General features: G+C 34.8%; 2 protein-coding genes and 1 non-coding gene across 4 annotated transcripts; 1 reads left to right on the plus strand and 2 right to left on the minus strand.

The window, feature by feature from the left end:
* The first annotated feature begins 3,294 nt into the window (after positions 1 to 3,294).
* LOC112741942 (O-fucosyltransferase 23-like) lies at positions 3,295 to 5,508 on the plus strand. Its single transcript, XM_025791134.2, has one exon. It carries the CDS (start codon positions 3,978 to 3,980, stop codon positions 5,235 to 5,237), a length of 1,260 nt encoding a protein of 419 aa, XP_025646919.1. The 5' UTR covers positions 3,295 to 3,977; the 3' UTR covers positions 5,238 to 5,508.
* Positions 5,509 to 30,289: 24,781 nt separating this feature from the next.
* On the minus strand, positions 30,290 to 30,396 carry LOC112745056 (small nucleolar RNA R71). Its single transcript, XR_003173004.1, has one exon. It is a non-coding gene; the product is annotated as a small nucleolar RNA R71 (small nucleolar RNA).
* A 22,433-nt stretch (positions 30,397 to 52,829) lies between these two features.
* LOC112741943 (uncharacterized) lies at positions 52,830 to 56,651 on the minus strand. Of its 2 annotated transcripts, none has more exons than XM_025791135.3 (4): positions 56,154 to 56,651; positions 54,148 to 54,584; positions 53,861 to 54,049; positions 52,830 to 53,188 (listed from the first exon to the last, which is right to left on the minus strand). In XM_025791135.3, the coding sequence occupies exons 2-4, from the start codon at positions 54,373 to 54,375 to the stop codon at positions 53,105 to 53,107; spliced, it is 501 nt and encodes a 166-aa protein (XP_025646920.1). In that variant the 5' UTR covers positions 54,376 to 54,584; positions 56,154 to 56,651; the 3' UTR covers positions 52,830 to 53,104. The 2 variants fall into 2 exon arrangements, with proteins under 2 accessions (XP_025646920.1, XP_025646921.1); XM_025791136.3 differs by having other exon boundaries at positions 54,148 to 54,495; positions 56,154 to 56,633.
* Positions 56,652 to 72,089: the final 15,438 nt, after the last annotated feature.

A 72,089-nucleotide genomic window follows, 5' to 3' on the forward strand; every position in this document is an offset into this window, starting at 1 on the left:
TAAGGTTAGGGTTTTGTATAGTTGGATTTGGGATAATTTGTTAATTTCAATAAAAATAGGGGGGTAAAGTAATAATTTTGAACCAAATTTAATCCAATAATAATATCTACAAAAATACTATTTAATTATCAACTCACAATTTATTTTTCAAATAAATACTCTAATTCAATAATTAGAAATAATTAAATTAATTTTTTTAAAATTATAAAATAAAGTTCAAAATCTAATTATTCAAATTTAAAGAACATATAATCCTCATTATTATTTTTTCAATCAATAAAGCTTTAAATAAATAATAAAAAAATACTCAATTAATATAAAAATCTCTAAAAATATATTCTCGAATAAAAAGAATAAATCTTAAATAATTCATTATTTAATTTTTAAAAATTTAGAGTCTTACAAAATGTATTTTAAAAAAGCATATTTGAATCTACACCTGTGTCTACTAAAATCCTTCTCACAATACCATTTTCCAACTTTGCAGATTTGAACAGTTGGAATGCTAGTTACTTTTAAAACCTTTGAACTCGCTGTCTTGACATCATTTTGCATAGCATTTCTAGACTTAGACAATCCATTTTTTCCAACAACTACATTCATAATTATTTGGGCAGTGTTCTCATGGACTTCTGTAGACTTAGTATTCCGAGAATTCCTGACTTCCCGATCTTCATTATCATTATGCCATTTAGGAGGCTTTACATATTGAACAAACTTAAGGAGCTTGCCGTCTTGAATTGTCTGTTCCAAGGCATCTTTTAGATCAATGCAATCTTCAGTTTTATGATCATAGGACTTGTGATAGTCGCAATATTGCGATTTATTCAACGAAACCCTTAGTCGAATCTATCTTGCTTTGGGGAGTATATCCCTATGAGACACTTGCTGGGATACTTTTGCTAATGAGGCCACCAATGGAGTATACGTCGAGAACTTTTCGAGAGGTGTTGACAATTTTGGGGTGGAGGATTGTCCAGAGCTTCTGACCTTATTAGGCGATGGAGCTGGATTATTCTTCTTTGTCGCAACAACTTTTGAGACATCTTTATCTCGCATATACTCCAAGATAATCTGATGAATTTTTTCCATAGACTTTACGTTCTTAGAGGTTAAGTGCCTCCTAAAATCACCTTTCGGTAGGCTAGCAATAATCAAGTACAAACACACGACCTCAGGAATTCGTGTGTTAACTTTCATTTGTGTCTTATTGAAGCGATCCAAATAATCTTGGATGCTCTCTCCAACTCTTTGCTCTACGCCAGGTAACGAGATCGGGTGCTTGGCCTGAGTCCTTCTTATGGTAAAGTGTGTCAAAAATTTGGTTTTAATGTCAGTAAATGAAGAGATAAAGCCAAAAGGCAGTATGTTGAACCAAGTCATTGCTGGATCTGGCAATGTCACCAAAAAAAGCCTTATACCAGATTGCATCTCTTACAGGTTCATTCTAACCTCAAAAGCATCAACGTACTCCTAAGAAACCGAATTTTTCTCATTCTTTAAATCTGTTAGCTTATCAAAGTGTTTAGGTAAGCGAACCTGAGAGACATGGAAAGCAAATGGGGTTTGGCCCATAATTACATGCTCCCAAGTATCCTTATGTCTTTTAGGACTCATACTCCTTTACAGAGTTCGTCTCCTTTTAAACTAGACTAATCGGGACTCGTCTCTTCCTCGCCTCCCAAATTTACAATGTCTGTTATCCCATCAAGGCGACCCTTTGTATCTTAGAGGCGAGGATGGTCTCCGCAGATCGTCACCTTGTTGGTGGTCAGGGACCCTTTCCTTTTATTTTGTTCTCCCAGTATAACGCCATTAGATATTTACTTCTTCAATATACGTTTTAAATGTCTTAATATGGAGGCTAAGTGAAGTTTTGGTATTAATCTCTTTTGCAATATACCTGTTAATTCGCAACATAGTATTATCGTTTAATACAAATAAAGATTTTAATTCTTGTCCAGAATAATTAATAAAAAAAATATTTCATCCTATCAAATTTCATGGGATTTAGAATTAAATGAAGGTCTGAAAGATTGGTCTAATCAAAATAAACCCAACCACGTACATTCCTCCTCAATAGCTTCAATACGTTGCAAACTAAGAGACAACTTTGTGAGAGGTTTGGCATGTAAAGCGTGGTAAGCGAGATCAAAACCAGTTTTATATTTTAATTTCGCAAGAGATTTGAAATTCAATTTAACTTGAACGTCTATTTTAAAGAGTAGAGTACAATGTTTTTTAATTAACAACTTGGCCACCAGGCCACGAGAGCCTCATATTATTGGAGAAAAACTGAAAAAGAATGACAAACAGTCAACCAGCAAGGTTAAAACTTAAAACAAAGAAAAGTTGTATTGTATATATTCTATTGTTATTTGCCAAGGGAAAAGAACACAAGCCAATTTGTCAACTGAAAATTTAAAAATAATAATTAAAGTACACGTTATCCCATTCATTTGAATAATTATCGATACTGGACCAACCTGGAACGACGCGCGTCTTAACTTTAACAAATATATAAATATAGGGCAATCATATTATTGTTATTGTTATTAGTGGTTAGACTTATCTAAAAATTGTGGGTTCATCTCTTATATTCTTTCTATTGCATTTTTGGCATAAGCAAATCCTTCATCATTTAATAGAATGAATAAAGCAATGTGCGATATTAGACATCTACGAAGTTCAAACACCGGTGAATGGTCGTGTTTATGCATTAGACATATTTTAAACATAATATTATACTTATTTAATACATATATTTTTTTTATATTTAATCGTATCTTAATAAAATTAAAAATTTATTCTCTAAATATATTTAAATATACTTAATTATTATCATATATCAATTTATTCAATTTTATTATTAACATATATTTTTAAAATAAATTTTAAAATAATATATATTATTATTTATTGAAACAAAAATATTTTAAATATTTTATATAATAAAAAATCATAAAAACAATAAAAAATTAATATATATTTTAATAATATATTGTATTTTCGTATTTTATGAAAATTTTAAATTTATACATCTACGTATTTTATATTGTGTCGTGATCTGTGTCCGTATTAATATCCTACATCATAGTTAGATATGAAATTTAAAATTTTGTTAAATATTTACGATATCATACATTAATATTTAATAAAGAAGCATTTTTTAATATTTAATTATCTTGTTAAAAAAATCTAAAGTAATATATATACATCCGCAATAATTAATTTAAAAAATACTTAAATAAAATGGCTGCAGCAAGCTCTAGCTGCAATAAGGTGTGGGAGTGGCTGCGCTCAGAGTTTTTTTGTTTTGTTGTCTTTTTTTCGTTTTTGTCCACAAAACACACTGAAACTGAAACCGCAGAAACTCTGCAACCAAATCTCACCTGTCCTTTTGCCTCTCTCCTTTTCGCCATCTCATTTCGTCGTTTCTCTCTCTTTCTCTGACATTTTTTTCTTCTTCTTCCTCTCTCCTTCTACCACCTACCTACTAACCTACCTCACCCTTCCATCCTTTCTTTCCACAATCTCATCATATCCACCATTTTTTCTTTCTTACTTTTCCTCTCTCTCTCAATTCAATTGCTAGTTTGTTAAATATCCAATTTGTTTTATTGGTGTGACTCAAACTAATACCTTATTCTGAGTTGTTATGTGTCTGCTGAGTTTTTCGTTATAGAGGTGGGGTTTTGTGATGGTGATACTGATGTTGATGATGATGATGATGTGATTGTTGTTTTTGCCGAGATTCACGTGGGTGTCACTGTCAACATCATCGCCTCTGTTCTCAAATCTGAATTCTTTTCCGCCTTTGGTTCAAGATACATAGCTCTTGTTACATAGCTCTTGTTTCCTTTCTTCCTTTCCTCTGTTTCTCTTCTTTTTCAATTCTAATACTAATAACATGCAAGGTTTAATTGATCTCTTGTAAGTGATGCTATTTTTGTTGTCTCAATTTCAAACAAAAATTGATGCTTTGGATGGAAAGGTTTAACTTTAAGATATCATCAAATTCCATAGGCTTGAAATGTGTGTTTGTGCTTGTTGCTGTTTTGATTCTTAGAGCATTGTTGCTTCCTTCAATCCCTGGCTTAGTTGGCAGGGCTGAATGGGGCAACATTGTTTATATTCGCAACGATTCGCAGTCTGGAATCGCAGTTAGGCAAGACAATAAGTTCTTGGAGGTTCCCCAGATTGTGTGGGGACTAAACAACCAGAAGATTGCATTTGCAAGGTCTTGTCTCACTGCTCGAATGCTCAACCGAACTCTCTTAATGCCTAGCCTTAGTGCCTCTCTGTTTTACAAAGAGATTGATCTCTTGCAACCCATTTCATTTGACAAGGTTTTCCAATTTGAAAAGTTTAATGAGCTTTGCAATGGCTTTGTCCGGTTGGGGAGATACTCGGATCTCTCGAATCCAACACAAATTCTTGAATTGCAGAAAGGGAGTGGTAGAAAGTGGACATTGGAGAGGGATTTGGAACAATTGAGAGAGCATAGCAAAAGGAAATTCGATAACTATCAAGTGATTCGAATAATTGGGAAGAATCCATTCCTATGGCACGATCACTGGCCGGTGAGGGACTATGCTAAGGTTTTTGAGTGCTTGGTTTTGGTGGATGAGTTTGCTAATGAAGCAGATAGAGTTGTGTCTAGGATTAGAGCAGTTTCATTGCAGCCTCTACCATATGCTGCTGTCCACATGAGAGTAGAAATTGATTGGATGATTCATTGTAAGAAATTGGAACAGAGGCTAAACACAAATCAAATTTGTAGCAGCAAGGATGAAATCATTCAAAGAGTTGCTAACATTGAAGGTTTGAAGACTCCGGCCGTTGTTTACCTCGCCGTAGCCGATAAACTCCTTCGAAATTCTTCGGTGTTGGAAGGTTGGGGAGAAGGATTTCTACCATTTGAGAAGAAGAAACTTGGTGTTGAAGGAATTTATAGCAAATATCCATATCTGATTCAATCTGCAATTGACTATGAAGTTTGTTTGAGGGCTGATATCTTTGTTGGGAACAGTTTCTCTACATTTTCAAGTCTCATAGTTCTTGAGAGAACTCAGAAGATGATCAAAAAGGGTGAAAGTGGAACCAACAACATAACATGGCCTTCATATGCATATAACATAAAAGGAGAATCAAATGGCCCCAAGAGATGGATCACAAACATGTCTGATTTAAACCTTCAGGCAATTAGCTATGGCACTACTCACATATCTTCTTGACAATTCCTTTATTTCTGTTCTTAATTTCTCTTTAGCATGTCTTCTGTTTGTTTATTAACTTGTTAACGTTTTGTTTATAATTTCTTGTAAAAAAGTTTCTAATGATTTTTTAGTGAAGTGAAGTGGGGTAGAGGGCCATGCTTCACTTTCAAGTAACTATAGACGTGTATCTCATGATCAAACGCTCTTTTAGTTAATGTCAACTTCTTGATGTTGCCAATTCTCACGGCATATATTATATTATTTATTAAATAGAAGAATGTTATATGTATCATTTTTTTATATTTTTTATATTAGAAATAATTGATAAAAAAAGGAGAAAAAATAAAATGTTTGTTTTTTATACCATAAAAAATAAAAAAAATTATACAAACATCATTTTTCTTATTCAATGTGTATTGTTTGGTTCACATTGTCCACTTCAATGGAACGAACCCCCAATATTTAATTTGATCTCACTTCTTTTTAGGATAAATATAGGAGTATTAGGTAAGTTAATTAATAAATATTTGTTTCTCATCATTATCTACATGTGAAGGAGAGTTTCGCTGTAAAGATGGCTTGCTACTTCAAATTGATTTGTCAAAGAAAAATGAATTAATTTGATATTTTTTTTTTCAATTATCTAGTGCCTTTTATTTTGATATCAAAATTGCTGAATATATTTTTTATATTTTTAAATTAAATATTAATTTTTAACTTTGTACATAATTTGATGAAAGTTTATGTTTCTTAGAAGCCTAAGGTCAGGAAAAGACGAACATTCCCTTTTACAGTCTGTTTATACTTTACTTTTGTTCCCTTCATTCTCTTTTGTCGTTTTCTTCTTCTTCTTTTCGATATTATTGAAGATGAGGATGAGCTATTCATGAGTGTCCTAAGTTTTCAGTCTCAATACTTGCCTTTAATATTTGTGGTCACCTTGACCCACAAACCCAGGTGTATGTACAATGATTTGTCTTCTAAAAACATGAATCAATCCTTTTAGAGAGACAAAAAAGGACAAAAAATCAGTTATTAACTTGGTATTATATAAAATTAAATATTGAATATAAAAAAAATTATTATATTCTTATAAAAAATTGATAAAATAATATGTGTAAATATATTTTTTATTTATAAATAAAAAGGTTTGAACCAAGAGTAATTTTTGAAAATATTATGTAACATGAGAAATCGTATTAACTCATATTTTATTTATCAGTAAAATAAATATGGATTTAATTTAAAGTGTGAGTTAGCAATGTATTCATATTCAATATGTACATTTACAACATGTTTCATAAACTTATCAGGGCAACTGCTAGTGTTGTGGATGTAATAATGAGATTATCAGAGGATGTACAAATATAGGAGTATATATATGTCTGTCTTTCATCTTCGTTTGTGGAGTTTGTTTCCTTTTCTAATGATAACTAAGGACGGTTCATCTGTAAATTTGTGCTCACTTATTATATGATTAATGAATGTTAGGCATATCAAAATATTTTGTTGACATATGAAGTTTAACTTCAATTATTAAATATTTATTACTCATATTTTTTTTTTAATATATTTATATATTTATAAGATTTAATGTTTAATTCATCTAGTTAAGTAGTTTTCCTTCATCATCTAATAGTAATGATACTATTTCTACATCTGATTCTATCCCCATTCGTCCTACTCATCTTACTGATTATTCTATTTCTACAATTCCAATTGGTGATATTAAGTATCCATAAAATCTAGCAGTTCCTACTTCCTACTTCTTTTCTTCTTAACACTCACTCGATGATAACTAGCTCCAAATCTGATATTTCTAAACCCAAATTAAATTTTTCGGTGGAAAAGAATTTCATCAAACTGACAGCGTGGATTATGATCAGATTTTTAGCCTGATAATTCGTTCCTCCATTATTTGATTAGTTCTCACATTTGCTTTATCAAAAGGGTGACAATTTAGACAATTCGATTTTAATTATTTTTGCGTAGTCAAATTATAAATTAGCAGGGATATATCTTGTCTTTCGATGGATGATTTTGAGCTTTTTCTTTCAGCAGAGTTATATTTCGGCTTGAGCAAAATAAAGGAATGTGGGTACCTGCAAAAAGCACTCCAACATTCAAGTTAGTGAATGGATTATCAAACTGTACTCATATGTCTAAAAGTGCCTTACTTCCTCTTTTATAGGATGGAGTATCTGATAATTGTATTTTGAATATTCTCCTTTAATGAAAAATAATGATGTATTGAGACGTTTTTATTTGGATGTTTAGTTATAGCACATGGCCGAATTATAATAGTCATATCATAGCCCCAAACTAAGCCTAGTGAGTATTTTAATAAAGTAGGTTGATATAGCACATGGCCGAATTATAATAGTCATATCATAGCCCCAAACTCAGCCTAGTGAGTATTTTAATAAAGTAGGTTGATCTTAACCACCGAGGAGACTTTGTAGAGGAATCAAGCAAGAGAACATAAGATAAGAAGACACTACATCCAACTCAAAACATTAAGGTAGTAAGTTAATGGGTCTCTCATCTTATGAACTCTTCACTTTTTCTTGTTTTCTTTGATGTGGGACTAACTTCATACACTCCTCACACTTGCAACATTAACAATCTCCTCTTCAAGTGTGAGCCTCCACATTAAGCATCAACTCCCCCTCTTTTTAGCTCCTCCACCATGAGTATTCGTCCATCACACCACCGCAAAACACTGCGGGACACGCCGCTAGGACCACCTTTGCCAGGAAGACTTTCGATGCTTCACCTTAAATACACCGTAAAATCACCAGACCGATTAACCATCGGCTCTGATACTACCTTTTGAGTCTGCAGCGGAATTTGGACTTCTAATAGATACAAAATAATATGAAATTGAACACTACCCACAATAATGCACTAACTATAACAAAGACAATATGAGAAAATATGATGTGAATTAATTTTCTATCTTGTTTTTTTATGATGTTTCAATTACAATGCTACAAAAATATATATAGTATCATCTATGCTATAATTTCAATGATCAAGAATAAAATCCTCCTATGAAAACTCCCTACAAATTCTCTCCTATTAAAAACTCCTTGCAAACCTTATTTTACTCCCTAAGTTTGCTCTTAGCCTTCTTGTATTCTCACAATTCTCCACCTCGGTCACAATTTGAAAAACTGACTCAAATTTTGAACGAACAAATTGTAGTACTCGTATCTGGTTGCATCATCTTGACAACGACTGCCTATGTACCCTTTACCAGGATCAAACGAAATGTAGTTCCTTTATTCGCCATGTAATACTTAACATGGAATAATGTTGAGCAAATCCAAGCAATGCTGGAATTTGTTTTCCGACACTACCTTAGTCAACATGTCTGCGGGAAGTATACTTTTACAAGAGAAATGTTGCCTTTCTCTATAACATCACGCACGAAGTGATATTTTACGTTAATATGCTTGGTACGAGCATGATGAACCTGATTTTTTGCCAAATGAATTGCACTTTGACTATCACAACTCAGATTCACGCAATCTTGCTAAAATCCCAAATCATCTAGAAGATCCCTTAGTCACAATGCTTCTTTCACCCCTTCTGCTACTGCCATGTACTCAGCCTCTGTAGTAGATAGTGCCACTGTAGCTTGTAACATCGATCGCCAACTAACTGGAGCACTTTTTATTTTATATACATAACCGGTCGTAGAACGTCTTCTGTCTAGATCACTAGCATAATCAGAATCAACAAAGCCGTTAATTTGACATGATTTTCCACTAAAGCATAAACCTATGTCAATGGTACCCTTCAAGTATTTTAATATCCACTTGACTGCTTCCCAGTGTGCCTTTGATGAGCCACTACTTTACAATTTATTTTGTACTGAATTGAGTAGATTTTATCAATTATTCATACACTTATTCATATAAATTTCATGGTTTTACAAATCCTTCCTAATTTTGTGCTATGATTGAAAACATGCTTCTTTGGCTTTAAAATTGCTAATTTTTAATCCTCTCTTATTACCATTCGATACCGTGATATGTTTGTTAAGTGTTTTCAGGGTTTATAGGGCAAGAATGGCTTAGAGGATGGAAAGGAAGCATGCAAAAGTGGAAGGAACACCAGAATTGAGAATTTCAGAAGCTGGTAGCGACGCGTACGCATGACGAGCGTCACGTGCTGCAATTAACAGAATTCACTGGGGGCGATTTTTGGGCTGCTTTTGACCCAGTTTCAGACCCGAAAATACAGATTAGAGGCTGCAGAGTGGAGCAGGAAGGGGGGGTCATTCATTCACACTTTAGATTTTAGATATAGAATTCTAAAGAGACAGGCTCTCTCCTCTCTCTAGGTTTTAGGGTTTCTACTCCAATTTCTTCTTAGATTTAGATTTAATTTCTATTTTTATTTACAATTCTTTGCAATTTATTGTTCTAGCACCTTTGTTCTTCAATTCTACTTGTTATTTCCTTCACTTTGTTATCCTTATGTTTATGCACTCTTTATACTTTGGATCTTTGTTAATGCAATTTATATGTTCATGTTATTATTGCTTTCTTCAGTTGTCATTGTTAATTTCTTTCAATTGGTAGTTGTTAGATTTTATTATTGTTGTAATTTTGCCATGCTTTTATTTTGTGCCCACCAAGTGTTTGATAAAATTCTTGGTTAGATTTTAAATTAGATTTTTGTATTATTAGCTTGGATTGAGTAATTTGGAGACTCTTGAATTGTCAAAGTCTCTTATTGGTTGGTGATTGAAAGTTGTTACTTGGCTTGAGCTTCATTAACTCTAGTCTTTGATTAGGACATGTGAACTCAAGTTGATTTGTTCACTTGACTTTCCTTCAATTGTTAGAGGTTAACTAAGTGAAAGCAATTTGCAATTACCATCACAATTGACAATGATAATAAGGACAGGAATTCCGATTCTCAACCCTTGCTAGGACTTTTCTTAGTTGTTAGTTATTTTCTTATTATTTACATTCTTTGCTTATTAAACTCAAAACCCAAAAAGATACAATCTCATAACCAATAATAAACATACTTCCCTGCAATTCTTTGAGAGACGACCCAAGGTTTAAATACTTCGGTTAATTTTATTGGGTTTGCTTAAGTGACAAACAATTTTAACATTGACCGAGGATAATTTATTGGTTTCGAACTATACTTGCAATGCGACATTTTTGTGAAATTCTTTACCGACAATTTCCCTCCGTCAGCCTTACCCGGATTTGCCATGAACCTACTAACAATACTGACTGTCTGTGAAATATCTGGGCGTGTACACACCATAGCATACATTAGACTACCGACTGTACTAGCATAATGTATATTTTTCATGTAAGCCTTATCTTCTGCTGTTATGGGAGATTGTTTACTAGAGAGCTTGAAATTTGGAGCCAACGGTGTTACTACTGGCTTAGCATTTTTCATTTCGAACATTTCAATAATGCGCTCAATGTACCCTCTCTGGCTCAAAAATAATTTTCGGCTTGATCTCTCTCTTTTAATTTCCATGCCTAATATTTTTCATGCAACACCCAAATATTTTGTTTCAAATTCTTTACCAAGTTGAACCTTTAACCTATCTATCTCCACCTTGCTCTTAGAAGCAATAAGCACATCATCCACATACAATAGAAGATAGATATAATCACTTCCAGAAAGCTTATTAATGTATACACAACAATCATAATTACTTCTGGAAAAACCTTGTTTTAACATAAAGGAGTCAAATCGCTTATACCACTGTCGAGGAGATTGTTTCAATCCATATAGCGATTTCTTTAAGTGACATACCTGATTTTCTTTACCCTCAACCTTGAAACCCTCATGTTGATACATGTAAATTTCTTCCTCTAAGTCACCATGCAAGAAAGCTGTCTTTACATCTAGCTATTCCAACTCAAGATCACCCTAAGCAACAAGACTCAAAAGCACCCTTATGGAAGTGTGCTTCACTGCAGAAGAAAATATCTTGTTGTAATCAACACCTTCTTTTTGTGCAAATTCCTTTGCTACTAACCTAGCTTTGAATGTTGTACCATCTGACTTAGTAGGATCTTCTTTTCTTTCATACATCCATTTACAACCAATTGCAGTCTTTCCCACAGGCAACGGGACCACCTCCCATGTCTTGTTCTTATGGAGAGATTGTATCTCTTTTTCCATGGCGACCAACCAACTTTCTCTATCTTTATCTTTGATAGCAAGTTTGAAGGTGACCAGCTCATCATCCTCCACCGAGAGTGCATAATCTACCAAGTTTACCTGCCCATAATGTCTCAAAGGCTTGTCTGACCCAAACTTTTGAACGAATTTGTAATTTCTCTTTGGCCTAGTGGATGCCAAAGAATCCTGCTGTTGTTATTGTAATGCATGTGCATTTTCTCATTGAATCTCCTCATGATCAAGTTCATCCTCTGCATCATCTCGAGTAGCATTAGAATACTCCACCTGAACATTATTAGAATCTGTTTGTTGGTAATTAGACTCTATCTCCACCACTTGAGTATTTGAAGTTTTTTCAACATCACCATCATCTAGCATCGTACCTTTAGACAGAGCTACCATAGATCATTCATCAAAGGTAACATCCGTGCTAATTACAAATTTAGAATCATTTACGCTCCAAAGACGATAGCCTTGAACTCCTCTTGGATACCCCAAAAAGATTGCCTTTTTAGCTCTATCATCAAGCTTATTATCTTTGACATGATAATAGGCTGTGCATCCAAAAACTCTGAATTTCTCATAATCTGCATGTTCCCCTAACCATACCTTATAAGGTGTGTCTCCATCTAGAGAAGAATGTGGGGATCGGTTCACTATGTAGCAAGCTGTAGCAACCGCCTCCGCCCACCACTCTCTGCCTAACTCAGAATTAGAGCGCATACACCGTGCCTTCTCAAGTAGCGTACAATTCAGTCGTTCAACGACTCCATTCTGTTGTGGTATTTCTCTAACTGTTCAGTGTCTCACAATGCCTTCTCGATCATAGAACTCCTTGAAAGCCCCATTCGTGTACTCTGTGCCATTATCTTATCGTAGAGTTTTCAGCTTCTTACCTGTTCGGTTTTCAACCATTGCTCTCCATCGCTTAAAAGTGTCGAATACCTCATTCTTATGCTTGAGGAAGTAAACCCAAACATACCTGGAATAATCATCAACAAAAGTAACAAAATACCTGGAACCACCCTTGGAAGTAACTTTAGACGGGCCCCAAACATCAGTATGCACGTAGTCTAACAACCCTCTGCTTTTGTGCTTGCTTGTAGAAAATTTCACCCTATGTGCCTTTCCATACACGCAATGCTCACAAAATTCTATTTGTGGTTTCTTCATATTCTTCAGCAAACCCTGTCCACAAAGCAATGATAGACCTTTCTCTGACATATGTCCAAGCCGCATGTGCCATATTCTTGTGCAATTTGTTTGATCTCTACTTCCACCGATTCCAACTGCTAACGCACCTACGACTGTTGTCCCCAAAAGAGAATAAAGATTACTGTGACGAACTCTCTTCATCACTACCAAAGAACCACGAACAACTTTTAGTACCCCATTTTCCGCAACTATTTTGCAACCATTTTTATCCAACAAACCTATGGAGATAAGATTTTTCCGCAAGTCTGGAATATGTCTCACATCCTTTAAGGTTCTTACTATTCCATCATGCATCTTGATTCTTATAGTACCTAATCCCACAGTTTTACAAGCATGATCATTGCCCATTAACATTGTGCCACTATTTATACTTTGATAGGTAGTAAACCACTTCCTATTTGGGCACATATGGTGAGATGCTCCAAAATCAAGAATCCACTTATTGAAGATTTCATAAGATTGTTTTGTCACAGAGTAACAGTCCTCCTCATCATTTGAGACGTAGCTTGCTTCTTGCTTTTTTTTTGGGTTGTCGTTGTTCTGTTTCTTGAAAATTATCTTCTTATTTGGACAATTTGCTTTAAAATGTCCAGGCTCCCTACATTTAAAGCATGTTCTCTTCGCGTGAGGTCTAGATTTTGGCATAGACTTTCCATGCTTATTACCTTTTTCTCTTTCATTAGTCCTTCCTCTAGCCGCGAACAATCCTTGTGCTTGATCATTATACTCTCTTCCATTTGGAGATGACATTACACTTGTAGCAACCTTATGTAGATCATCCGCTAAAAGTGATGCTCTCATCTCATCCATGGTCAGAGTGTCACCTAACAGCATCAATGTCTGCACCATCATCAAACTTATTGATATATTCTCGGATTGAGGTACCTTCGTCCATCTTGCATGTATACAATTTGGATTTTAAGTAGATCCTGTTAGTTAGAGTCTTTGTCATGAAGTTACTCTCTAAATTTGCCCAAACGCCTGTTGCAGTTGCTTCTTCATTTACCAAAAAAGCAACATCCCTCTCAAGGCATAAGATTATTTCAGCCTGCGCCTCAAGATCTAATTCTTTCCAATCCTTATCTTTCATTTCCTCCGGCTTTTTCTCTTTTCCTGTCAGTGCCTTGTGTAATTTTTGTGATATAAGTAGATTTTTCACCTGCATCCTCCAATAGGAAAAATCATTTTTCCCATTAAATTTCTCGATTTCATATTTTTCTACTTTGACATTACCACTAGTAGAAGCCATTATATTCAAAATTGAATTTTACCACGCAAATAATGAATAATATAACGTTGGCTCTGATACCACTTATTGGGCCAACCGTGGAGAGATCTCGACCACCAGGGAGACTTTGGAGAGGAATCAAGCGAGAGAACATAAGATGAGAAGACACCACATCCAACTCAAAACCTTAAGGTAGTAAGTTAATGGGTCTCTCATCTTATGAACTCCTCACTCTTCCTTACTTTCTTTGATGTGGGACTAACTTCATACACTCCTCACACTTGTAACATTAACAATAACTAAGGAACCCCCAGTTCGACATATTTTATTAAATAAAATAAATAAGTAATTAAATGAAATAAATGCTGGAAAAGAAAAGGTCTTCTCAGTCAGAAAGGAAAGCCGTTACAGTTACCAATGCATTAGTAGCCGTTGATTTGAGAGAGTGAAAAAGGGTGTGATTTATTGTAGAAACGAACTGAACCGGTTTCATTAAATATGCTTTTATGCTTTGTTATGATTCTGAGAGGTATCATAAAGTTAACTTCTTTTGATTAAAACATGTTAAAAAAAGAAGGTTTGAAGAGATGAGTAAAAGAGGTTAGCTTCAGACTCTGTCATTTGCATTTTTGTATTTACTTCTTTCTTCATATTTCTTTTTTTTTTTTCAGAAAATGATGGATAAGAAAAAAGGAAAAGAAATACAGAAGGTTGATGATGACGGTTTGTATGAGTGGGTTGATGATGATGTTAGAATACATGATTCTCTGTTTGTCGATGGAGATAGTGTAGGTCAGATAGGTGCAAAAAAGATAGTGAGAGAGGGTTCGGGTGTTTAGGTTGAGTTATTGTCATGCACTAGGGCAGAACGTGTGTTTCATAGAAAGAGTGATATTGAATTTTTCTACATGCATAGTTGTGTATTAGAGAAACTTCATGTGAAGCTTCCGTTCACGGATTTTGAATATAAAGTGCTAAAACAATTAAATTGCGCTCCCTCTCAGTTGCACCCAAATGGTTGGGCGTTCCTGAGGTGTTTTGAGGTTTTAATGGAATTTTTTGAAATAAAACCTTCACTGAAATTGTGCTTTTCACTATTTCAAGTCAAAGGGGTTTGGAAAGGAGTTTGGGTAAACATGATAGTTTCGCTGGATTTTCGATTTTCAAACTTTATCAATCTTCCTTCAAAGATTTTAAAGAGATGTTTTTAAAAGTGAAATCGGTTAATGAAAATTTTCCTTTTTACTTGGATGAAAATTTGGGTGAGAAGTTTCCTCTTTAATGGTGTTGCCAACCACAACATATTTTATGTCCGGAAGAAATAGATCTGAGGAGTGAATGTATAATTGATTTTCTGGTGGAGCCTATTGATCAATATAATTTAATATCTATTTTTGAGTTGTGATAAACCACTATTTTATGGTTTATCTTATGCTCAATTGAGTGGTTTATATCAATTCTTTACTCACTTATTCATACAAAATGCATGGTTTTACAATTTCCTTCCTGATTTTGTGCTATGATTGAATACATGTTTCTTTGATCTTATATTTGCTAATATTAATCCTCTCTTATTACCATTAGATGCTTTGATATGTGTGTTAAGTGATTTCAGAGTTTATAGGGCATGAATGGCTTGGAGAACGGAAAGGAAGCATGCAAAGTGGAAGGAATACAAGAAGTTGAAGAAACTGCTAAGCTGTCCAGCATGACCTCTTCGCACTCAAACGGTCATAACTTGAGCTACAAAGGTCCAAATGATGCGGTTCCAGTTGCGTTGGAAAGCAAACGTCCGAGGCTTCAAAATGATATATAATTTACTATAGTGGCCGTAGATCTAAGCGACGCGAACGAGTGCTCCACGCGGACGCGTCGCAGTGACGAAAATCAACGTGTTTGAATTCGCAACCAGCGAATTCTGGGCTATTTTTGACCCAGTTTTCGGCCCAAAAAACACAGATTATAGGCTATAAAGTGGGGGAATCCATTCATTCATAATCATTAATTCATAATTCATAATTTTAAGTTTTAGATGTAGTTTTAGAGAGAGAGATGCTCTTTCCTCTCTCTTAGGATTAGGATTAGGATTTAGGATTTCTATTATGTTTAGGCTACTTGTTTTCAATCACAGGTTCAATGTTTCTTTAATTTATTTTCTACTTTTATTTATTCTATTACTTTAATTGTTATTTATCTTTTCAATTTGGCTTATGAACTTCATGTTAGATTTTAATTTCTATTTAATGCAATTTAAGGAATTTCAGATTTAAGATTTCTTTCTTTTATTTATGTTACTGCTGCTTCCCATCTGAAGGCATTTTTATTCAAATAGATTTTCTCCCTTTTTGCTTTGGTTAAGTAACTGGAGACACTTGAGTTTTCAAACTCCTTGTGATTGATGATTGTTATCTTTGCTAGTTGATTTGTATTCCAATAACTCTAGTCTTTCCATAGGAATTGACTAGGATCAGAGGAATCAAATTGATTCATCCACTTGACTTACCTTCATAGTTAGAGGTTAACAAGGTGTGAGCAAAATCCAATTCTCATCACAATTGATAAGGATAACTAGGATAGGACGTCCAATTCTTATACCTTGCAAGAGATTTTTATTATTATTAATTTATTTTCCTTGTCATTTAAATTACTTGCTCCTTATTTCAAAAACCCAAAAATTCTACCTTTTCCATAACCAATAATAAATCATACCTCCCTGCAATTCCTTGAGAGACGACCCGAAGTTTGAATACTTCGGTTATTTATTTTTATTGGGTTTGCTTAAGTGACAAACAAAACTTTTGTACGAAAGGATTCTTGTAAGTTTAGAAACTATACTTACAACGTGATTATATTTGTGAATTTCTTTACCAGCAAGAATCCAATCGTCAAAATGGCGCCGTTGCCGGGGAATTGCAAACGTGTGCCTTATTATTGGTTATTGTAAATATTTACTTTTAAATTGATTTTTCGAAAAAAAATCAAATTTTTATTTTAAAATTTTTTATCTTATCTTATCTTAGTTTTAAATTTCAAAATTCAAATCTTTTTTAAAAATCATATCTTATCTTATTTCAAATTTCAATTAAATTCCAAAATTCAAAATTCAAAATTCAAAATTTAAATTTAAAATTTTAAAAATCAAACCTTTTCAAAATTTAAATCTTTTTCAAATCTTTATCTTATATTGTTGACTTTTTCAAAATTCAAATTTCAAAATTTAAAATTCAAATTTCAAACGTCAAACGTCAAACTTCAAAATTCAAATTTCAAAATTTAAAATTCAAAATTTAATTTTCAAATTCAAAAATTTAAATTTCAAAACCTTTTAAATTAAAAACTTATCTTCTCTTACCTAACTTATCTTATCTTTTCTAATCTTAAAATCAAATCTTTTTCAAACCTTTTCTCTTATTTATTTTATTTTATTTTCCTTTGCTTGTTTATTTATTTTTGTTTTTAATTTTATTAGTTACTATGAGTTCTCACCCCATCGCTTTGAGTTTGGTTCCAATGCTGTTGCAAGGAATGGAAATTATAACAGGAACATGCATCAAGGTCAAAACAATCAGAGATGGAAGGAGCCACGAGGATCTGATAAACCCTTTAGGCAACAACACCCTCCAAGATACCATAGACTACGACCATTCCACAATGCATGTCAAGACAATAGTTATGGTGGACCCTTCCGTGACAACCAACACCCACCAAATTACTATGGTCAAGAGCCATTCCGAAGTGTATACCAAGATGATAGATATGGTGGACCCCCATCATATGCCTATGAACCACCTCCTCAACACAGCTTTGAACCACCACACTCACAAGCCAACTACCACCATTCACCTCCGTATGACCCTAACTCGTATCCACACTAATTCCAATCCAATTACTCCCAAGAACCACCACTTTCCTATGCGTCATGTCCATATCCATCGCCCCAAGAATCAAGGGAGCAACTCAAGAAAACAGTGAAAAAATTTCATGCAACCCTTCACCAATTGAATCAAGCGATAAATCGATTACCTTCCCGACGTTCGAACACTCAAGAAACCCCCATGGCTTTATGTGGACAATCTAATGAAGAATGTAGCGTGAAGGAGATACTAGAAACTCCAGTGGACAGTACGGAGCATGACTTTGTACTGGAACAAGTGGAGGAAGCTGTAATTATTGAAGAGGAAGAAGTGGTTGAAGACTTAGGAGATGCTGAACCTCCATGGGAAAGTCAAGTTATAGAGCCTCCTTCAAAGACGTTTGAAATTGATGTTGAGGAGGGTGTACAACCTCCAATGCATATCATGGTTGAAGACTTTGAAGAGGTTGATCCAGAGATGGATTCAATCATTGATGAATTCTTATCTACATTCGAATCCTCTCCCATTAGACTTGACATGGAAATTAAAGAAGAAGAAGCACAACCTCCCATGCCCTTGGTGAACAATGAAGAAGAGATCAAATTGGAAGAAAGCTACCAAGAGGAAGAGGTTGATATTGAAAAAGCTTGCAAAGAGGTGGAAGTTGTCAAAGAAGAGCCTAAGAGAATGGAGTTGGAAATCACCTTACCAAAGTTGCTGGAGACCTCTCCCCCAAAACCATCACCATCCATTCCTTTATTCAAGTGGGTAAATCTTTCATCTCTAAGCTTAATTAGCTCACTTGAATATGCTTTGCTTGAGACAGATGGGCAGCTTAGAGCTCTTTGTGGCTTTAAGAGTAAGAAGGAGATGGTTAGTAATCAGAGTTGATATGCAAGATTCAATAAAGCTCCACGCTTCAATTTAAGGTGCAAGGATTGGTATCGAGTTCGATTGAATGGGTCTAGGAAAATGTTTGATCATCTTAGTGAGAGTTCAAATTCCGTACCGCCCAGCTAGAAAAATGTAGATCAAGACAAAGATGGGTACAAAAGCAAGGTTTGGGATCCTGGAATCTATTCTGACATTCAACACCACGGGAGCCTGAGAACCTATTTAAACTTACTCGAAGGCTTTACGTGCCTCGTTTGGGACCCCGGAGGCCATTGGAATTCTAAACATTGGTGGAGATTCCTGGATGAGTTCAAGCATAAGCCACCATGACAAGGAGCTCACCAAATGTCCAACTTAAGAACTTTAACTAAAAGTCCTAGGTGAGAGACAACCCACCATGGTATATTCTTTCCTTTTTATTCCGAGTTTATTTTATTTTAATTTTATTAGTGTCGTTCATAATGTTTGCATTAGCATTTACATACTGCATTCTGCATTTTGCATAATCAAAAAAAAAAAACACGCACGCGACGTGTAAGCATCGCTGACGCGTCTGCGTCATAGGTGCGTTCTAAAGAAAAGAGAATTGAACAGAAAGTCACGCGAAAGCATGGCTGGAGGCGTGTCTTAGGCACAAATATGACTATGCGACCCCGTTGCTGACGCGTTCGCGTCGTTTGCGAAATAGCCTCCCCACGCGTCCGCGTCACCCACACGAATGCGTGGCCCTGTGAAATCGACGTAAATGGGTGTATGGCAGTAAGTTATGATGGACTGGCGCTGGAACCATGCTGGAAGCACCAGCCCCATCACGCGACTGCGTGCCCCACGCGGCCGCATCGTCCTCCAAATATAGCCATTCACGCGATCGCGTCACCCCAAAATTTGGCAAAATGAGTATAAAACAGAGAGTTGTGCATACGCGAGGCTGCACTCGCGCCAATCGCACAAATTAGGCCACGCGATTGCGTGACCCACGCGTCCGCATCACCTGAACTTATCGCACACCACGCGACCGCGTGACCCACGCGTCCGCGTCACATGCGGCGCACAGCTTATCCAGATCAGCCAAATATCTTATCTTTTCTTCCCCAATCCTAATTTTTCTTATCCTTTCTTACTTTCTTCTTCTTCATCTTTTTAACTTCTCATCCCTCTTCACTTCCATTCTATTTTATTTAATTTATTTGCATACTTTCATTCATTACATTTTAATTTTGTGCATATTTTTATTTTCTTTTCTAAATTTATTATTTTTCCATTGGTGATTAATTTTCTTTTTCAACTGTTATATCTTTTCTGGTATTATTTGGTGCTTAGTGACTTGTTTTATTCTGATTGGGTATTATTATTCATAAGTCAATGCTAATTTTTTTTCTTTTGCATTGATATGCACTTATACTATCTTGCATTACCCACACTCTCTCCCATGTTGTTGCAAATTTTGCACCACTGGTATGCCATGTGCTTCTATTATTTTCTCACTTGCATGTTGTAGCTACCATGTAATTGAGACCCCCATTATTTGGCATTAACCCACCCATACTTTATTTATTTTCTTATCTTTATTTCTAGGTTATTTTTTCTTCTTTTTCCTCTTCTTTCAGGCTGGCCACCGAGAAAGGAAAAAAGGAGAAGCTTCTATATGGGGGCAATAAACAAGTCCATCTGCACATTCTTTAGAGAAAGAGCAGCAGCTATAGCTCGCAACCCGTCCACTTGTACATCTCTGCATGCACCGAGGACGGTGCAATCTTTAAGTGTGGGGAGGTCGATACCGATCTCCATGGGTTAGTTATTTCCTTCTCAGCACCAATGTTTTATTTTTTTTGTTTGTTCATTGTTGTATTTGCATGTTTGATTGTATATTTGTTTGATTTTGTGCATATCTTACCACCTCTTGGTTAAAGTAATATTTTCTTTTTCAAGAAACTTTTTATAGCATTTCACTAATTTGAATTAAACTTTTTGATAAACTTGTCTGAAGAAATATTATACTGGAACATGGTTTTGAGCTCGAACATACAAAACCAGCGAGATTTTGAGCCTACTTGATTGGTTGCATCTTATCAACCAATATATTATTTTTGGTGTGTGTTTTTCTCTCTAAAATTGTGATCTTTGTCTTGCTTAATTCTATATTTCCATTGTTTGATGTATGCATGCACTTATATGATTGAGGCCTTTGTTTCACTGAGCTTACATACCCATATGGCCTTACATACCCAAAGTAGGTTTGGAAATATTTGGTTTAAGAATTGGGTGTTATATATCTTTATGAAAATGTGAAAGAAATGTTTAGGACATGTTCATGCATTCAATAATTTAATCATATGCTTTGAGAAAAACAAAAGAAAAAAAATTATTATAGGCATATATATATATATAAAAGAGAAAAAGAAAAGAAAAAGATCAAATAAATAAAAAGGAGACAAAATTCCCCAAAGTAAGTGGTGAAAGTAATGCATATGTACAGTACTCGAATTAGAATGCATGAATATGTGGTAAACATAGTTAATGGGCAGTTAGATTTTGCATTGTAATTACATGGATTGTCTTAATAAGTTAGGTGGGAAGTTTAGGTTAATTAAGGATTCAGATTTTAGTCCACTTGACTAAATAGAATCCTACCTTGACCCTAACCCCATTACAACCCTTAAAAGACCTCTTGATATGTGTATTTGTGCATCAAATTTGTGTTGATTGGTAGAAGAAGAGTAAGCCTTAGAAAGCAAGATTAGTAGAGAATTGAGAGATCGAACCTTAAACACCTGAGCGACTAGAGTGCATACACTTCCAGTGAGGGTTCGATGCTCGATTCTTTGTTCCCAGCTTTCATGAGCTATTTTCTTCTGCAAGTCCACTTGTACTTCATTTTTATGATTTGAATTAGTGAAATCCAGCTCATATTTGTTCTTGAAAGATTTATTTACTTTTCACCAAGTAGGTAGAAACATCTTAGCATATAGTTGCATTCATATAGATAGGTTGCATTTCATACATTCTACCATTCCTCTTCACTCCTTTATAGTTTCTCTTGAGCTTAGCATGAAGATATGATAATGTTTAAGTGTGGGGAGATTGATAAACCACTATTTTATGGTTTATCTTATGCTCAATTGAGTGGTTTATATCAATTCTTTACTCACTTATTCATACAAAATGCATGGTTTTACAATTTCCTTCCTGATTTTGTGCTATGATTGAATACATGTTTCTTTGATCTTATATTTGCTAATATTAATCCTCTCTTATTACCATTAGATGCCTTGATATATGTGTTAAGTGATTTCAGAGTTTATAGGGCAAGAATGGCTTGGAGAACGGAAAGGAAGCATGCAAAGTGGAAGGAATACAAGAAATTGAAGAAACTGCTAAGCTGCCCAGCATGACCTCTTTGCACTCAAACGGTCATAACTTGAGCTACAGAGGTCCAAATAATACAGTTCTAGTTGCGTTGGAAAGCTAACGTCTGGCGCTTCGAAATGATATATAATTTTCTATAGTAGACATAGAGCTAGATGACGTGAACGCGTGCTCCACGCGGACGTGTCTCAGTGACGAAAATCAGCGTGTTTGAATTCGCAACCAGTGAATTCTGGGCTGTTTTTGACCCAGTTTTCAGCCCAGAAAACACAGATTAGAGGATATAAAGTAGGGGAATCCATTCATTCATAATCATTAATTCATAATTCATAATTTTAAGTTTTAGATGTAGTTTTAGAGAGAGAGAGAGAGAGAGAGGCTCTCTCTTCTCTCTTAGGATTAGGATTAGGATTTAAGATTTCTATTATGTTTAGGCTACTTCTTTTCAATCACAGGTTCAATGTTCCTTTAATTTATTTTCTATTTTTATTTATTCTATTACTTTAATTGTTATTTATCTTTTCAATTTGGCTTATGAACTTCATGTTATATTTTAATTTCTATTTAATACAATTTGAGGAATTTCATATTTAAGATTTCTTTCTTTTATTTATGTTACTGCTGCTTACCATCTGAAGGCATTTTATTCAAGTAGATTTTCTCCCTTTTTGCTTTGGTTAAGTAATTGGAGACACTTGAGTTATCAAACTCCTTGTGATTGATGATTGTTATCTTTGCTAGTTGATTTTTATTCCAATAACTCTAGTCTTTCCATTGGAATTGACTAGGACCAGAGAAATTAAATTGATTCATCTACTTGACTTACCTTCATAGTTAGAGGTTAACAAGGTGGGAGCAAAATCAAATTCTCATCACAATTGATAAGGATAACTAGGATAGGACGTCCAATTCTTATACCTTGCAAGAGATTTTTATTATTATTAATTTATTTTCCTTGTCATTTAAATTACTTGCTCCTTATTTCAAAAACCCAAAAATTCTACCTTTTCTATAACCAATAATAAATCATACCTCCCTGTAATTCCTTGAGAGATGACCCGAGGTTTGAATACTTCGGTTATTTATTTTTATTGGGTTTGCTTAAGTGACAAACAAAACTTTTGTACGAAATGATTCTTGTTAGTTTAAAAACTATACTTACAATGTGATTATATTTGTGAATTTCTTTACCAGCAAGAATCCAATCGTCAAGTTGCTCCCGTGAAAAGTGGATAGTATGGCTGTGGTGAACTACCTCGGTAAGCTATCATAGATTATATATATTTCTATCAAATGATGTTTGTTTTGAAATGGTTTGTATGTGTTGTAGGTGGAAAATATCCTGGGATTTCGGCTGCGACTCTAAGAGCCCGCCTTAAAACAAAGAATCTCAAGAAGGAAGGTTCATTGTCGAACCCTGCCAAAGGGGATGGGGAAGGTGAGGTTGATCAACCAAAACCAGGGAGAAGGAAAATCATCTTTAAAAAGAGAAAGTCCGAGCTTGTTGATTTAGATGTGTCTGACGATTTGATGGAGAGGGAAATTCCTTTAGAGGAGCTTAGTATGTTTGTGAATAGCCAACAAAGGTCGCATGGTTTTTTTGAAAAAGGTGATGGTTTGTCATTGTGGGACAAAAAGTTTCCTTATATGGTTGTTGCTGATGAGATGTTGCTGTCATCAGCTGATGTGACTTTGGTTGAAGAAATTGGCAATGTTGCTGTAGATCAATTTTTGCAGGTTTGATTCTATAGTTTCATTTACTTAGAATATGCTCTGCAATATAACTGTGTTTTTTTTTTTTACAGGTTCTTGGACTCCGACTAGCTAGCATTGGTCAGAGTAGGAAAGTAAAACATAAGAAATTGTTAGGAAAAATAAAGGAGATGGTTAGTTTGAAAGAAGACCTGAATTTGAAGAAGGACTTATTAGCAGAGATGAAAAAGAACTTGGTAGAGAAGGAGGAGGAGCTCAACTCAGTCAAGAGTAGGTATGTGAAGGATTCAGAGATCACAAAGAAAAAAGAAAGTGAACTTTCTAACTTACAGAATTAGATTATTGAGGTGACGGTTAAATTGAAGAATTTCGAGAAAAATCGACAGACTGAGATTCTAGATGCATTTACTGAGGGTTTTGAGGAGCAGTGATGCAGGCCAAGTTTTTAGTTGCTAAATCGGATTTTTCCCAGATGGACCCAGGCAAAGTTGTTCATGAAGGGCTTTTAGTTGATGATGAAAAAGCTGCGGAGGAAGGAGATGAAAATGTGGTAGACTAACTTGTTATTGGAATTTTTTGTTTGTGTTTTTTGTTATCTTGTTTAAAGATAACTGTTTGATCTTTAGAACTTGCTAAAAATTGGTATTGTGCATTCCTATGGATTTTTTGCATTTTGATCAATTTTTTAATAAGAATCTAGTTTTATTTGATTTTGATAGATTGTATTTTGTTTAGATTGAATGTTTGATATATTGAGGTATATACCTGGGGTTTTTAGAGATTGGTGGTCAATGATTTGAAGGTGGTGACCAAAGAATTGATGTGTTTGATTGTTTGATTTGAGGTAGTTGGTATTATGCTATACCATGATTGATACCATATTGTTTGAATTTTGCGGTATTTCGGATAGAAAATTTATTGAGTTGGTAGAGGCACCTTATGCCAATTTGTGATTTGGTCACAATTGAATAAGTTTTGGGCTTTTGTTTGTTAGAGTTAGGAGCAATTTACATAAAACGTACTAGTCATTTAGGAAGTATGACTTGAATTGAGAAAGGCATGTAATCAGTAAATAAATAAAAAATTGGAACAAAATGTTTAGAGACCTTTATTACAAAGGTACAGGTAGGCATGCCTCATTAAAACCTCTCCAAGCAAAACCCTTTATGAAAAAATCTTGTGAGTAAGAAAAAGGGTACAAGCCTGTCCCTGTCTTTTAACTATAATAATGCTTTAAAGAAGAGATAGTCCAAGTATTACGTAAAGTTGTACCATCCAAATATTGTAGACGATATGCCTCATTTCCTAGAACATCAAGAACTCAGAATGGGCCTTCTCAATTTGCGGTTAGTTTTCCATGTAATGAAGGTCGTCTAGCCTGTTCAGTTTTCTTCAGTACTAAGTCATTTGTTTGAAATGATCGGGGATTGACTTTTTTATTGTGTCACCGAGCTATGTTATGCTGCATTGTTTGGTGACGGAGTGTTGCGATGTCTTTGATTTCTTCAACTGTATCCAGATCTATGCGCCGAACTTCAGTTTGATCGTCAATTTGAGTCCTAAGGGAGGACTGAGAGATCTCTAAAGGGATCATGGCTTCAGATCCATACACCAGTATGAAAGGTGTTTCTCTTGTCGTTGAATGAATAGTAGTGTTGTATCCCCATATAATTTCTAGTATGAGTTCGCTCCAGAGTCCTTTGGCATCATTTAGTATTTTTGGTAAGGCATGTAAAATAACTTTATTGGCTGCTTCTGCTAAACCATTTGTTTATGGGTGCTCCACTAAATAGATGTGTTGTGTTATTTTCAAGTTCTACAAAAAAGAGGTGAATTTTTTATCGACAAACTGGTGACCATTGTCAGTGATGATATGCCAAGATATACCAAATCTACATATGATATACTTTCAAACAAAGAAAATCATTTGTTGAGACGTTATTTTGGCCAAAGGTTGAGCTTCATCCATTTTGAAAAATAATCAATAGCAACTATTAGAAATTTTACCTGGCCTGGTTCTAATGGAAAAGGACCGAGTATATCAAGCCCCATTGATAAAAAGGCCAACTTACTTCAAAATAATGTAATACCTCGGTTGGAATGTCTATAATCGCAGAGTGCTTTTGGCAATTACGTCAAGCTTTTACTTTGGCATTGCAATCTTGCTGTAATGTCAACCAAAAGAATCCAGTACGAAGTATCTTGGAGGATAGGCTCGAGCTCCAACGTGGGTTCCACAAATACCTTCATGAGCTTCTACTATAACTAGGTCAGCTTCTGACCTGGAGAGACATTTTAACAAAGGACGAGAAAAACCTCGTCTATATAGAGAATTGTTGAATATTGTAAAGAAAGATGCTTGTCATCGGAATTTTCGAACATTATTAAGATTTTGTGGGATATTCCCGGTTTTAAGATACTGGATATAGGACTATCGCCAATCTTCTTCCTGAGTGACACTTAAAACTTCGGTTAGAGTGATACTTGGTGTAAGTAAAGTAGATTGATAAAGAGAAGAAATGTGTGATTGTGTGCTTTCGAGTTTTGATAAGATATCAACTCGGTGATTTTGCTCCCTAGGTATGTGATGGATTTCAAATTTAGAAAAATTAGAAATCAATGATTTTACAAAGGCCAAGTATTTTGTTAATAAAGGGTCTTTGACCTGAAAAAGTTCGTTTACCTATTGTACGACTAGTAGAGAGTCACGATATACATTTAGTTCCAAGATTTCTAGATCAATTACTAACCTTAAGCCCGCAATTAGAGCCTTGTATTCTGTTTGGTTGTTGCTTGCTTTGAAAGAGAGGTGTAAAGAATGTTTAAGGACAAGTCCGTTATCGTTTTCAAGTAGGATTCCAGCACCACATCCTTGAGGGTTAGATGCTCCATCCACATAATGGGTCCATTGCATGTGATGCTCATCCAAATTTGGAGCAGTGAACTCGATGACGAAGTCTACTAAATACTGTGACTTGATCGGTCCTCTGCTTTGGTATCTGATGTCAAATTCAGAAAGCTCCACAGATCATTTGATAAGTCAGCCAGATAGTTCCGATTTATTGACGACTTGCCGTAGTGGTTGGTCGGTTCGAATGTTGATGACATGACTTTGAAAGTATCGTCGGAGGCGTCTAGCCGAGAATATCAATGCCAGGGCTAGCTTCTCTATCTTCGGGTAGAAAAGCTCGGCATGTTGCAATGACTTGCTCACAAAGTTAATAGGTCGTTGCATTTTGTCTCTTTTTGTATCAAGAACAGAGCTTATAGCTGATGCCAGGGCATTTTGGCCAGTTTCACTGACCTTTTCTTTACTGTTTTTAGGGTAGTTTCATGCATTTCCTTAGGAAATAAGATAGTTTTGGATAGATATTCACTTACATCTTGATTCGAGCATACATTGTGCACCTTACATGATTTCATGAGGATTTTTCATGAATTTAATGACAAATTGAATGTTGCATTTCCCATGACTTGGATTAGAACTTTGATGCACTTTATTGCTTGATTTCAGGACAAAGGAAGCAAAGAAGAACCACATTAGTGGCTACGTTAGTTATACTAACGTTAACACTAACGTGGAATGGGAGTAACTTGCAAAGTTAATGAGAAAAGTAATTGCCAATAACGCTCTCGAAGCCATCATTGCCCACGTTAAGAGTCACGTTAACTAAGTTAACGTGAACTCTAACGTGGAAGAAAGGAAATGGAACCAACGTTAGTGACACTTAACATTATCACTAACGTTGGACCAAGCTCATAAGTGGCCACGTTAGTTGCCACGTTAACTTAGTTAACGTGGCCTCTAACGTTAAGAAGTAAAGGGGAAGACAACGTTAGTGACATTCAACTTTATCACTAACGTTGTCCAAGTCACAATAAGCAACGTTAACTCCCACGTTAACCTAGTTAACGTGGAAGCTAACGTGAAGAAACAAGGTGGTCGACAACGTTAGTGACACCAAACATTGTCACTAACGTTGGAAGGAACCCACACAAGCCCCAATAAGCCACGTTAACTCCCACGTTAACTTAGTTAACGTGGAAGTTAACGTGAAGAAGGGAGGTGATAGCCAACGTTAGTGACACCCAACATTGTCACTAACGTTGGAATGAGCCCACACAAGCCACTATGAGCCACGTTAACTCCCACGTTAACTTAGTTAACGTGGAAGCTAATGTGGATAAGGGAATGATGAGCCAACGTTAGTGACACTCAACTTTGTCACTAACGTTGGAGATGGCTAGCATGGCCACGTTAGAAGCCACGTTAACCTAGTTAACGTGGACTCTAACGTGAGAAATAGGGGCACATTGGAACGTTAGTGACAATGGTAAGTGTCACTAACGTTCTTGAAGGTTGGCAAGCTTACATTAAAAGAGCCACGTTAACTAAGTTAACGTGGACTCTAACGTAGGGACGGGGGAGACTTCTCAACGTTATTGGGAAAGGCAAGTCCCAATAACGTGTGCGAAGGACAAAGAGGCAACGTTAGTGGCAACGTTTGTGCCACTAACATTGAAGATAACGTGGCTCTTACTTGGGTGAGGAACGTTAGTGAAAAAGGTGATTGTCACTAACGTTCTCGAACCCATATTTTCACTGAAGGTTAACACCACTAACATCCTGAGCTAAAGTCTCTGCCCACTTCACACTTTCTCTCTGCAAGTAAAGCCAATCCCAATGAAGAAGAGAACTACTTCAAACTCAAGATCCAAAGGCCCATACCCAAGACTTGAAGAGCCAACCAGAAGAACAGAAGAGTAGTATATATAGGAGTAGCTTTGAATTAAATAGAGAGTGGGAAATTATAGGGAGCCTCTTGGCATAGAACTACTCTCTGTATTTTACTTTCTCTACACTTCTAGTTTCATCATGTATTCTCCATCTTTGTTTTCATTTTCCAGAGCTATGAACAACTAAACCCCTTTTATTGGGTTAGGGAGCTCTGTTGTAATTTGATGGATCAATACTAGTTTTCATTATTCTTCTTCTATCTTTTCTCTTGATTTTACTTGAAAGCTTTCGATCTTCATCCAATTGGGTAGTTATCTTGGAAAAGAAGCTATTCATACTTGGATCTCTTCTGAACCTTGAAAGAGGAATGAAGAGATCATGCTAGAAATGCTTTCTCATGCTGGACCAAATTGGGTTTGGATGGATATGTGACTATGATCCTCTCAACACTTGATTTGGGAAATGCATGTGGTATAATCAGTGACCATACTTCATCTTTTCTCATGAGCAATTGACCAAGGAATTGGCTATTGATCAAGATTTGAGAGATTGAATTACAAGAAATTATAATTCGATCACTTAAGATTGCCAAGGAGATCAATGAGTGCATTGATTGAGGAAGAGATGAAAATGAAATTGATCCGGAGAATGCAACATCTCCTGAGCCCAATGAACTCCCCATTCCTGATCTTACCCATTCTCTTTAATTTCTGTCATTTACTTTTGTGAGCAATTTTCCCATTCCCATTTAAGATTCTACAATTTACTTTCTGTCATCTACATTCAGCTCTTTATTTCTAGCATTTACTTTTCTGTTATTTACTTTCTCGCCATTTAATTTTCTGTAATTCTCAACTCAAATTCTGATTCGCTCAACTAGAACATTCCTCTAATTAAAGTTGCTTAATCAATCAATCCCTGTGGGATTCTACCTCACTCTATTGTGATTTTTTACTTGACGACAAATTCGGTACACTTGCCGAAGGAAATTTGTTATGAGACAAGTTTTCCGTGCATCAAGTTTATGGCGCTGTTGCTGGGGATTGATTGTGCATCAACAATGATTAAATTGGAAGATAACTAGATTGAGCATTTTTGTTTTGTTTTATTTAATTTTCTGTTTGAGTAATTTACTTTCTGTTTTAGTTAATTTCTTCCCTTCCACCTACTTTTTCTTTGTTATTTACAATTCATTTCACTAACCCACTAACTGTTTGATATATTGCATCACTCACACTAACAGTAATTCTGACAGAAATACTTTCTGCATCTATTTTCCTTGCTTGTACTTGTTGGTTGTATGACAGGGAGAAGAAGCGGGGCTTCAACTTCCTTTGATTCTGAACCTGAGAGAACCTTCTTGAGATTAAGAAGGGAAGCAAGAGGAAAAAGAGTAGTTGGTGCTGAGGAAGAGGAGGAATACTTTGAACCAAACATGGAAGAAAACATGGAAAACCATCATGAAGAAGAGACTCACAACCATGGCGGAGGAGGTCGAGCAAATCATGCTGGGGAGGATAGAAGAGTTTTAGGCTCTTACATCAATCCGAACCCAGGAAATTGTGGAAGTAGCATTCAAAAGCCAACCATACATGCCAACAATTTTGAACTAAAACCACAGCTCATCACCCTTGTTCAGAACAACTGTTCGTTCGGAGGGAGTGTCCAAGAAGACCCCAATCAACATTTAACCATCTTCCTGAGAATATGTGACACAGTGAAGTCTAATGGTGTTCATCCTGACTCCTATAGACTGCTCTTATTTCCATTTTCACTCAAGGATAAGGCAGCCAAGTGGCTGGAGTCTTTCCCAAAGGAGAGCTTGACAACCTGGGAGGATGTGGTGAACAAATTTTTAGCAAGATTTTACCCTCCTCAACGAATCAATAGGCTTAGAGCTGAGGTCCAAACTTTCAGGCAACAAGATGGTGAGACTCTTTATGAAGCATGGGAGAGGTTTAAGGACCTAACAAGGAGGTGCCCACCAGATATGTTCAACGAATGGGTGCAGCTGTACATTTTCTATGAAGGCCTGTCATATGAATCAAAGAAGGCAGTAGACCATTCATCCGGAGGATCTTTGAACAAGAAGAAGACCATTGAGGAAGCCATAGATGTCATTGAAACTGTAGCAGAGAATGACTACTTCTATGCTTCCGAAAGAAGGAACACGAGAGGAGTGATGGAGCTAAACAATGTAGATGCTCTGCTGGCCCAAAACAAGCTCATTACCCAGCAGCTGGCTGACCTCACCAAGAAGATGGAGAGGAACCAAGTAGCAGCGATCTCCACTTCATCAACAACCCAAGAAAGAGTGAATGAAGAAGCAGAAGGTAGTCAGGAGCAGGCCAAATACATTGGGAATTCACCTAGGCAAAACTATGATCCATACTTCAAGACCTACAACCCTGGATGGAGGAATCACCCAAACTTTGGGTGGAAAAATCAACAAGACCAAAGCCTTGATCAAAGACACCCAAATCCCAACAATGCAAGCCACCAACATTTCACATCTAGACCATATCAACACCCCAATAACAACACCTCTCCACATCCATATCAAAACTAAAATAACTTACCTCATCCTTCCACCTCTAATCCCGATCTACAATCATTTGATGACAGACTCTCAAGGATTGAGAATCTACTAGAAGGCATAGGCAAGGAGATTCAAGACAACAAGGTGTTCAAGGAGGAAGTGCGAGCCAGATTCAAGAACCAGGGAGACACAATCAAGAGGTTGGAATCTAAAGTGGGGTATCTCTCTAAGCAAATTCCCAAACCCACAGATGGATTCCCAAGTGACACAGAGAAGAATCCGAGAGGTGAAACAAAGAAAGTAAGATGGGAAGATTGCAAGATGGTCACTATAAGTGATAAGGAGACTGAGGACAAGCCAAACAAGTCGGCAGAACAACCTGGAGACACCTCAGCAGAGAAGGAGGAAAAAGATTACCAAGAACCAGAAATCTCAAAACAGGAGCTGCTGAGACTCTATGCACCTTTTCCCCAACTGCTCAATGGTGCTGTGGAGAAGAGAATATACTCAAGGTTTCTAGATTTGTTTGCATCTCTGCATGTCAACATACCATTCATCAAGACTATTCAACAAATGCCTGAATACATCAAGTATATGAAGGAGCTGCTTCTCAGGAAAAGCTCACTCAAGGGAGGCTAAACTATAGTGATGAACAAGGAGTACAGTGCCCTCATTCAACCACAGTTGCCTACGAAAAGAAAAGATCCAGGGAGTTTTCATGTCCCCTGTGCCATAGGAGAAACAATGTTTGATAAAGCACTCTGCGATTTGGGAGCAAGCATCAACTTAATGCCCTTATCCCTGGTGAAGAGGCTGAAGATCAATGAGATAATGCCCACAGATGTAGTCATAAGGCTGGCAGACAAAACTCAAAAACAAGCAATAGGAGTGGTGGAAAATGTATTGGTAAAGGTTGGGAAGTACTTTCTTCCCACAGACTTTGTCATCTTGGACATGGAAGAGAGTCACACTCACCCAATCATATTGGGAAGACCATTCCTAGCTACAGCCAGAGCACTCATAGATGTGGAGCGAGGGGAGCTAATATTGAGGATCCATGATGAACGACTCAGCTTTAATGTCTTCAAACTCTCACAAGAAGCAGACCAAGAAAACAAAGAACCAAGCAAAGATCATAATGAGATGCTGACAGAGGAAGCAAGCACTGAAGCACAACCAGCCCATCTGGGAAAGCCCTTGGTTGATGAACAAGGAAATAAGCAGTTGTCACAACTCAAGGAAAAGCTGGAGGAACCTAAACCACCAGAGACATGTGAAGACAACAACAAAATTTCCTTAGAAGAAGAAGTCACCAAGAGCAAGGCAACATCAAAAGGGACAAAGAAGAAGGTACCAAGGGGGTGGAGGAACAAGAAGATCCCTACGGAAGACTTCTCTCCAGGGGATAAAGTGATCTCAGCTTACTTCTCAGATATCCCCCCTAATCTCCCCACTGTACCGTCTCAATTACCTAAGGTCTTCACTATCAACAGAGTTCTCTCCTTGGAACATGTAGAGATCATTGATACAACCAATGGATATAAGTCCAAGGCAAGAGGGGAGGACTTGAAGCATTATCAACCTCCCTGATGAAGGAAAAACGTCAAGCTAGTGACGCTAAAGAAGCGCTTCATGGGAGGCAACCCATGTTTTATGAGCTTTTACTAGTGAATAAGTCAATATTCATGAATTCCAACTCAAACTTGACAAACACTTGGTGAAATCCTTATATTGCAGTATATAGTGAAGAACAAGTTTGGTGTTCAAAGCATGCCAAGAAAGCATGAATGCAACTGAGAGTATGCTAGTCTTGGAGCTTTGAACAGAACTTTTCATCACAGTGCTCCAAACTAAGTTTGGTGTCACCCCATGGTGCCACCAATGTGCATATAAGGATACACAGTTAGTTAGTTAGTTGGAATTCATGAATAAACAAAATCTTTTCTTCTCTTTATTATTCTAGCCGTAAAGTTTAAATGGTTTTTTTTAATGATATTAATTCTTACTTTTCTTATTTTATTTTTATAGGGAAAAAGGAGATGAGCATTGAAGGAGATTGATTGGACAATTAAATGAGAAAGGTTCGGCCACTTCATGAAGAAAAACTACACACTTGTCTCAAGAAGGAATGCATTGGAAAATGTTGTCATGCAACATTGAAGAGAGGAGACTCTTGAAGACCGAACCAATAATCCTCATAAAGTGATGATCCTTGTCCTTTCTCCATGCACAACCCCAACCGTCCATCAAGCAACCATTCCATCAATCCACACCCTCCATTCACTCACAATCTCCATATATAAGTGAGTCCTAGTGCATACGTACCCCTCACACTCAAATTCCCACTCTCCACACCATTGCCAACTTCACACATTAACCCTCATCCATGGCATCTTCGAGCTCTAAAAGAAGGAAGGGAAAGGAACCTATGGAGCAACACTCGTATGATGAAAAGAGATTTAGAAGCTTGCACCATGCATTGCAATACGGGTGGATGGTGGATAAGGAGATCATTTATGAGCTGGGATTTCAAGTTAGGAAAACGGAGTGTCCCGAAATCACAAAGAAAGTAGAAAAGAGAAGATGGGAGCTCTTCACTGATCCGGTCATTAAGGTGAATGCAAATCTTATAAGAGAGTTTTATGCAAATGCGGTCCGATATGATAAGGCAGATGAGTCATATACAAGCTTTGTGAGAGGAAAGATTGTGGATTTTGGTCCCATGAGTGTCATGAGGGCATTAAAGTTGCGGTCCATACCATTTGAAGAAGAAAGTTATCATTCAAGAATGGACAACAACCCTAATCATGACCAGATTGTGCAAGACATTTGTGTACCAGGAGCTGACTGGGAAAGATATGCAGATAGGAGACCAAGGTTCATCAAGAGAGCAGATCTCACCCCGGAAGCAAAAGGGTGGTTCGAAATTGTAAGGAGGTCCATCCTCCCAGCAGCGAACAACGCGGAGGTGAATCTCAAGAGAGCCACACTGGTACACTGTATACTCAAAGGAAGAGAGATCAAGGTTCATGAACTCATAGCAGAAGGCATTAGAAAAATGGCAGAGAAAAGTGACTCAAGAGGAACGTTAGGTTACCCCAGCACTATTTACCGACTATGCAAGAAAGCTGGGGTGGTGTTTGAAGATGAGGACCCCGTGTGGATAAAAGAGGGCATTCCAATAACCGTTCGACGAATGCATGCTACCGCATCCCCCCTGCCTCAACGGAAGCAAAGGAAGAGGCCAGCCCCTCAAGTAGTGGAAGGACAAGTCTTAGAAGGGCAAGCACCAGCCACCTTGGATATGCACGAATTGCAGGAAGCCATTGATGGGCTATCTCGACAATATTTGGAAAGCCAAGGAGCACAGAGAGAGCTTCAACTACAGATGATGGGGCAGCAAAGAGTCACTCTCAAGATGGATGACTCAACAAGGGGAGTGGCAAAAGTAAATGATGGATCAGCAACTGAGTCAAGGACAACAATGGAGTAAAACATTCCACAGGATGGAACAAAGGCAAAATAAGCAACAAGAATCCATCCAGAGGCTAATCAACATCCAAGCACATCAAGGTGCACATATACATGAGATGCATCGAAGACAAATAAAACAGGCAGAACTATTGGATGAGCAAAGGGCATTCGCAGAAGGAGTTTACCTGAGCGAGACTGGGCATCATATAAATACTCAAGCCAGGCTCGGTTACTTGGTAGGACAGCTGCCTATATTGCATCCAGGAATCACAAGGTATGAAGAAATGAGGGATGAATTAGCACGAGAAGAAAGACAAAAGGTGGAAGAGAGTCATGAATCAGTGAGGAAGGCACTTGAGGATTGGAAGCAAGCAAGATTGGCAAGGATGCGAGGGAATGCAAGAGGACACAAAGAAGACAAACAAGGAGGAAAGCATGGGCATCCACAAGAGTAAAAGGTGGTGGAGTTTCTTCTTTGGTCCATCTTTTTCTATGCTTTGAATAAGGAAGATCTTGTATGAAATAGAACATGCTTCCATAATAGTTTGAACCTTTTTAAATTCTGTCTTTTAAGATTTTGTGTTGAAGAGGTCTATGTTTGCTAGTCTTTATGTCACTGCATCCTTACTTTGCTTACTTGTATGCTTGTCCCTTTGAATCAAATGAAAAGAGAATGAGTGTTTTTAAAGACCAGAGAGGAGTTCATACTATGGAGTAAGTTCATGAGTTTATGGTATAGTCATAAGTTAGCTAAGTTGGTTCAACCACAAGGTGGGAGGACAACTATCTGTCATGAATACTATGCTTGAGATACACCCCATGAGACTAGCTAAATAAGAATATCCTAATAAGAAAAAGGGAAAGAACAATAAAGGTTGAAAAATAAAAGAAAAAGAGTAAGCAATAAGGCTAGGCACCAATGGTTTTAATCTCGAGGCATGTGTTTGTGGTGCTCCTGTATGAGGGATCTACTTGGATGAATAAGCTCTTAGGGGTGCCTTATCACTTGGTAACTTGGGTTAACTAACTCGGGATTATCAGCTGAAAGTCCACTATCAAGAGTAACCTTCACTACAGAGCATTTAGTAACCCAAAGAGGTGCTGGACACCAAGGTCTCAAGAAAAGAAAATAAATAAACTATATGCCTGTGGTGTGTATGTATGGGGGAAAGAGACTTGAGGGAGTAAGTCCTTAGGGGTGTCTTAACACCTTAGCACCTTGAACCAACTGGTTCGGGAGTGTTGGCTGAAAGCTTATCTTAAAGAGTCGCCCCCTTACAAAGCACTTAGCCTAAGAACACAAATAATCCCTGAAATAACAATAAAAGGATCAATGATTAAAAGTCTCATGGGATGCAATCACAGTGAGTATCCTAGGACATGATAAAGGTCCGAAAGCCAGGAATGAACCTAAGTTGCTATGCATGAAACCACCATAAAACCAGGGACATGACTTCCACAAGAATGATTCATTTCTCTTGGCATTCCATTCATCATTTTCTTGTTCCAGTACTTGCTTAGGGACAAGCAAGCTTTAAGTTTGGTGTTGTGATGCCAGGGCATTTTGGCCAGTTTCACTGACCTTTTCTTTACTGTTTTTAGGTTAGTTTCATGCATTTCCTTAGTAAATAAGATAGTTTTGGGTAGATATTCACTTACATCTTGATTCGAGCATACATTGTGCACCTTACATGATTTCATGAGGATTTTTCATGAATTTAATGACAAATTGAATGTTGCATTTCCCATGACTTGGATTAGAACTTTGATGCACTTTATTGCTTGATTTCAGGACAAAGGAAGCAAAGAAGAACCACATTAGTGGCTACGTTAGTTATACTAACGTTAACACTAACGTGGAATGGGAGTAACTTGCAAAGTTAATGAGAAAAGTAATTGCCAATAACGCTCTCGAAGCCATCATTGCCCACGTTAAGAGTCACGTTAACTAAGTTAACGTGAACTCTAACGTAGAAGAAAGGAAATGGAACCAACGTTAGTGACACTTAACATTATCACTAACGTTGGACCAAGCTCATAAGTGGCCACGTTAGTTGCCACGTTAACTTAGTTAACGTGGCCTCTAACGTTAAGAAGTAAAGGGGAAGCCAACGTTAGTGACATTCAACTTTATCACTAACGTTGGCCAAGTCACAATAAGCAACGTTAACTCCCACGTTAACCTAGTTAACATGGAAGCTAACGTGAAGAAACAAGGTGGTCGACAATGTTAGTGACACCAAACATTGTCACTAACGTTGGAAGGAACCCACACAAGCCCCAATAAGCCACGTTAACTCCCACGTTAACTTAGTTAACGTGGAAGTTAACGTGAAGAAGGGAGGTGATAGCCAACGTTAGTGACACCCAACATTGTCACTAACGTTGGAATGAGCCCACACAAGCCACTATGAGCCAAGTTAACTCCCACGTTAACTTAGTTAACGTGGAAGCTAATGTGGATAAGGGAATGATGAGCCAACGTTAGTGACACTCAACTTTGTCACTAACGTTGGAGATGGCTAGCATGGCCACGTTAGAAGCCACGTTAACCTAGTTAACGTGGACTCTAACGTGAGAAATAGGGGCACATTGGAACGTTAGTGACAATGGTAAGTGTCACTAACGTTCTCGAAGGTTGACAAGCCTACGTTAAAAGAGCCACGTTAACTAAGTTAACGTGGACTCTAACGTAGGGACGGGGGAGACTTCTCAACGTTATTGGGAAAGGCAAGTCCCAATAACGTGTGCGAAGGACAAAGAGGCAACGTTAGTGGCAACGTTTGTGCCACTAACATTGAAGATAACGTGGCTCTTACTTGGGTGAGGAACGTTAGTGAAAAAGGTGATTGTCACTAACGTTCTCGAACCCATATTTTCACTAAAGGTTAACACCACTAACGTCCTGAGCTAAAGTCTCTGCCCACTTCACACTTTCTCTCTGCAAGTAAAGCCAATCCCAATGAAGAAGAGAACTGCTTCAAACTCAAGATCCAAAGGCCCATACCCAAGACTTGAAGAGCCAACCAGAAGAACAGAAGAGTAGTATATATAGGAGTAGCTTTGAATTAAATAGAGAGTGGGAAATTATAGGGAGCCTCTTGGCATAGAACTACTCTCTGTATTTTACTTTCTCTGCACTTCTAGTTTCATCATGTATTCTCCATCTTTGTTTTCATTTTCCAGAGCTATGAACAACTAAACCCCTTTCATTGGGTTAGGGAGCTCTGTTGTAATTTGATGGATCAATACTAGTTTTCATTATTCTTCTTCTATCTTTTCTCTTGATTTTACTTGAAAGCTTTCGATCTTCATCCAATTGGGTAGTTATCTTGGAAAAGAAGCTATTCATACTTGGATCTCTTCTGAACCTTGAAAGAGGAATGAAGAGATCATGCTAGAAATGCTTTCTCATGCTGGACCAAATTGGGTTTGGATGGATATGTGACTATGATCCTCTCAACACTTGATCTGGGAAATGCATGTGGTATAATCAGTGACCATACTTCATCTCTTCTCATGAGCAATTGACCAAGGAATTGGCTATTGATCAAGATTTGAGAGATTGAATTACAAGAAATTGTAATTTGATCACTTAAGATTGCCAAGGAGATCAATGAGTGTATTGATTGAGGAAGAGATGAAAATGAAATTGATCCGGAGAATGCAACATCTCCTGAGCCCAATGAACTCCCCATTCCTGATCTTACCCATTCTCTTTAATTTCTGTCATTTACTTTTGTGAGCAATTTCCCCATTCCCATTTAAGATTCTGCAATTTACTTTCCGTCATCTACATTCAGCTCTTTATTTCTAGCATTTACTTTTCTGTTATTTACTTTCCCGCCATTTAATTTTCTGCAATTCTCAACTCAAATTCTGATTCGCTCAACTAGAACATTCCTCTAATTAAAGTTGCTTGATCAATCAATCCCTGTGGGATTCGACTCACTCTATTGTGAGTTTTTACTTGACGACAAATTCGGTACACTTGCCGAAGGAAATTTGTTATGAGACAAGTTTTCCGTGCATCAATAGCCCAGTCAGTAACTGATAGGTAAAGATAAAGCTCTTTCCCCTGAACAGGCTTTTGTAAAATTGGGGGTTTTGAAAGGGTAGCCTTTAGATCAGAAAAAGCATTTTCACATTCATCATTCCATTTGAACTTGTTTTTCTTTTTCAATGTTTGGAAAAAACAAAAAGACTTAGAAGTTAAACATGGCAAAAATCTAGATAGGGCCGCAAGTCTCCCTGTTAGACATTGTACTTCCTTGATTGTTTGTGGGCTTTTCATTTTTAATATTGCTTGGCATTTGTTAGAATTGGCTTCTATACCTCGGCTTGTAAGCACGAATCCTAAAAACTTGCCTCCTTGTACTGCAAAGGCACATTTCTCTGGATTTAGCTGCATGTTATAGCGTCTAATTTGATTAAAAATTTCAGTGAGGTTGTCAACATACTTGTTGCCGAGCTTTGTTTTTGCCACCATATCATCAACATAGACCTCCATGTTTTGTCCGATCTGGTTTGCAAATACCTTATCCATGAGGCGCTGGTAGGTTGCGCGCCTGCGTTCTTAAGTCCAAAAGGCATGACTTTATAGCAATAGTTACCATATTCAGTTATAAAGGCAGTTTTATTTTTATCAGAAGAGTGAATTAGAATTTGGTTATATCTAGAATATGCATCCATAAAGCTTAATGTTGCATAACCAGAAGCATTATCTACTAAAGAATCTATAGAGGGTAAAGGATAAGCATCTTTTGGACATGCTCTGTTGAGATTGGTGAAATTAACACACATGCGCCATTTACCATTGTGTTTTTTTTTTTTTTTACTATTACCATGTTAGCCAAACATGTTGTGAATCTGATCTCCTGTATGAAGCCGACATTGATGAGCTTTTTTGTTTCCTCAAAGGATGCTTGCTTTTATCTCAATGCCAAGGTTGCATTTTTTCTGGACTATAGGTCGAGCAGATGGATTAAGTGCCAACTTGTGAGAAATGATCGAGGGATCAATCCCAGGCATATCAACAAGGGTCCATGCGAATAGTTTAGCATGTTGTTGTAAGAATTGTTAAATTGTACTCTTTTCCTCCGGGCTTAGAGTTGTACCTACATAAGTAAATTTGTTAGGGTCGTTAGTAAAATATACTTTTTGTAATTCCTTCGTTGGTGTTGGTCTCTCAAGGAACTCGGCTCTTGGATCAAGGTCTTCTAGTGCTGGGAGCTCGTCAAAATTATGGACATTGTTCACTTGGGCTCCTATAGCTCGATTTGGTAATTTGAGACTGATGATGTAGCATTGATGGGCTTCATGATGGTCACTGTGAACAGTTGCAATGAGGTGGTCCTACACAGGAAACTTAACACAAAGATGAGTTATAGATACTATAGCGCCGAACTTATTTAGGAAAGGTCGGCCAAGTATTAAATTTTAAGGACTGAAATAATCAACAACCAAATATTGAATGTCAGAAGTTTTGGATAAAGGATACTCACCCAGTGTGGTTTGTAACCACAGAGATCTCAATGCCGGGACATGTTCACCTGAGAACCCTACCAGGTCTCCAGTAGAGGGTTGGAGTATGTTATTGCTCAGCTTCATTTTCTGGAATGCACTGCTTCCAGGATCGAGCAATACTTTTCGTACCAAAAAGTCTCCCAGCTGGATAGAAATAACAACCGGGTCATCCAAATTTGTGGTGTTTGCATTGAAATTGGAGGGATGGAATGTCATTTGTGAAAAATGAAAAGGTGGCTGGGTTTCATTTAAACTTCCTTCGACCGAGAACATAGCTCAGTATGTACATTTTTGGGCAGAGCTTGAGGCTCCCCCTCCTGCAAAACCTCCAGATATATAGTTAATGATTCTTCGTGGGTGGTCAAGATGAGTATGAGGCATTTTCTCCTTATCTCGAGAATATTGTCCTGCAAAGGTATGGTCGGCAGATGATGTGGCGCATTTTGAATGTGGCCACTGATGTATTTGTCTAAATGGCCTTGCCGAGCTAATCGCTCTAACAAATCCTTGGTGATCACACACTCGTCAGTAGTGTGTCCATGCTTTTGGTGGAAGGTGCAATACTTGGACTTATCCACATTCTTCGTTTCCTGATAATTATTGGCCTTCCGTGAAGGCTTGATGAGCTTTCCATTTAGGACCTCTCTGATTATGTCGTCTTTCTTTGTGTTGAACTACGTATATGAATAATAACGGGGAGTTAGCTTAAAGTTCTTCTAGTTATTCTGAGCTTTATCCTTGTCCTTGTTACTGTGGGTTTTTTCTGATTTCTGAGCTTGACGAAGCTCCTCAATATCCATTTGACCTTTGGCTTTCTCCTTGAACTCGGTGAGTGTTTTTGGTTTTGCTATTGTGATTGCTTCTTGGAATTTTCCTAGCCGAAGTCCGATTTTGATGGCATGTAGATGCACCTCAGGGTGAAGATCTGGTATGGTAATTGCTACCTTTGTAAAGCGAGTAATATAGTCTTTTAGGCTTTCATTTTGTCCTTACTTAATTGTATTCAGGTAATCAGAATCATGTAAGTAAATAGAAGACGCAACGAACTGATCTTCAAAAAGTTTTGCCAATTCCTGAAAATGAGAAATAGAATCTACAGGCAAAGAACAAAACCAATCAAGTGTAGGACCATCTAAAAAAGTAGAAAAACAACAACATAAAAGAGGGTCAGAAGCACCGTTTACTATCATTATAGATCGAAATTTCTTGATGTGCTTTCTTGGGTAGCCCAACCCATCATAAGGAGTTAAGATCGTTGGCAGAGTGAACCACTTGGGCATTTGAAAGTTCATAACATCAGTAGTGAATGGACCGACAGCATTGTCCATTCATTCTCATCATTGGCTCGCCGACCTTCTTTGTGCCGCTGGGTTTCAGAAATGTATGTTAGATCAGATTCGTGTTCCTCATCTTCTACTCGTTCATTATGATCGTCATTATTTTCAATTTGAGCATTGGTCAACTCGACTATTTGGTTTGCCATTCTTTGATTTTCTTATGCCATGCGCTGATTAGCCTACTGTAACTCGGTTACCATTCGAAGTAGCTCAGAGGGTGTTGGAGGAGATTGATCAACCATAGGTGGATAAGGAAATTTTGAGGCCTAGGAAAAAAAGGAAGAAATGGTTTTATTTCTTAGACCCACAGTGGGCGCCAATTGTTCTTACGTGGTCGAACTATAAATCAGCAAGGGTATATCTCGTCTTCCAATGGATGATTCTGAGCTTTCTCCTTCAGTAGAGTTATACCTCGGCTTGAGCAAAACAAAGGGGTATGAGTATTTGCAAAAGGCACTCCGACACTCAAGTTAGTGAATGGATTATCAAATTATACTCATATGTCTAAAAGTGTCTTATCTCCCCTTTTATAGAATGGAGTATCCGATAATTATATTTTGAATATTTTCTTTTAATAAAGAATAATGATGTATTGAAACGTTTTTATTTGGACAGCCGTTTACTGGTAACCGATACCGAGTTATAGCATATGGCCAAATTATTACAACCATATCATTAACAAATTATTTTTTAATGGTCAATTGTATAAACAAGTTTATATGTTTCAACCTCCTCACTTTGTCAACTCTAATAATAATGCAGTGGACAAATTACACAAAACACTTTACATACTGAAATAGGCGCAAAATCTGACACTTTCTATTTGTCCGATTTTCATTTTTCTTTTCAGGACCGACCGAGAAATTTGATAAAGAATGGGCCAAAAAATTAAAATTCTGTATAATTAAATATATATGTTAATTAATTTGTTTTTATATAAAAAAAATGTTAATAAATGTTTATCAAATAAAGAAGTAGTTATCTAAGTCCTTATAAAATAATTATTTGGTTTAAGATCTAATAAAATATAAAAATAATTTATTTTTTATTTTTTAATTAATTTATTTTATTAAATATTGATGTGATAATAAATTACATTTTTATATTTTATATAATAAAAAATATGACATAAAATAATATAAATCAATTATTTTAATAATTTTGTTACATATATTTAAAATATATTTATGAATAAAAAAATAAGTTACATATATAAATTATTTTGAGATTAAATTTATACAAATATAATTTTCTAAAATAAGTTATATTTGTCTTAAACTAATTCTACGTAAATCGCTACACCCTACCACGATTTAGAATTTACATGTAATTCGTCACAGGAATCGATCGTGGATTACTTTCAAAAACACAATTATAATCTGCTACATTTTATCACGGATTATGAATAAATAGTCATGCATAAACCGCTAGACGCTTAACAAATAATAAAGTATAATCCGCTAGAGGCCGTTGTATGGAAGGACTGCCGCTGGAATTAAGTCATACATATTTCATTTTAACAAAGTTATTGGTGACTTATATTCACTTAATTCTTTACTGATTTTCTTGAGAAACAGTCTTTTTATACGATGCAGCACGTAATCTGCCATAGCTTCTAACGAATTATCCTTTATTGTTTTTTCATAAATTACAACAGTTTCTAGCAATTTATGCTTTGTCATTTATTCATAATCTGCGATAGGGTGTAGCGGATTATAATTATGTGTATTTAAATATAATTTATAATAATTACATGTAAATCCTAACCGTAAAAGAATATAGCGATTTATATAAAATTGGTTTAGGACACGAATGTAATCTATTTTAGAAAATTCTATTTGCATAAATTTAATCTTTCAATGATTTATTTACGTAAATTAAAAATATATTATTTTAATGAATTTACTAATATGTTATAATTTTAATATCATGCTTCCTCTTATATAAATACTTATAGGTCAATTATACGGTACAGAGCTAAATTTGATACAGATTTACAGATATTCCACTTTAGACAATAAAAACTAGACACGTATCCAATAGTTGGTTGAGCCGAAGCAATGATGTAGAGGGGTTGCAGGGCTTGTCGGGTCTGTCTGTGACGTTGAGCCTTGTTGGTAAGTATCGTTACGGAGTGAATAAAATAAAGGTGTGGGAGTTACTACACGCATTTTGGATTGGTCCTGTAGGGCATGGGCTTTATGTTGGGTTAGTTGTAGGCCTTTTACAATTTTTTGTTAGTAAAAAAAAAATTAGTATTTCAGATTTTCAGTGCAATATTAGAATACAAAAAAATGAGTAAACTTTATTTATTTATATATTTTATCCAGAATGAAACATGAATTTTTTTTTCCATGTAAAGTAATTTATTATTGGCCAATAAATTATAACTCAAAACATAATTTTTTTATATTCATCTAAGAGACCGTGAATTCGAATCTCCTTATATTTAGTTAAAAAAAAAGTAATTTGTTATTGCCTATTGGGTAATGAATTAAAAGCATTTTTATTAAGACGAGTGAATTAAAAATGAGATAGACCTTTATTTACTTATTTATTTATTTATTTATTTATTATTATTATTATTATTATTATTATTATTATTATTATTATTATTATTATTATTATTTGTAGTGAGATTTATGTTGTAAAATTGATTGATATTAAACAATTAATCCAATATGAATAAATGCATGGTGATAAGATGAAAATTTATTATTTTTTTTAAATTAACTTTGAGGTAATGGGATGTCATTGCCTTTAAATATTTTTTAAATACCGGTTGCTCTTTTTATTAATGTATACTAATTTGTTAAATTAGTATCCTTTGTGGCTGTAAATATTTTATAAAGTCATGCCTCTTGAGTTTAGAAATTATTTTTCTTATGAAAAGTTTGGCAGTGTTTTGGTGGAATATTGGGAAGTGGAGTGTTTTGTCAATCGGTGGAGAGGGGAAAGGGGGATTGCAGGAAACAAAGAAAAAGAAGGATGGAAAAAAATAGGAGAAAAAAAATATTACTTTGTATTTATTTTAAAAAATGATTCATAATTATATTATTCTGGAGGAACATATTATAAATTATTTGGATCATTCAATTTATGTAAGTTGATAAATTATATTTTTATTGTGTATTTAAATTTTTGTTATTTTTTGTTATTTAACATGGTAGAATATAATTTTTTGTTATTTTTAGATTAATTTTATGTTATAAAAATATTATAATAAAATATATATTCTATAATTTTTGTTATGAATATACTAATGAATGAATAAATATTCGGAATTTTTGCAAATAAATATACATATTATATTCAAAATTTTAATATATAGATATTAAAATAATAAATATATAAATATTAAAAAAATATGTTGTTATTATTAATTATTAAAAAATATATATTTTGACGTTCGGGAAAAAAAATCGGCTCGGTCATTTATATTTATTTCAAAATAAGTGTATATAAAATTTGAAGAAAAAATTATTAATATATAATTTTTTTATTATTTTTCTTAGAAAAATATTTTTCAGTGAGTTTAATGAATAAATAATTTGTATATTAATAAATAAATAGATATATTTTTTAAATAATAAATATGCTAATATACGTTAATTATTTTAACAAATAAAATATTAAAATAAATATATGAATATTAATAAATAAATACATACATTTTATAAATAAATGAATATTTATTGTTTATCTAATCTAACAAATATATTTTTGTTGATGCAGTCTAACAGGAATTTGTTGGTGTGTAAACTGGATTTGCCACAGACGTGGAACCCGATGGTCGACAACTACTTACGCGCCACGGAATTCTACCACGTATCTAGGATTGGGGTGATAAGAGGATTTCACCCCTTATTAGCTGCTCTGGTTGAAAGGTGGAGGTCGGAGACTCACACTTTTGTACTGCCGGTGGGTGAGGTTACAGTGACCGTGGAAGATGTCGCTCATACATTTGGCCTACCCATTGATGGAGAGCCTGTGAATGGATGGACTGATAGTAGTAGCGACTTCCTTCAGAGCCAGATCATCGCAATATTTGGTCGTGAACCAGTAGTCAGTCAATCTTCGAAATCATATATAAAGCTAGGTTGGCTTCGACGTATCAGAGACGCGGAGCCATTGGACACTGAAGAGTCCATAAGAAGATACGTCAGATGTCAGATTTTCTTTATGTTAGGGTCGACCCTATTCGCGGATAAGTCGACCGCATACACCCACGCGAAGTATCTACCGTTGCTTCGCGATTTCGAGCGGATCCATACTTATAGTTGGGGGTCAGCATGTCTCGCACATCTTTACAGAGAAATATGTCGTAGATCACGATATGATACAAAGGAGATGGATGGCCCTCCTAATGCATGGATTGAAACTCCAAAATACGCGATGAAGTATTTTTACCCCGTGCGCCTCCTCATTCCCATTGTACAGTGAGCGTGTTTCTATTTGAACAACTGACCCACACATCTTCTGAACCATAACCGAGAGCCACCATGGCAAGGCTTAGTAAGAATCCTCCCAACCACCGAAAACTTTCGCTATGGACTTTTGCTTTGCTAACCAAGCCTTTCGGTAACTGATGGTATAGTTGAACCTTGACTGGACTTCCGCTATTATAGATTTCACCTTGATGGATGGGTCAGTCTCGACCAACGGCGTTATAGCCTCAGCAACGGTATCCGAGTCCAACTTGGAATGATCCTATGAAATCGTTCCGATTGAGCACGTATGCCTACCATTGTATCTGCGTATCTCCCAACAACTTTTTTTCTGTATCAAGCTGGCTTGGATAAGCCAGTCGCACCCACGCCCATACATCTTGCATTTTGCATAGAACGTCTATGACTCAGACTCATACACATTATAGTCAACTCCTCTAGCGATAGTGTAACTTCTAATTGCTGTTACGACCGACTTTTTAGAACTGTATTCCACTCCAATCCGAAACTCTCCGTCCTCAGGATCAGCAACGCCTACAGAAAGCAGAAATCATCGTTCATTAATCAATCAAAAGTATAAATTAACAAAAATGTATTATTCAGTCATCATGTACCTATGTTTGCATATTCCAGAAATTTTGGTACATGCATGGCTTCGAGATCCAACTCACGCATAAAAGGTGGCACGCTCATCGGTTGACTGATCGAAGGATGAACCACTATATTCTCCGCTGCTGTCTCAACTCCCACATCACCATCCTCGTCTTCGTCGCCGGATTCATAAGTGGCTTCGAAGTCCTCTTCGCTATCACTATTCATTCCCTCGTACACTCAGCTTTATCATCCTCTATATCTAAATCAGTTTGAATTCCTTCTGCCTCTACGGTTTTAAACTCAACATACTGCTCAATCTGTGGCTGTCGCATCTGAGTATGCTGTTGAATTTGAAACATATTCCGCATACTCCCTTCGTCAGTGATTGGCATGGTATCAAACTGTATTAGATCACCAAAAACTATAACCGGATTCTGGTACAGAATTCTGCTCACTCTCATCAACGTACTGTTCTCCATACTTTGACAGAGACCGTTCTAAAACTCCATTAACGTCATGGTGCATGGAACCACAAATGAAAACGAATTCTGGCACACAAACCTCACTCTCTCATGAGTATTACGTATTATCTCACCATTGTGATACACCACCAAGTTTGCGGTACCTTCCATTATACTACCAACACACTCAAAGAACACTTACACACTCTTACTCAGAATGAAAATGGTACCGATCTCTACCTTATATAGAAGGGAGCATTCACCACACCCCCCACGTGCTTACTACCTCAACCAATCACGCTTAGCCACGTGTCAGCACACCCCCACATGTAGCAAGTAACACGTTCCCTGCGTGTTGATCATGCACTTGACACGTCCACCCAGAAATAATACACAATGTTCCCCCATTTTCAGCCAAAACACCACCATCTATTCCATATTCAAATTCTTAAGCCTCTTGAGTTCAACTACTATTATAGTCACGTTGTCTTTTTTTGTTGCAGTACTTTTGTGAATCATCCTTCATTGTATTTATTTATAAAAGGAGCATAAATTCTATTAAATTTTATAACTAATATTTAAATTACACCTCTAATAAAATATAATTTTATCATTTATAATTAATGATAAAAATATTTTAGTAAACATAATGATATATTTTGTTTTTTTAAAAAATATTAAGGTATTTATTTTTTTGTATACCATAATACTTAGCTTAATTACGACTATACTAAGTTTTTTGTTTTTTGTGAAATATACAATGTATAATTGCTGCACCACTACAAACGTTCTAAGTTTGAACTATAACCACAAATAGATTTTTTTTATAATATATATTAGTTCCTAATCCTTTTTTGTTTTCTGTAAGTTCTTGACATTGTATAATATTATAATAATCATTCTAAAATAATGATTAGATTTTGACCTTTCATCTCTCATAAAATAAAAGTAAATTAATTTTTAATTATTTTTAAATAAGTGAAAATTTTTTTCTAAAAAATAGTCTTATTAAAAATTCAGCATCATAATTGTTTTTGTTAACACTAATTTATTCAAAAAAAATTATTCGATTTTGATTTCGTAGAATCGACTTGCGCATAGGATGTCCCCCACTCTCGTCCCAGAGCGCTAAGGGGCTAGAATTTTTGAAACAAGAGTCTGTAGGAATGGCACACTAACTTCATCTTGCAATACTAACCAAATTTTACGATTAGAAGTATAGACGCAACTAATTCGCAACGCGTATCCTCTGAGAATCGGGGAGTATATCCTCTTTTCTTAGAGACGAGAAGATCGCATGTGAGGCAATGAGCTCTATCAAGATCATCAATCCAATTCGCAACACATTGCATATAGGAAATGACAGAGGTGGTGGCGTGAATGAGGGTGTGTTGAAAAAGGAGCCTAGCAAAAATGATCTCTACGGAGTCTTTTCCCCATTTTGTTTTTTGTAGGCACATGATATTAATCTTCCTCCTTATCATGATATCCATTACCTCCATAGATTTTCCTGTTAGAGTGCCTATATTTCATGTCCAAAATTTTAACTTTCAGTCGTTTCGACCTTTACCTTTACCTGTTTCTTTGTGAAATAACTTATTTACCCTCATCCATTCACGAAAACGCAGTAACCCTTACTCATTTAACATTACACTCGAGCACCGATGCAGCGGCTCTTTCTCATTTGACACTGTACTTGAGCCATACAGTGCATTGCTTCCGGACAATGACTTAGCTTTAGCGCAATAACGTCTTTGATCCATGTCATGAAAATTCGACTAAGTTTTTATGTTGATTGTCGAAAGCCTAACACAACCCTCATCCGATCCTTTATCCAGGCTTAGAATTAGCTATGTACTACAGGTATAACATTGGCAGAGTTAAATTTATAATTTTAAAAATAAAAATATTAATTTTTTTTAAATAATAAAAAATGACCAAACAGACATGATAGAGTCAGTTTAGCCGCTAATTTTAACGTGAAAAAACTTGCTCAAATTTAAAATATCAATATTAAATTATTAAGTGAAGATTTGTAAGCAATATTTTTTTTATGTTAAATAACATTTAGGAACAGCCATTTTGGCACATAACAATTATATAGTGTTGAATTAATTGTTTCTAATGAAATAACGGTGATTGTTATATTTGTAATATGACAAAATTATTGATAAATGAAATATATCTATTAGATAATTTATTTATTTTCTTTTCCAAAAACACAGAAATATAGACAAAGGTCATACTATATAATATAATGAAATGATGGAAATAAATGTTTGCTAAATAAGTCTTTACTGTTTAACGAAAAAATAATTAGCAACTAATAACTATAAAAACAAAATCAAATTCTCACAAGTCACAAAAGGTTATTTTTCAAACAAAATATTAAACATTAACTATAAAAAATAACTATGTCCTCACAAAAATATTATTTTCCAATTTAATGCCAATGTCCAATCTCTGTGCTCAGTGTAATCTAAAACAATGGCCCAACAGCCCATCATCAAGAACGGAACTTGGTTAACTCCGTTCGAAATGTTGGCTCAGCTTCAAAACACCCAAGCCACATTTGGGAGAAGCCTTTCTGCAAAACCTGCTGCTTTCTAACCACGTGTAGCAACGGCATTTACATAGGAGAATATCTGTATATTAAATCTTTACCGTAGAACGACCCATACTTATATACGTAGATGATGTTATGATTGCAGAAATGATAAGACTGAAATTTCTAAATTAATTGGTTCTTTAATAAAATCTATTTTTTCTTTAAAAGACTTTGGTCTTTTAGAGTTTTGAGGTTACATCTGTTATCTATTATATATTACTAATTTTATAATTAAAATGTGCTATATATTACTCTTTTATTATAATTGAAATTAAATTTTTTTCTAAAATTAAAGAGATCTCCTCTCCTTCTTATCTCTTTTTCTATCTCTTTTATTCCTTCATCATTTTATCTTTCTTATATATCATTATTAATGACTAATTACAAATTTAACAATCAAATGTATAATATGACATTCTCTAATTGCATTTAAATTAAATTAAAATTAAAATTGAAATTGAAATATAACTATATTATATATTATATATTATATATTACTAACTAATTTAATAACCAAAATGTGTCACATGACACTCTTTTATTAAAATTGAGAGAAAATATTTTCCTTCCAAAATTAATAAACTCCCTTACTATATTATCTTATCTACTTTTCTCTTTTTTCTATTTCTCTCCATCCTTTCCACTTTATATATAATTTATAATTTATTTTAGTAATTTGACAAATCAAAATGTGTCACTAGATATTTTTTTCATTACAATTAAAATAAATTTTTCTTTCAAAATTAATAAACTCCATCTCTCATTCTTCGTTATCTTTCTTTCTCTTTTTTTTCATTCTCTGTTTTTCTCTACCTGTCTGTTCTACAAAAATTAAAATTAACATAACATAATTCAAATAAAATATATTATTATTATTATTATTATTATTATTATTATTATTATTATTATTATTATTATTATTATTATTATTATTATATGCATATTTTTTAGGATTAAGTACGATTTTGATCCCTAACGTAGATGCTGAAAATTTTTTTCGTCCCCCGACCTTTTTTTGCCTAAAAATGGTCCCAAAGATTTAACTTAGTTTTAAAATCGTTCTTTTTACCAAAATTTTAATTTTTATTATCAAATTATTCCTAATTAAAAAATATAAAATAAAAGAAAAATAAAAGAAAAACGGGTTAAAGGGCTGGGAATAGGGGAAGGGAATCACGCGCGCACGGGGGGTGTTCAGGGAAGAAGTGGAAGAAGGGAAGGTGGGGAAGGAACGGGGAAGGGAATCCGCTGCTGCTCGTCGTCGTTCGGTCGCTGGATCTCGCCGCTGCTCCTTTGGGCTCAGCGGAGATGCTCGATGGCGGTGGGTTCTGGTTCGAGGTAAGAGCAAGGGAAAACTTCGGGGGTTTTATGATGGTGGGTGGAGGAGAGGTCGACGGTGATGGTGGAGCTCAAAGAAGATGGCGCGAACTGGAGGTGAGTCGAGGGAGGAGAAGAGGGATTCGCGCTGTAACGGTGGCGCTAGGGTAGCGCGAAGAGAGAAGAAGAAAAGGGTGGCGGCGCTGTGATGGCGGATCGGTCAAGGGACCGTGAACAGAGGAGAAGAGAAAAGAGGAGAGAAAGAAGAAAAGAGAAAGGAGGGTAGTTCGGGTAGCTCGCCGGCTTCTGCTTCCATTCTTCTTCTTGTGATTATTGTTGGTTCTGGTTCTGCTTCTGATTCTGGTTCTACTTGATTTTGGGGAAGAAGGGGAAGAGCTATTTTGGTCCAAATGACGATTTTAAACTAAGTTAAACCTTCGAGACCATTTTGTAGGCAAAAAAAGGCCGGGGACAAAAAAAATTTTCGGCCTCTACGTTAGGGACCAAAATCGTACTTAACCCTATTTTTTATTTAGTTTTAAAATTTTACTGCTTATCTTTCTAATCTATATTTTCAATTCTTTTTTTCTTCAAATATTTATTACATATAATTTAGAGAGAATACTAATGTTGTGATTAAAAGTTAGAATCAAGATTTAATTATTTTTTTAAAAAAATAATTTTGAGTTAATTTTATAACTATAAGTATAAATTTTTTTTATGCTAATATCTAATTTTATTTTTATATATATAGAGAAAAAAATATTATTTTTAAATAGTAGACATAAAAATTAATTATTTCTCTTTGTGTAACAGACTTAACACCTAATCAAATGTAAAAGTATACACGCTAAATTCTTTTGAATTTTGGATAACGAATGTTAAAATTAATTATTAGTAAAAAATTAAACTCTTTCACATGAAAATAATAGCTAATAATCTTATTATTTGATTTTTTTTTTTATCTATGGAGACCTTGGTCTTCTTAGCTGACGGGACTTTTGTCTCCTACGATCTTTTTGTAAAAATAGTTTAATTTTATAAATCTTTTGTAGTATAATCTATAATGTCAAAATAAAATTGACGTAATTTTTAAAAAAATTATATTCCTGTAAATAAAAATACTAGTATTTACTAAACCTGGGACTTCATATTTCTCAAACTAAGAACATGATTGATTTACTCTTGAAACTGGAATGGATAAATCTTAGAGTGTAACTACACCAATGTTCTCTTCTTAGAAAATTATTGCACAAAGGTTTAACTTTTTGGATAAACTTACCTTACCTATATCTATTGCTGGTGGCTTGCAATATGCTAACCTTACACATCATGAAATTGCTTATTCAATGAATCGTGTATGTCAATTCATGCAATAGCCGCTACAGCAACATTGGACAACTATGAAGAGCAACTTGTGCTATTTATGTGGGCTGTTCATTTGTCTGATGGTTTACTTTTATCTTCTGTTATTGACTTTAGAATTCTTGCCTTTTCTGACATTGACTATGCTAATTATTTGGATAATGGAAAATCTACTAGTGGCTTTTGTGTTTTTGTTGGCTCAAATTTGATTTCATGGTCCAACAAGAAGCAGCATAAAGTAAGCAAATCCTCCATAGAAGCGAAATATGACTGCTTAGCAGATACCAATTCAGAAATCATGTGGATCCAGAAGTTGTTTTGTGAATTGCACTTCACACCTTTGGTTGTCCCTATCAATTTTGTGATAATCCGAGTGTTGTCCTGCTGTCTAAAAATCTAGCACTGTATTGCATAGTAGATCCAAACACTTCGAAATTGACTTGACATCTTCTCAAATTGCATATGTGCTTACAAATCTTATTACACAAATAACTTTTGAACGTTTTCAAGAAAGGATTCAGTTAATGCAGTTATGTTAGTTATATGAGTTACTTGAGTAGGAAAGTCTCCTCTCTATGAGCCCATATATATAAGCATGGTCTCTCTGTAAACAATACCATAATAATAAACTTTCCCTATTAATCATCAATTGGAAAACTCTCTTTCTCAGTTATGTTTACAGTTATAGCAACTTCAGGTCAATTTCATATTCCATAGTATGAGAACATATGTAGAAGTAGAATAATTCATATGCGACAATTTTATGCAATTTTCCCCTCAATAATTCATATTTACCAAACAATTCTATGCAATTTTCCTGGGTAAAAAGGAAGATAGCTAAAGTAGTTATTATGAATTGCGACAATTTTATGCCATCACAACAGAGCATAAACCACTCTTTATATCAAATATGTGTTTGGCATAGGGGGCTGAAATACAGTATAAAATTTAAAGGATCAACTCGGTGTCAGGCTAATGGAGATTGAACAAAAGAAAGGGCGATTACAGAAGACAAGCTTAAAACCCAGGAGAAGTTATAAAGAACCGTGTTTCCCACACTCTTCAGCTCTAGTAACACCATCCATGAGAACATCAATTGTCCAATCCTTCAAGTCCTCCTGCACACACCATGTGAGAAAAAATCAGCCATAAACACCTGAACACAGAAATAAACAATCCAATGCAGAGTCATAACATTGAGTTAAAATTCAAAACAGTGACTAAATGCTCCCATGTAAACAGGCAAAATTCCTTTTAACACATTATCTAAACCTAAGCTAGGGCAGTAAGTGTTAAATCCCAAATGGGCAGCCTTGCTTTATCATAGGAACTATATATGACTAGCAATCTCTCATTGCACATACTTGTTCTTATAATAGGTTCCCTTGTATCATTTGCAAGCATATACTTTACAGGTCAAATATATAGGATATAATGGATCTTGGCACACCAGTAAACATGCATATAACATGTTTGGAGATCCATTGGGAGGCTTAGAACTGATTTTGTGAATTTTGCAAGTCTCAATCAATTCTTGCATGCACTGCCTCTAGAATTAATTTGGGGAGAAGTGAGTTTTTTTTTTAACCTCAATCATTTTACATCGAAATCAATTCTAACTAAATCAATTCTACAAAAGCATACACTAGTTTCTCACAGCCACTACTTCAAAGAATATGATTGGCATACTTAGCAAAATGCATTATCCTTCCATCAAATTAAACTCATATGTACTTGTAAGATAGCAGAATCAGAAGTAAAAAGTTTATATAAAAATGTAAGTTGCATACAAGACGCAAGGGTTCTCCAGTTCTGATTCTCGCATTAGGGCGGGCAAGCTTGGACTCAAACGGGGTCCTAGGTCGGAGTTCTCGAACCTTGTCCCACTCCTCGAGGCTCAGCATTCTCACACTTCCCTGACCAGCTGGAGCATGCTTGATCTTCCGCTCCAGCAACTCCTGGGCCCTTGATTCATCATACTACCAAGCCATAATTCACTCAGTAATTTTATCAAACAGGTAATGTGCAAAACCATCTTCAGGCATGATTAGTGCAACGGGGTCATATATATGGTTACCATCATGAGGAGCTTGGCAAAGACTACGATGCCAACGGCGGCGACAACCATGGGCATGGTGGCGGTGTCGAGGTACGACAAGTTTTCAGGGACTTGGACGATGAACTGTTCCTTGCTCTTGGGCTTCCTTGTCTTCCTCTTCTTCTCCAATTCCAATGCCTTCTTCAGTGTTTCTGTTGGGCCATCGCGCCGAAGCGTGTGCATCAATCTCTGCCTAATTACGTTCATTCTTCATCTACTCAATCACAACCACGTACAGCCAATTTTGTGTTTTTGGATGACCAACGACAAAGTCTGACCGAAAGGCAGAGGCTGCAGTGATGATGTGACTGTGTTGTGATCAAGGTTCTGAAAACCGGACCAGTCATCAAACCATTTTAGTCACTGTTTCATTGGTTTATTGGTCCAACCGGTCTAACCGTAATTCAACCGGAAAACTGTTCCATAATAAAATAATAAATAAATTATAAATAAACATCCTAAATATGTTTCAAATGTAAAACCCTACGTAAAATATCACCAATTAAATGTAATTAATCATCAAAATGCAATAACTTGCTGCAAATTTGTTGACAATTAACATAATTATACTTCCATTAAAAATAGCTGGATTGAATTACAATGCACAAGTTAAAGATAGAGAATATTGTCTTAATGTAGCTAAGTCAAAAAGTAAAACAAAAAATGATAGTGTTGCACAATAAACACACAACAGAGCCCGAAACAAACACACAACACAACAGAGGCTGAAACAAAAACACAACAGAGCCTGAAACAAAAAGAATCCAACACGGAGGAGGGGTAGCAAGTCGGCGGAGATCAAGAACAGGGACAGTGCAACCAAACAATGAAAACAGAATTTTGTTTATATAACAAAACAATCAAAACATGAATCATACAATCACTAATTGCAAATTTTTTCTTCATAAGAACAGAACAATGAAAACATGAAGCATATAATAAATCAAAAGATCACCAATTGCAAATCTTTTAATAAGAACAGAAGTTAGAACAGTGAAAAATGAAGAAAGATTAGTAGTTTTCAACCCAATTTTAACAAAGCTCATCACAATGATTAACAAAAAAAAAAAGCAATGAAGGAACAGTGAATCAATAACATAGGCAGTGCAAATTCAAGAAACTTTAATAAAATTTAACTACAAAAACAGACAGTAAAGCAGTAATAGAGTTATCAATTTAAAATTTATCATCAAATACATTCAGTGAGCAAAACCAATCAACCAAGTACTGACTGGACATTCGAAAAAAAAAAAATCAAAAGAACATTTAAATCACAGCAAAAACACAACAACAATAGGAACATTTAAAACAAAGCAACCCAAAAAAAATCTAAAAATCACCATTGCTGAAAACAATGATTTGATCCGTGTATGCTCAAAGAATTAAAAGCTAAGCTTACAGGAAAGTGAAGAATACCAAAACCAAAGAACCTTCAATTACAGCTTAAATCAAGAACAGAAAATCACAACAAAAACAAAAAAATTAAAAGTAACAGAAGAACAACAGAACAACAACACAAGAACAATTAGCAAATTAACAAATTCACAATAACGGTTAAAATTTACCAGAAGAACACTAATGCAAATGGAATCATCATGCTAATATGTTTTCTGCAAAGATGCTATTTGTGCAGCTAAAATTTCCTAATTACTAAGATCCAATTATTCTAATTTCACATGCAATCAACTTAATAAGTTTCTAAAAGCTAGAAATTATAAAACCAACCAGAAATATGGTTAAAGCATTTCATCAAACATGTTGAGTGCGGTGAAATTAAAACAAAATAAGAGAATTCAAAGCTTAATATCAATGTGATAGAGAAGAGAACATAACTATTGTAACTTTAATTCAGTCTATGAAATAATCCAAACCACTACCAAATCAAATAGTTAATTATTGCAATAGAAATCAGAAGTTGCAGAGTTTGAAGAAGAGTATTGGTGTTGTGTGAGTGTATTGTCTGGTGGCGGGTTTAGGGAACTCACGGCGGCGACAAAAGAGAGCAGTTCGACGGCTAGGTGGAGCCCGCGGGTTGGTCGTAGTGTTTGAAGCAGAGCAACGTGGCTTTCAGACGAACACGAATGCGAACTCGAACGGTGAACAGCGAGTGAACGCGAACAGTGAACGCCGAGCGAACGTGAACGGCGAAGAACGCGAACGAAGACGACAGCTGAACGAAGACGCGAACGAGAACGGCAAACAAACGGCGACGGAAGCGCGGCTGAGCAGACAAAGACGACGGACGCCGAGCTCGAGGAAGCAGCCGAGCTCGAGGAAGCAGCCGCGATCGGTGACAGCGAACAGGGGTTGAAGACTTGGATCACGAGCGAAGCTAGATAGACGGACGGATGGCGAACTTTGAGTCCGACGGACGCGGCAGTATGCCACTCCTTGCGGCGGTGGTGTAGGCTTACAGTGCTAGGGTTTTTTGGCTGAGGTTGTGTGATTTGATTTCTTTCTGAATGAAAGAAAGAAGGGGGAAAGGGAGAAAGAAACGAAGGAGCTTCCGTTTGTGTGTAAACCGGGCGGATTTCGATTCGGTCCAACCGGTGTCCGGTTCAACGGTTTTCACAAGTTTTCTAAACAACAGTTTTACGCACCTGATCCAACTGTTAATGTTATCGATTCGCGGTTGAATCGGTCCGACTAGCTGGTCCAGTCCCATTTTTTAGAACATTGGTCGTGATTAGCAGAACTTATGTTAATGATGATGATTTCTCTAGCTTTTTTAATTTGAGAAAATTTCACTTATCTCTTCTAAAAGATGTTAAAATGACAATTTTCTTTTTTCTTTGTAAAATGTACCTTTCTATTACTTATGATTTTAAAAAAAAATTTAATCTATTTTAAATTTTTTTGTATTAACTAACACTAATTTTATTCATTTTTTTTAAAAAAAATAAATTACTTTTTACAAAAATTTCTTTTAACAAAAATTTTATTTACGAAAATATTCTTTAATAAATTATTTGTTACCGATTAAGTTGTATTTTTACTAAAATATTCTTTTAAAAACTATTTTAATGATTAAATTATTTCTTTTCTACGATATCATTCAATATTTTTTTAATTATTAAATTATAATTTTAACAAAATTTTCGTTAACAATTATTTTTGTACTTTACTATTAATTTTTTATTTCAATGTATATTATTTAATGTTAAATAAAAAAATCTTAACACTGTTAATATATATAACAACTAATATTAATAAATAATTTATTTTCATAGAACTATTAAAAATTATTAACAACTTTATCAAAACTTAAAAATAAGTCAAGATAGATAAATCCAAAATTTAAAAAAAATTAACATCTCATTCTTTCACATCTTTACAAAGCAAGTTATTTAATACTTAAGAAAATTACTGAAAGGTATCTTAGAAAAAACAATTTAATTATTAAAAAAAAATTTTAAAAATATTTTGAAAAAAATATAATTTAATCAATAGAAAGATAATTTGTTAAAGCATATTTTGGTAAACAAAATTTTATTACAAAAAAGATAAATTTTTGTTAAAAGATATTTTTGTAAAAATAATTCGATTTTTCTTAAAAAATGGGTAAAGTTAATGGTAGTTAACATAAAAAAATTTTAATGGATTAAAGAGGGAGTTTTTAAAAGTTATAAGGGAGGGGAGTGTTACATTTTACAAATAGAGATAAGGGGAATATCATTTTAGCATCTCGATAGTAAAATTTTCTCTTTTAATTTTGATATTGTGATAGGAGTTATGTATAGCGTGTTTATTGGAGTGCAGGGTGAATGACCAGGATGTGATGGCTGCGTGGAACAAATTGGATAGTCCGATTATATAAATAGGAGGTACACAAATTGGACCATCCGATTTGTATATTGCAAGCCACCCATCATCCATGCAGCACTCCCCAGCCGCTGCTTGTATCTCCGCAAACAACCTCAATCATCCTTTTCACTCTTACTCTCACTCTCACTCATGCCTCACTCAACATCCCCCCCCCTCTCCCCAACTCCACCTTCTTTTCTCTTCTCCCATTGTTGCTGTAGAAATCCAGCATAGGAGAAAAAAATTGCCACCATCAAAAATCGTCCTTCAACAATGTCAAGGAGATAGAAAATAAAAGACGTTAATCGTCTAGAGTTTTATATTGCTAATTATCTTGATCATCTTAATTATGTAAGTTTTTATTATCAAATATTTTGATTTGATAAAAATAATAATGATAATGTTGGAGATTAGTATAAATATTGTAGTAATAATTATTAAGATTATAAGTATGATAAAATAATTATTATTAATAAAAGTACTTATAATAAAAAAAATTAAATTTTATATAATTATTTTATTTTTATAAAAATAATTATCATTTTTAAATTTTAATATTTTATTAATTAGTTTATATTTATTGTATTATTATATTATTATAGGTGAAAACTCACATACAGTTGTTTTCATGTGAAGTTGATATTTAAGAACCGTTAGATGATTTGACAAGTTTGACTAAATATCATCTAAAATTTTTCAACTATTAACTTCATATGAAGATAACTGCATGTATTTTTCAATTATTATATACTACAAGTATTTATTAAAAAAATAATATTAATAGATATTATATAATCATAAAAAAAATAAATTGTGATTAATAAATTTGTTTGTTTATCTTTTTAATTCATATATATTTAATAAACTTTATAGTTAAATAAAATATAATTAATTTTAAAATGAGTGACTTTAAAATTAAAATAAATTGAATATAAGTAAAATAAAACATTGCTATATATATATATTATAATTTGTATATTTAATAATAAGAAGTATTCTAGCCTAGTGGTATGATCATATTTCTTGTATTTTTGGGGTCAAGGGTTTGAACCCCCTTTGAAGCATTTTGGAAAATTTTCGCATAGAGCATATGGAGCACGGTAGACTTGCAGAGAGCTGGAGCATTGTAGATTCACCTCAACTCTTGGCCATTCTTAGCCACCACTTTCCATGCCACCATAGAACTTCCCTATATATATATATATATAACAAAACATAATAGCCTACATAAGATATAAGGTCCCGGGAAAGGTTCTTAAAACTTAACCAAATTCTAACTAAAACTCTCAATATTCCCCTTCCTCCACAATCCTCCAAAATACCATAGTTAGACATGAAGTATCTGTCTATTGAAGATTCACATATTTTTCAGTGCCTGCTGTATTTTTATCTGCTTTAGTAGTACAATATAATATATATCTGCCTTATTGCTAGAGACGATTTTATAAAGTTTGATGTGATTTTGGGAAGCAAGAAAATCAAGACAATTGCATTTTAAACTTAAATGTTAGCTTCATTATGCAAACATTGTTCAAGGCATTAACAATTTAACATATTGTTGTATGTTGTTAATTTTGATCTTTTTGTTCCATGCAACAGGCTCCGCCATATTTTTCCAGGAGATTGGCCATTCATTAAACCCTTCTAATAGTCTAGTATTTTCTTTTCTTTTTCCCTTATAATCTTGTAGTGTGATTGTTATCATTAGTTTTGAACTAGGTATAATATGAAGTTAGTTCCTTTATGAAAAATGTGTTTAGTTCTTTTTGTCTCTTTTTAAATATATCTTTAATTTCAGGTGTTCAAAGTTCTCTCGAGATCTCCTTTAGCTTATTCTGCCAACTCAAATTCAAAGTTAGCTACTCCTCCATCATTTATTAGAATTTCAATGTCATTAGTTTTAATTGTTCAGTATCCTAACACTTCTTCCTCATTTTCCCGCATGTTGTTGCAATGTTGCATATATGCATGTGTTTTATATTGTTTAGTATCCTCATTTTGTATTATTTAAAAATATTTTTTTGTGGCTAATATTATTTTTTTGGTGGCTAATATATATATACCCTTACTATTTTTTGGTTTTTTTTGGCATTTCTTCCTATTGTTTTTTGCTTCTTGATTTGTTCTGTTCTTGCATTTCTGTGTTCTTGCTATGGTTTATTCTTCACTGCGTATTTATTTTTTATTCGTGGCTTTTTGCTATTATTTGTTGTTCTTGATTTTCTGTTCTTAATTTTTTATTCTTCACACTGTTGCTAATTTTTTGTTGTTGATTTTTAATTTGTTGTTCTTCACTGTTGATACTATTATTATTTTTATTTTAAATTTGTTAATTGTTATTGATTTTAATTTATTGGTTCTATTATTTTTGTTCTTGATTTTAATTTTTTATTTTTACTGCTGTTCTGATGGCTGTTATTTTTTGCGTTTAATTTGTTGTTGATTAAGTAATATATTGATGTTCTGTTTTTTGGTTTTTGATCACAGTATAAGTGACAACATTAGTGAAACTGGTGGACAAGTTCTTTGTGCAATTGATATGCTAAGTCTTACGTGTTGTGTTGTAACTGGGTCTTTTTTTTGTTAGTTTACTAATTTAGTCATATTTTTTAGAGCTATTGAATAGATAAAATAACATTTGATCAAACTCAAAGGCTTAGTTATTATTAGGTTAAGCTTCAATACCTAATGTCTTTAAATATGGTTTGAACTTTTTAAACGTATAATTTTGATAAAATAATTTTATTTGTATGCATTATAATCTTTTAGTTCAATTACTAAAATAAAAAAATAATATACTGTTTATTTTAGTATAGCGACATACTCATTGTTGATGATGGTGACAAATTAAAGATTCTATTGCGACTGAAACATTTATGAGATACCTATTAATTTGTTACTAGTTTAAAAGGAATTTGCGATGATATTTACAATAGTATTGTAACTAATTGACTACATATTATTTTTTAGCAAATTAGTGATTACTTCATAACTCTACTTCTCATTTAGAATAGCTTTGGTTTAGCGACAAAATTTCTACAAATTTGATTAAGGATTTTCAAAGATTAGCTATACACTACAAGAAACGTCGTTAAAATCGACGGCTAAATCGACGGTTAAGCCGTCGATAATATTGAAATTCAAGGGCAAAATAGATGGCGGAGTTGGTCGCTATAAAGCTTGTCGATTTTTCAAAATGCTAATAAAATCGACGGCTTGCCTGGCCGTCGATAATAATTTAAAAAAATCGATATTATGAGTTTGATATTATGAGTTTGATAATTTTATATTCTTACTAAAATCGACAACAAGGGCGTCGATATTATTATATAAAATCGACGCCTCTACTGTCGATATTTGATACAAATAAAATCGACGGTACCTTTGTCCATAATATGTTTACTAAAATCGATAACTTTGCTGTCGATATTGGATCCAATAAAATCGACGCAGTTGCCGTCGATTTTATTATTCATATACCGACAAATTCTATATCTGTATTTGGGTTTGCTTGTCTATTTTAAAATTAAAAAGCGACAACTATTCTGTCGATTTTAATAGATATGTTTTAATTATTTTTTTATTTGAAAAATAATAAATAATTAATGCAAATAAATATAAAAATAAAAATTATACAGAATATAGATAACAAGACAAATAAACTTTTAAATATAAAAATAAAATTTATACTAAATAATAGATAATAAGTTTACAAACTTATCAAAATAATAAATAATCCTCTAACATAAAGACTCAAGACAAGATAAATAACTAAACTTAGACTTATATTCGTTTAAATTGCAATCTACTAATAATACAAAATATTCCATGTAAAGTAATTAAATAACCTATTCATACTCGTCTAAATAATCATCCGAGTCATCAAAATCGTCAGAATCATCCTCCCTTTGAGAACTATGTGGTTGTCCTGGTCGCTGTAGAATAGGTGGGAGTTTTCTACCTGAGGCTGGGGTTGGGACTGGGGCTGGAGCTGTGCTTTTCTGAGAGCTTGAAAAAGTAAAAGGAGGAGGTGGGGGAACATGTGATCCAGAACTACTAGGACCCATGGCCCTCACATACTCAATCAAGCTGCTCAATTGATGACTAAACTGATCCATCTGTGAGTTACTGGTGTTGAGATCCTCACGCAAGGATTTAACTGTCTGTTGCCACTTGCCACTCTCTTTTCTCCCTTTGGTAGCGGTCTTCAAGCTCTCTATATTTAGTGGCATGTTGTTCAACTTCCCTATTGAGTATTATGATTCATTCTCTAAGATCCAAAACATCAGCGCTGGTGGTCATGGTTGGCCCATCAACTCGAGGCCGTACCATGGAAGAGTCCCTTACCTCACCCATACCATATACCCTACCTCTTCGTTTTTCACCCACTGTCTCAATCCATATGCTTTCCTCAGAGACAGGCGGTGGATCAGTTATACCAGCCTCTATAGCAGCTTGCCGCTCTTGCTCAGCCTGAAACATACTACAATGAGGAGAAATTATTGATAAACTACTATAAGTATTAATAAGGCATAACAATTAGATAACAAAATAGTTACAATTAATAAAGGTAAGTTACCTTTGTCTTTCGGGAGTGTTCATCAACCCATTGAGTCCTATCCTCTTTGCGAGTATGAGTGTGCTCAAAAAACCCATCCATACGTGATGGTCTTCCAAGCGAATGATTCTACATAATGAGAGAAACAATATGACACACTGTCACTGATTGAGGAAAAAAATTGCATATAGTACTGTTGAGATATGATTAGTTCTGTTGTGTCTATATTTTAGTAATAAGATTTTAGTAATTAAAAAAATCATTAAAAATAATTAAAAAGCAGAATAAAAGAAAAATCAGAATAGAACAAGCTCATTTTATTTAGAACCTCAATGGGAGACGTGACAATAAGTCAAAACTCACAATCAGTGGACTTCAAGGTCACAATCAGTGGTCAAAACTCACATTTAGTTGTAACTTAATAATCCATCAGGCTCATTTTGTTTCAATAAATCATAACACAAGCACAAATAACAGCATGCAGGGTATGGACAGGGGATTATAATTGATGAACCATGACCTTCAAAACTTAGATATTCCAATAAGAAAAATTATAAATGAAATAAATAAGGTAAACAAACATATTAGAATTGCTGTGAGTTTTTTCTTACTTGTTTGGCCTTAAGAAATTTTCAGAACAGCAAATATCATAGTAAAGATTATCTTTAAGTAAAACAGAGGGTTCTATAAGCAACTTACCAAGCGTAATCTCGCTTCTGGAAAGGTGGTGCCTCCTGCAGTGTGAAGGGAAGTACCTCGAGTCGATTTCTTGGCAGCTGTATTTCTCGCCTGTAATTGTCTATAGGCATCAGTGTCCCAACGTCTCATCAATTCACCAAGAACTTCTGGTGGGATCCAATATGGACGGGCACCTTTTTTGCGAATGGCATGGAGCATACCTCGCAAGCGCTTGGCAGCCCTAAACCTCCAAGCTTGATAGATATCATCCTCCTCCATATCAATGTCATCGTCCTCCTCATTATTTATATTAGGAACCTGGAGGTCAGCTATTTGAAGTTGTATCATATCAACATCTCCTGACGTAGATGCTAATGATGGTGGAAACTCGGTTTCTGAAATGATCCTAGCATGTGGAGGCTCATCATTCTGATACACCTCGGTTTCAGATTCATTTTGTGCCTCCTCCATTATTTTTTGTGATTTACATGTAATCACAACTTTCCAATTAGACTTACAGCCTTGTGGATATGGCATGTAATACACTTGTCTAGCTTTTTGCGCAAGGATGAATGGATCGTAACTCTCATATCTCCTAGTGGATAATACTTCAATTATTTTGTAGTCTTTGTGTCTACGTGTTTTCCGAGGCCTGGTAGGGTCATACCACTCACAGTAAAACAAGATGACTCTTAAACTAACAAGACTTGGATATTCAACAATCAAAATCTCTTTAAGAGTGCCGTACCAATCAGATGCATCATTCCCTCCATCACCTTTAACATATATGCCTGTATTATATGTCTTCTTTCCAGATGCATGCTCAGGAGTATGAAATCTATACCCATTAACCTTGAACATACCAACACTCGTGGCCCTAGTTTTTGGCCCGAATGCTAAACTCAATAAATAAGGACAAGTTATGCCATTACTGGGATTTTTTACCTGATTTTGTCAAACAAAATATAGTATTTAAAAAAATAAGATTTACTTTGACATATTTTAATACAGTCAACAAAATGTAAAAACTTACATGCTCATGGAACCATGATAGAAAGTTGGATAAAGAATTATTGCTCCCATGGATCTGCTCGTATTGACTTCTAAATGTATCGACTTCAGGACAATTCAACAAGATATGTAAGTGAGCGGCTTTCATTTCCATACTAGTTAATCATCTGTCTTTGTTGGCTCCCCCAGCAATACCCGGTTGATCAAAAATAGAAAGGGTAGGCTCAGATGAACTTACACCACCATCATCATTCTGATTCAGCCTCGTTCTCTTAGACATGATATGTGACTCAAAGTAATAAGAACAATAACTTGATGTCTCTCTAGCTAGGTATGCTTGACAAATTGAACCCTCTACTCTAGCCCGATTCTTCACTGATCTCTTATACGTGCCTATTTCATGCTCAAATGGATACATCCACCTATACTGAGCTGGTCCACAAATACGTGCCTCATATGCCAAGTGAACTGGTAGATGCTCCATTACATCGAAAAAGGCAGGTGGAAAAATTCTTTCTAACTTGCACAAAATAACAGGAATATTAGTTTCCATTTGTACAAGATCGCTAACCCGAAGAGTAGATGAACAAAGGTCCCTAAAATATTGACTTATTTCGGTCAACGGTTTCCACACGTGGTCTGGCAACTCTTTGAAGGCTAACGGAAGCAAACACTCCATAAATGCATGACAATCATGAGTTTTCATCCCAAACAATTTTCCTCCCTTGATATCGACACACCTTTGTAAATTTGAAACATATCCATCTGGCATTTTCAACTCTTGTACCCATTTACAAATACTTTTTTGTTGTTGGAGTGTCAAGACATAGTTGCCCTTAGGCTTTGTCCAATGACCTTTGCGTACCTGCACCAAATTCAAATCTGGTCGCTTACAAAGCACAGCCATGTCTAACCTTGCCTTTTCATTGTCTTTTGTTCTTTCAGTATCCATAATGGTATTCATTATGTTATCAAAAACATTCTTCTCAATCTACATTAGATCCAAACAATGACGAACCAAATGATCTTTCTAATATGGGAGATCCCAAAATATACTCCTTTTGGTCCAATTGTGCTCCACCCCATATCTGCTCAATCTCACTTGTCCTCCTGTGTTTAGGATAGTGTCTAACTCTTTCCCATACCTGTTCACCACTAAGCCTAATAGGAGGTTCTTCATCCTCCTCAACATTCTTCTTAAAACCAACTTTATTACGCCTATAAGGATGACCTTCAGGTAAATATCTCCTGTGACAGTCAAACCATGAATTCTTTCCGCCATAATTTAACCAAAAGGCCTTGGTATCCTCCATGCATACTGGACACGCTAATCTTCCCCCTGTACTCCAACCAGACAACATTCCATAAGCAGGAAAATCGTTAATTGTCCACATTAATGCAGCCTTTAACTGAAAATTCCTCTTACTATGAATGTCGTATGTTAGGACGCCTTCATCCCATAACTCTTTAAGTTCATCTATCAATGGTTGAAGATAAACATCAATTTTTGCTTTGAGACTTTCTTTTCCGGGTATGATGCACGTTAGGAACAAAAAAGGGTCTTTCATACACATATGAGCTGGAAGGTTATAAGGGGTAACTATAACAGGCCAACAAGAGTACGGTGTGCTAAAATGAACATTAGGAGAAAATCCATCAAAACAAATTCCAAGTCTAACATTACGCGATTCGCTTGAAAAATGAGGATGCTTGGTATCAAAATGTTTCCATGCTTCACCATGGGAAGGATGTGTCATCACGTCGTCATTTCTGCGATTTTGGTGATGCCACAACATATAAGGGGCAGTACTCATTGATGCATACAACCTTTGTAGCCTTGGAATCAATGGCAAATAATGCATTCTTTTATATGGCACCTCTTTTTTCCCTTTCTAGGCTTAAATCTCTGCTCCCACAAAATTTACATTGTCTAAGATCTTTGTCCTCTTTGTAATATATCATACAACCATTGACACAACAATCTATTTTAACCTCCTTAAATCCAAGTTGGAAAAAAATTTTCTTAGCTTCATAGTAATTAGTAGGAATTTTATTTGGAGTTGTTTGCATTTCTCTAAACAAAGTTGCCCACTGGTCAAAAGATCCCTGGGATTGGTTTCCCTCTGATTTTATACTCAGCATCCTACTAGCAAGTGACAATCGTGAATGGATACAATTTTCCCACAAGAGTTTACTAACTGAATCTAAGAGGTTATAAAATCTCTTAGCATCTCGATTTGGTTCCTCCACTGTTGGTTGCATGTACATGTGAAACTCAGGTTGCAAAGCATCAACAACCATCTCATGATAACGATCAAAATTTTTTTCCCATGTAACACCACTTAATTCAGAGCTACTTTTAATATCTTCTTCTATTCTAATCTGATTCTCTGTGGGTATCTCTTCTCCATAATCTGTCCTAACCCAATAATTAGGTCTAAACCCATGAGTATATAGATCAATCTTAATGTCAATCAACTGTTTAAACGTCCCACATTGACATCTGGCACATGAACACCTAACTAAATCTCCTATGAGAAATTCATGAGTTCTAGTACATACATCCACAAATTCATTTACCCCTTTAATAAAACTGGGTTTAAGACCCCGCCTCTCATCATACGTTCTATCATACATCCAACTTTGGTTCTGGTTTTCCATTATTAATGAATTTAATTTTCTACGTATCAAAGGGATAATATTCACTTTTTAATTTTTTTATTCAATGAAAAACCACAACAAATAAAAATCTTATCATCAATATAATTTATACTTTCACCATGAATGGTTTACACAAACAAGCATATATAAGTAAGTATAGATAAGCATGCATAATAATTTAACAGAGATAATAAAGATAAAGATAAAATAAAACTCAATAGTTTAACAGAGATAATAAATAAACAAAAAAAGTAGAAGGTTAAACATTGAATAGCTTTTCTGGGAGTCTTAAACTCTACCAATACTTGTGATAGTGTAAATGGATGCCACTTGAACTTTGATAATACTTGTGACTATGTCAACCCTGCCAAAAAAATATATATAGGCACATCAACACTAAAAACAATACATAATAGTCTTCTAAAAACTTAGTCAGCCGAACACTTGTATTTCCATTGGAATAAACTGGCCAAAGATTAATTTGGACGAACAATGAAACTTAGTCAGCCGAACAAAACTCTCAAATCCAAAAATATAAAAATTATATATCATATAATTATAGCTACCTCATTATTATCTGATTTTTCTGAAATAGTTATCCATATTAATACTTTCTAATGTCATGTTTGAAAAGAAATGAAAGTCACGTTAAAATAAATTTTATAATTATAAAGCATTCATTTAAAAGAAAATAACAATAATTTATGAGAAAATTAAAAGTTGTTTTGATAACCATAAACAGTGTTGGGGAAGTTAATCCAAACAAATAAAGGAAGAGTCAACAACAAAATAAAAGATGGCATGAACTTGAAGATGCAAAATGATTCATCATCACAATTCTAACCACAATGTTATGATCATAATGATAACAATAATAGTTTTCATTCATGGCCGGCACCGGTCAAAATGGTGGCCAGAGACAGAGCTGCTAGTGCTTCCAAGAGCCACAGCCAGGCCGAGAAGCGGTGCAGTAACCGGATCAATGCACAGCTTACAAGTCTAGAAAAACTAATTCCAAAATCTGATAAGGTACAATAGCTCATTTTAATTTTAATGTGTCTTAAATACTATATAAACTATAAGGTATTGCCATTTGAAACATGGCATAGTTAGTTTCAATAATACCATAAAACATATATAAGGTATTGCTATTTTAATGTCTCTTAAAGTATGTTATTTTGATTCAAATAAAATTAAATCTAGAGATGGATATAAAGAGGTGGATAGGGTGAATCTAATGTGGGAAGAGGTAATATAAGTGAAATTGTGTCAAGGTCCCCTGTCAAATAATCTCTCTTACCTTGTGAATGCATGGTGTTGGCCTATATGGCACACAATAGAAAGCATGTCAGAAATAAAATAAAGGGGAAGCAATTGGAAAAGAAAGGAAGGGTAAAGCAAATGAAGTGCAAAGAATAGAAGCAAAACCAAAAAGAAAGGCCTGAGACTAAGACAAGTACTACTTTTTTTTTAAATATGGCAATGGCAATAGCAATGGTCCTGCACTGAAATATTTGTTTTTATTATTATAACAATATGAATACTATTTTTGTTTAGAAAAAAAGAAAAGAGAGAATCAGAAATCACATAAGTATATTGCTAGCTATCTTATTAGTAGTGAATATAAATAGTGAAACCTCTTTTTGTCTTTACTTCATTATTGCTAGCTATCCTATTAGCTACCACACTCACTACTACTTAACAAATAAATAGTAATGCTGTGACGTTGAGTAATGCTGATCCAGTCACGAGGAAGTTGTGAAGTTAGCATTAGTAGTATCACTTTTTGTTTTTACAAAGCAGCAGTAGCACTGTTTGTCGGTTCCCATTCCCTTTAAGTCATTAAAATATTGCAAACATGCATATCAAAGAAACTTTAGCAAATTAAACTTTAATTCTTACAACTCAAGCAAGACACCATCAGCTAATTAAACTTGAAGACTTAAAGGGAGAGAAATCAACCTGAAAGTAGTAGCTAGCAAGAGGCTTTTATATTATGTACTTTTCTATTCTGCCGAAAGTAGTAGTTGTAGTGTAGTGTGTTGTGTAGCAAAATAAGCTTTCGTAAGAGATTGTGTAGCATATTAGTTAATGTCAAAATAATAATTATCTTGACACTTTAATTAAGTTAAGTGTTCCATAATGTAAAGCCTATGCTGGTCAGACATAGAAATTAAATCAAAAATTCCATTCAGGCATTTCTCCGAACATGTGGTGTGCAGAGTTCAAAACAGTAAATTTTAGGTCAATCTAAGCAGCATTCAATCCAGTAATTTCAGAAAGATACAGCCAACAATAATTTTAGTCCAGAAACACAAGCTTTAACAAACCTAAGGCTAACAAAAATTTCTAAAAATGGAATTAAAAAGCAGTGAAAATAAAGAAAAGAAAGACAGGGAACAGGAAAAGGGAACCTGCATTGATGAAAGGAGGAAGAAGAACGGAGAGGTGGTGGGGTGGTGGTGATGTCGCGGTGGCACAGAAGGTCGCCGCCGCTGGTGGTTGCTTGTCGGTGCTTGAAGACGCAGACAGAGGGTGACTCCACGAATAGGGGTGTCGCACGCAGGAACGAAGAAATGGAGAAATGGGGAAGAAAGAGAAGAAGGAAGAGAGAGAGGGTAGGCGATGGTGGTCGCCGGTGGTGGTGTCGGACGGAGGCGGTGGTGAAGAGAAAGCGAAGTCAACCAAAGGATACCTAGCTTGAAGAATACCTAGCTTGAATTTGGGAAAGTTTGCATTTCTGAATTTGGAAGAGGGAGTTGACACGAGAACATGTGTTTTTAGTGATAAAAATTGACGGCATATTTGTCGATTTTAATTAAAAAAAACAACACATATAGCGTCTATTTTATAGATTAAATTTACATCGTTCATTCCGTTTTAGAAAGCAATCAAGATCGTTCAAATTTATCGACGGCAAAAGTGTCGATATTTTAAATAATAAAATAGACGCCATATTCATCGATTTTAATATAAAAAAACAACACATATAGCGTCTATTATATAGATTAAATTTAGACCGTTCATTCCATTTTAGAAAGTAATCTAGACCGTTCAAATTTATTGATGGCAAAATTGTCGATATTTAAAATAATAAAATAGACGCCATATTCATCGATTTTATTTTCGACTTCTGGTTTGCCTATAATATGACGAAAATAGGAAAATAAATTAATACATTATAAAAATATCGACGACTAGGCTGTCGATTTTAATATTTTTATTTTTAATTATTTTTTTAGTAATATCGACGGCAGGTCGTTGAAAATTATCGACGGCAGAAATAGCCGTCGATTTTTGGCGTCGAAAAACACGCTTTTTCTTTTAGTGATAGATTTGCTACAAAATGTGATAGATTTGCGATCATATTAGCGGACAACTTGCGACAAATTAGATTCGAAAATTTTTTTTGCTAATTAGCGTCAACTAAGCATTCCATTTTGTCTATGAAGTTAGCTTGGATTTAGCGATGATTCTGCTGCAGTAGAGTTTATCGCTAATTAGTGACTACCTTTTACTCTATTTCTTCTATGGAATTAGCTTTTAATGTAGTGATTGCTTTGTGACTATTTATTCTGTAGCTAAAAGATTTTTCGATGAATTAGCGACTATTGCGTTTGCCTCACTGATCTGTGACTTGTAATTAGCAAGGAAAGAATTAGTTGCTAGGCGGTAGCTAATCCGTTGCAAATTATATTTTGCGTCAGATTAGCGATGATTTTACGACTATTTTTGTGGTAGCTAATCGGCCATATTCTTGTAGTGATATAGGTTGGATTTATTGTGTTTTAGAATTTTAAAGGTATTCTTTGATTGTATTCTTATACTTGCCCTTAAAATATTAAATTCTTTAGAACATCAGTTGATTTATTCAAACAAATTGTAGAGAATGGATTTATTCTTCATGTATTTTGTTTTAGTTCAAGATTGAATTTCTAATCTAAATATATAGAGCATCATATCACATTTTTTGTGATAGTGTGATGTTATTGGTATTTTAATTTTCTTTGTCCTATATTAACAAAATCAAAATTTATCTTCTAAGATATCGTTATGGAGGTAATACATTCACATTTTATATTTATTTTATGTTTGCTTGATTATTCCATTTCAATTTATGCCAAACTAATGATTATAAAGCTGTAAAATCAGTTGTTGATCACGACTATATTTTTCAATTTTGATGTTTGTTTAAGATTTTGTAGGTTTTTAAATTGAAGTAATTAATTTTTAAAACACATGATTAGGTATATATATGAAATATTAGGTTGGCATAATTATACAAATAGAAAAGGATAACTCAAATTTTAAATTGGTATGGCTATAAAGAGAAATAATCTTAATAGTTAATTAGTAAAAAAATTTCAATAGTTAATTTTATTTTTATATTACAATAAATTTATCTATTTTTTTAATTAAAATTTGACCTAAAAGTTGTCCATTGAAAAAGATAGTAAAAAGAAATAAATTAATGTTAATTAAAATATTATAGTTTTATTACTTAAAGATATGGGCATTTTTTTCGATTACAATCTTACAGGAGAACATATGACATATGAAAATAATCTAAATGCGTAATTAATATTTTAGTTTCTTTCTACAACAAAAGTCTGCTTCAAGCTAACCGTACCGTCGACTTCAAGCCATGCTTCTTTTTAGGAAAATTATTTAAACTATGATATTTTGTAAGTGTCGAATTTTACCGTGTTTTTAGTTGAAAATGATATAATTAAGGTATTATTTTTTTAGTCAATATGTATTACACGTATTTTTTAATAAAATAATAATAGAATTTTTTATGAGCTGAATCAAATAGAGGAATATAACAAACAGAAATCTTCTACTCGTTTATGGTACGGATCTTCTACTAGTACATTCTAAAGGAGATTGTATCAAAATTTCAATATCTGATGATTTTAACTCTATAATGCTTTATTGAATAAATTTAAAGGTACTAAAATCTTAAAATATGTTGTTGTATATTGATTTTTATGTAATATACTTATTAACTTATATATATAAATTTTTTTGTTAAATTTTATTATATTACTTATTTGTCTCTAATTTAATCCCATTTTATAAAATTTTTGGTTTTGTCATTGATCCAATTTCTGCAATCTACACAACAAAGGCGACTCCAATGCAAGATAATATATAAATAATTAATAAATAAATTAGTTTTTATTTTAACAAATTAGAAAATAAAATT

Source organism: Arachis hypogaea, chromosome 14 (assembly GCF_003086295.3).
Source record: "Arachis hypogaea cultivar Tifrunner chromosome 14, arahy.Tifrunner.gnm2.J5K5, whole genome shotgun sequence".
NCBI classification, from domain to species: Eukaryota; Viridiplantae; Streptophyta; class Magnoliopsida; order Fabales; family Fabaceae; genus Arachis; species Arachis hypogaea.

Coding starts and splice junctions, on each gene's coding strand:
- LOC112741943 (XM_025791135.3), bottom strand. CDS start 54,375: ATGAACGTAATTAGGCAGAGATTGATGCACACGCTTCGGCGCGATGGC. Junction 54,050..54,147: donor TTGCCAAGCTCCTCATGATG/GTAACCATATAT, acceptor ATGGCTTGGTAG/TATGATGAATCAAGGGCCCA. Junction 53,189..53,860: donor CTGGAGAACCCTTGCGTCTT/GTATGCAACTTA, acceptor TGGTGTGTGCAG/GAGGACTTGAAGGATTGGAC.
- LOC112741942 (XM_025791134.2), top strand. CDS start 3,978: ATGCTTTGGATGGAAAGGTTTAACTTTAAGATATCATCAAATTCCATA.